The 71,607-nt window shown below is 46.4% G+C and overlaps 3 protein-coding genes and 1 pseudogene across 6 annotated transcripts; all 4 read left to right on the forward strand.

Annotated features, from left to right (window-relative positions):
- The first annotated feature begins 10,714 nt into the window (after window positions 1-10,714).
- LOC123181820 (diacylglycerol kinase 1) lies at window positions 10,715-19,547 on the forward strand. 4 transcript variants are annotated; one of them, XM_044594206.1, is made up of 8 exons: window positions 10,715-10,936; window positions 12,067-13,358; window positions 17,689-18,055; window positions 18,130-18,206; window positions 18,392-18,511; window positions 18,587-18,751; window positions 18,841-18,978; window positions 19,063-19,547. In XM_044594206.1, exons 2-8 carry the CDS (start codon window positions 12,210-12,212, stop codon window positions 19,210-19,212), a joined length of 2,166 nt encoding a protein of 721 aa, XP_044450141.1. In that variant the 5' UTR covers window positions 10,715-10,936; window positions 12,067-12,209; the 3' UTR covers window positions 19,213-19,547. The 4 variants fall into 4 exon arrangements, with proteins under 4 accessions (XP_044450141.1, XP_044450140.1, XP_044450142.1 ...); XM_044594205.1 differs by having other exon boundaries at window positions 10,728-10,967; XM_044594207.1 differs by having other exon boundaries at window positions 10,771-10,967; window positions 12,172-13,358.
- Window positions 19,548-20,900: 1,353 nt separating this feature from the next.
- On the forward strand, window positions 20,901-33,011 carry LOC123159146 (threonine--tRNA ligase, mitochondrial 1-like; annotated as a pseudogene).
- A 93-nt stretch (window positions 33,012-33,104) lies between these two features.
- On the forward strand, window positions 33,105-33,907 carry LOC123181821 (uncharacterized). Its single transcript, XM_044594209.1, has 3 exons — window positions 33,105-33,317; window positions 33,432-33,604; window positions 33,706-33,907. The coding sequence occupies exons 2-3, from the start codon at window positions 33,459-33,461 to the stop codon at window positions 33,797-33,799; spliced, it is 240 nt and encodes a 79-aa protein (XP_044450144.1). The 5' UTR covers window positions 33,105-33,317; window positions 33,432-33,458; the 3' UTR covers window positions 33,800-33,907.
- A 2,822-nt stretch (window positions 33,908-36,729) lies between these two features.
- LOC123181822 (eukaryotic peptide chain release factor subunit 1-2) lies at window positions 36,730-39,000 on the forward strand. Its single transcript, XM_044594210.1, has 2 exons — window positions 36,730-38,496; window positions 38,627-39,000. The coding sequence occupies exon 1, from the start codon at window positions 37,062-37,064 to the stop codon at window positions 38,385-38,387; it is 1,326 nt and encodes a 441-aa protein (XP_044450145.1). The 5' UTR covers window positions 36,730-37,061; the 3' UTR covers window positions 38,388-38,496; window positions 38,627-39,000.
- The last annotated feature ends 32,607 nt before the right edge of the window (window positions 39,001-71,607 follow it).

The following is a 71,607-nucleotide window of genomic DNA, read 5'->3' on the forward strand; positions in this document are numbered from 1 at the left end:
TTCCACCAAATAAACCAACTAGCATCAACTACAAGGAGTAATCAACACTACTAGCAACCTACAAGTACCAATCCCAGACTTAGAGACAAGAATTGGATACAAGGGATGAACTAGGGTTTGAGAGGAGATGGTGCTGGTGAAGATGTTGATGGAGATTGGCCCCCTCCCGATGAGAGGAGCATTGGTGATGACGATGGCGATGATTTCCCCCTCCCCGAGGGAAGTGTCCCCGGTAGAACAGCTCCGCCAGAGCCCTAGATTGGTTCCGCCAAGGTTCCGCCTCGTGGCGGCGGAGTCTCGTCCCGAAAGCTTGCTTCTTATTTTTCTTCGGACGAAAGACTTCATATAGCAGAAGATGGGCACCGGAGGGCCAACAGGGGGCCCACGAGGCAGGGGCGCGCCTAGGGGGGTAGGGCGCGCCCCCCACCCTCGTGGCCAGGGTGTGGGCCCCCTCTGGTATTTCTTCCGCTCAGTATTTTTCATTATTTCCAAAAACAACTTCCGTGGAGTTTCATGACTTTTGGAGTTGTGCAGAATAGGTCTCTAATATTTGCTCCTTTTCCAGCCCAGAATTCCAGCTGTCGGTATTCTCCCTCCTTATGTAAACCTTGTAAAATAAGAGAGAATATGCATAAGTATTGTGACATAATGTGTAATAACAACCTATAATGCAATAAATATCGATATAAAAGCATGATGCAAAATGGACGTATCATCACCTTCCTGGTAGTTTCTTATTTTCCTAATTTTCTTAAATATTCCAAAACTGATAAAAAAATATTTTTGCGGATTTTTCGGAGTCCGTTTCCTTACCGTATCACGTACCTACTCTTTGTTCACAATTCTGGAGTGTTCCGAAAGGTTTCCTTTATGTGTTCTTCCGGTGTCATAGTTTGGATAATATTGCTTTCAACATTAATGGGCGTACCTGAAATATAATGTTTTATTCTTTGCCCATTGACAACCTTCGGGTTAGTACCCTCGGCATTATTTATTTTGATGGCTCCAGATTGATAAACCTCCTCGATAACATAGGGTCCTTCCCATTTGGTGAGGAGTTTTCCTGCAAAGAACCTGAAACGAGAGTTGTACAAAAGAACATATTCTCCAACTTTGAACTCATGCTTTTGGATTATTTTATCATGCCATCTTTTAACTTTTCCTTTAAATAACTTGGCATTTTCATAAGCTTGGGTTCTCCATTCATTTAGTGAGCTAATATCAAATAACCTCTTTTCACCGGCAAGTTTGAAATCATAGTTGAGTTCTTTAATTACACAATATGCTTTATGTTCTAACTCAAGAGGCAAATGACAAGCTTTTTCATAAACCATTTTATAAGGAGACATACCCATAGGATTTTTATATGATGTTCTATAAGCCCAAAGTGCATCATCTAATTTCGTAGACCGATTCTTTCAGGACCTATTGACAGTCTTTTGTAAAATTAATTTTATTTCTCTATTGCTAAGTTCAACTTGACCACTAGACTGAGGATGATAAGGTGATGCAATTCTATGGTTAACATCATACTTAGCAAGCATTTTACGTAAAGCACCATGAATAAAATGTGAACCACCATCAGTCATTAAATATCTAGGGACTCCAAACCTTGGGAAGTTAACTTCGTTAAGCATTTTAATAGAGGTGTTGTGATCAACACTACTAGTTGGAATAGCTTCTACCCACTTAGTAACATAATCAACAGCAGCCAAAATATGTGTATACCCATTAGAGGAAGGAAAAGGTCCCATAAAATCAAAACCCCAAACATTCAAATGGTTCAACAGCAAGAGAATAATTCATAGGCATTTCCTGATGCTTACCAATATTACCAATTCTTTGACATTCATCACAAGATAAAACAAACTTACGGGCATCCTTGAAGTGAGTAGGCTAATAAAAACCAGATTGCAATACCTTGTGAGCAGTTCTATCTCCCGCATGATGCCCTCCATAAGCTTCGGAGTGACATTTATGTAGGATTTGTCCCTGTTCATGCTCAGGTACACAACATCTAATAATACCATCTACTCCTTCTTTATAAAGATGTGGGTCATCCCAAAAGTAATGTCTTAAATCATAGAAGAATTTTTTATTTTGTTGGTATGTGAAGCTAGGTGGTATATATTTAGCAACAATGTAATTAGCATAGTCAACATACCAAGGAGTGTTATGAGAAACATTTATTGCAGCTAATTGTTCATCAGGAAAACTATCATTAATAGGTTGTGGGTCATCAAGAATATTTTCTAGCCTAGACAAGTTATTAGCCACGAGGTTCTCAGCTCCCTTTCTATCAATGATATGTAAGTCAAATTCTTGCAGCAAGAGAACCCACCTAATAAGTCTAGGTTTAGCATCTTTCTTTTCCATAAGATATTTTATAGCAGCATGGTCAGTGTGAACAATTACTTTAGAATCAACAATGTAAGATCCAAATTTATCACAGGCAAACAACACTGCTAAGAATTCTTTTTCAGTAGTAGCATAATTTCGTTGAGCACTGTCTAGAGTTTTACTAGCATAATGAATAACATTTAATTTCTTATCAACTCTTTGTCCTAGAATAGCACCAACAACATAATCACTAGCATCACACATGGTTTCAAACGGCAAGTTCCAATCAGGTGGTTGAATAATAGGTGCGGAAATCAAGGCTTTCTTAAGTGTTTCAAAGGCTTCTACATAATCATCATCAAAAACAAATGGAACATCCTTTTGTAAAAGATTTGTAAGAGGCCTAGAAATTGTAGAGAAGTCTTTAATAAACCTCCTATAGAAACCAACATGACCAAGGAAACCACGAATACCTTTGATATCTTTAGTACATGGCATTTTCTCAATTGCATCAACTTTAGATTTATCCACCTCAATACCCCGTTCAGAAATTTTATGTCCCAAGACAATACCTTCATTAACCATAAAGTGGCACTTCTCCCAATTCAAGACAAGATTAGTTTGCTCGCATCTCTGCAAAACTTGATCAAGGTTGCTTAAGCAATCATCAAAAGAAGTTCCGTAAACGAAAAACTCATCCATGAAAACCTCAACAATCTTTTCAAAAAAATTAGATAATATAGCAGTCATACATCTTTGAAAGGTAGCAGGTGCATTACATAAAAGTCATACGTCTATAATCATAAGTTCCAAAAGGACAAGCAAAGGTGGTTTTCTCTTGATCAGGTTGTGAGACAGGTATTTGAGAAAAACCAGAATATCCATCAAGGAAACAAAAATGTGTGTGCTTTGATAATATTTCTAGCATTTGATCAATAAAAGGCAGAGGGTAATGATCTTTTCTAGTAGCTTTATTTAATTTTCTAAAATCAATTATCATTCTATTGCCAGTGACAATTCTTTGTGGAATAAGTTCATTCTTATCATTAGGAACAACAGTAATACGTCCCTTAGGGACACAATGAACATGACTTACCCATCTACTATCAGCTATAGGATAGATTATACCTGCTTCCAGAAGCTTCAATATTTCAGTTCTTACCACTTCTTTCATTTTAGGATTTAAACGTCGTTGGTGATCAACAACGGGTTTAGCATCAGGTTCCATATTAATTTTGTGCTGGCAGAGAGTGGGACTAATGCCCTTTAAATCATCAAGAGTATACCCAATAGCAGCTCGGTGCTTCTTCAGAACCTTTAATAATCTTTCTTCTTCATGTTCTGAAAGGTTAGCACTAATAGTAACAGGATATATCTTGTTCTCATCAAGATAAGCATATTTCAAAGTGTCTGGCAATTGTTTTAATTCAAACACGGGATCACCTTTAGGTGGAGGAGGACCTCCTAGAGTTTCAATAGGCAAATTGTGTTTAAGCAGAGGACATTGTTCAAAGAAAATCTTATCTATTTCATTTCTTTCATGCATATGCATATCATTCTCATGGTCTAGCAAATATTGTTCTAGTGGATCAGTAGGAGGTACAACAATAGAAGCAAGACCAATTATTTCATCCTTACTAGGCAATTATTTCTTATGATGCTTCGTACTAAACTTAGAAAAACTAAATTCATGAGACTCATCACCAAAACTAACACCGACAGTTTGTTTCTCATAATCTATTTTAGCATTAACGGTGTTCAAGAAAGGTCTACCAAAAATAATGGGACAAAAGTCATCTTGTGGGGAACCAAGAACAAGAAAATCTGTAGGATATTTTATTTTCCAAGAGGTGTGATGGTGTCTCTATTAGCAAGTTTAATAGTAACATCTATGTCTTCTATCTCAGCGGGTGCTATATCATTCATAATTTCTTAATATAAGGTAAAAGGAATATCACTCACGCTAGCACCTAAATCACATAAACCATGATAATAGTGATCTCCTATATTTGTTCAGCTGGTTTAGGTGTTCTAATATAAATTTTATTGACCACAGTTGAAACTTTAGCATGTTTCTTCATCCTAACAGGGAATGGTGGGTTTTCAATATAAGCAGTAGGAACAACTGGATCAACATTATAGATAATAGTTTCATCTTTAGCTATTACCAATTCTTTAAATTCTTCTTTAATAGGTGGGTGATATTTGAACCACTTCTCCTTAGGGAGATCAACATGAGTAGCAAATGATTCACGAAAGGAGGCTACTATCTCAAAGTCAAGTCCATATTTAGTGCTAAACTTTTGAAAAGCATCGGTATTCATAAATTTTTTAACACAATCATACTTCAGCTTAATACCTGACTCTTTACCTTCGTCGAGTTCCCAATCTTCAGAGTTGCATTTAGTTCTTTCTAAAAGATCCGACCAGAATTCAATAGTCTTCTTCATAAAGGAACCAGTGCAAGAAGTATCGAGCATGGATCGATCATCATGAGAAAGCCGAGCATAAAAATTCGGAATGATAATTTCTCTTGGGAGCTCATGGTTGGGGCATGAATATAACATTTACTTAAGCATCCCCCAAGCTAGAGCGATACTTTATCCTTCACGAGGCCAAAAATTATATATGTAATTCTGATCACGATGAACTAGATGCATAGGATAATTTTTTTGGTGAAACTCCAATGTCAATCGATTCCAATTCCAATATCCAATATCATTGCATAGCCTATACCATGTCAATGTTTTTCCTTCAAAGATAAAGGGAAAAACTTCTTCTTAGCTTCATCTCCGGGTAAACCTGCAAGCTTAAATAATCTATAAATTTCTTCCACATATATCAAGTGCATATCAGGACGTTCGGTTCCATCTCCTGCATAAGGATTAGCTAGCAGTTGTTCTATCATACCCGAAGGAATTTCATAACCAATATTTTCAGTAGGTGTAGTAGGTTGAGGGGTAATTAATTGTGGTTCCGGTCGAGGTGAAGATACCCCGAACAAACCCCTTAAAGGATAGTTTTCCATAGTAACAAGTGACAGTAAATTTCAGCACGTAGTAATAATTTTTCCTTACCAATTTCCACTTACCAAGAGCGCTTCACTCCCCGGCAATGGCGCCAGAAAAGAGCCTTGATGACCCACGAGTATATGGGATCAATCGTAGTCCTTTCGATAAGTAAGAGTGTCGAACCCAACGAGGAGCATAAGGAAATGACAAGTGGTTTTCAGTAAGGTATTCTCTGCAAGCACTGAAATTATAAGTAACGAGTAGTTTGATAGCAAGATAATTTGTAACAAGCAAGTAACAGTAATAGTAACAAAAGTGCAGCAAGGTAGCCCAATCCTTTTGAGGCAAAGGACAGGCCAAAACGGTCTCTTATGATAAGCAAAGCGTTCTTGAGGATACACGGGAATTTCATCTAGTCACTTTCATCACGTTGGTTCGATTTGTGTTTGCTACTTTGATAATTTGATATGTGGGTGGACTGGTGCTTAGGTGCTGTTCTTACTTGAACAAACCTCCTACTTATGATTAACCCCCTCGCAAGCATCCGCAACTACGAGAAAAGTATTAAGAATAAATTCTAACCACAACATTAAACTGTTGGATCCAAATCAGTCCCTTATGGAATAGCGCATAAACTAGGGTTTAAGCTTATGTCACTCTCACAACCCATCATCTAATAACTACTCCACAATGCATTCTCTTAGGCCCAAATATGGTGAAGGGTCATGTAGTCGACGTTCACATGACACCTCTAAGGGAATTACAACATACATACCATCAAAATATCGAACACATATAAAAATTCACATGATTACTTGCAACAAGATTTCTCCCGTGACCTCAAGAACAAAAGTAACTACTCACAAATAATAATCATGCTCAAGATCAAAGCGGTATTAAATAGCATAATGGATCTGAACATATAATCTTCCACCAAATAAACAATATAGTAATCAACTACAATATGTAATCAACACTACTAGTCACCCACAAGTACCAATCTATAGTTCCAGTACAAAGGTTGAACACAAGAGATGAACTAGGGATTGAGAGGAGATGGTGTTGTTGAAGATGTTGATGGAGATTGCCCTCCCCAAGATGGGAGAGTTGTTGGTGATGATGATGACGATGATTTCCCCCTCCGGGAGGGAAGTTCCCCTGACGGAATCGCTCCACCGGAGGGCAAAAGTGCTCCTGCCCAAGTTCCGCCTTGAGATGGCGGCGCTTCGTCCCGAAAGTCCTCTCCTTACTTTTTCTAGGTGAAAATGACTTATATACCAGAAGAGGGGAACCGGAGGTGGGCCGAGGAGGGCACAACCCACCAGGGTGCGCCTGGGTTCCCTGGTGTGCCCAGGTGGGTTGTGCCCACCTAGTGGGTCCCCTCTGGTACTTATTGGCTCCAATATTTCTTATATATTCCATAAAAATTCCCCGTAAAGTTTCAGCTCATTTGGAGTTGTGCATAATAGGTAGCCTAACGTAGCTTTTTCAGGTCCAGAATTCCAGTTGCCGGTATTCTCCCTCTTTGTGTGTACCTTGCATATTATGAGAGAAAAGGCATTAGAAATACTCCAAAAAGCATTATTATACATAAAAACAATATAAATAACAGTAGGTAAACATGATGCAAAATGGATGTATCAGGTGACGATGGGCGTGGAGGGCGTGGCAGACGAGGCGGTCAGCGAGGCCGTGGTGGACGCCGCCAGACGGGTGCGCCCATAGTATAGACGGCGCTGTGGCCGGAGGATGAGCTATTGTGCGATGCATGGTTGGCTACTAGCCTCGATCCTGTCCATGGCACGGAGCAAAAGGGTACAACCTTTTCGAGGAACATTCACATATGGTTCCATGAGCACAAGCATTTCGCGCCCTACTTCGACGCGTTGATCCGCAACCGTAAGTGGAATTCCCTCAACCATCGGTGGTACACCATCCAAGAGGCCGTCTCCAAGTATTGCGGGCACTTGAAGCATCTCACCGCACGGTGGCCTAGCGGTGCACAAATCACCGAGCAAGTAAGTTGATCACTAGCCGGATATGCTTTAGTTTCGTTCATCACTTGCCGGACATGTATTGTTTTTGTTGCTCACTAGACGGATATGCATTGTTTCACTTTGTAGCTTACTTGTGCTTGTGTGGTGTGCAAGAAATTGGAGAAGAAGTCATTTACCGTCATGCATTGTTGGTTGAAGTTGAATGGGCAACCGAAGTGGAACCTTTTCATTGCCAAAACCGCCGCCCAAGCCAACGAGGAAGAAACTGGTGACCCTACCGACCCAGCCCAAGAACCATCGAAGAAGGTTAGAAGAAAATTACGGGCAAGAAGTGGGAGGAGGAGAGGTTGAAGCAAGAAGGTGTGGCGGCCAAGCTGACGGAGAGGTTCGGGGAGATCTTGGCAAAGAAGGATGAGGCATGCATGAGGCGCACTCAGACATCAAGGAGGAGAGGAAGGTGGAGAGGTTGAAGCAGTTGATGGAGACGACAGAGAAGAAGATCAAGCTCAAAGAGAGGAAGGCGACGCTCAAGGTGAAGAAGGCCGCGCTCGAGGAAAAGAGGGTGAAGATCGTCGGCAATGCGGAGGACGCCAAGATGTTGACCTTGAATATCGACTCTTTGGACGCCAACGCTAGAATTATCATGCAATCCGTCCGCTACCGGATGTTGGGGTGGTAGAAAGATGAGTTGGCGGCGCCGGAAGATGAGGACGTGGCGGAGGCGGACGCGGAGGCTGCCTACGTGGCGGCGACGGCACCTCCTTGATCGGGGAGCAGCTTGCTGGGATGGCCGGTCCGACAGGGCAGAATTGCACGGACTGCGGGACTGATGTTCTTTTGGATTCGGGCATATAAAAACTAAGCATATTTGCCTCTTTTTGTTTGTGGTCGGAGATGCGATCCGGTGCGTTGTGCGGATCAGCGTACGTTTGAATTTGAATTTGCTGGCGGACATATACAGGCTACGGTTGGATGGCGTCCTCCCGCATCTGTGTCCGCGAACTGGTCCCCCGTCCACGGACATATGCGGGAGGAAATTTACGGTTTGTCGTTGGAGATGTCCTAAGGTAATATCTCTAAAAAAACCTAAGGTACTCTCTGCTTTGACCATCTTGGTATGTTTTATGTATATTAGAGATTGTCCTCTAACTGATGGGTATGTCATACAATGAAAATAGTGTGTCTTCTTGTGACAAGGAAACCCATAGTTTCTTCAAGTTCTCTGTAAAAAAATGAAGCAATTAGAAATAGCATTCGAGAGGATGAGCAACAATGTAAAATATGCTTCATGGCATTGCTAGATATAGCACAAACTAAGTTCTTTCGGATAATATGCAGCCTTCAGTGTGATTCTTCTCCTTGTGCTGACATAATTTGTGCACATATAATTTTTCCAGCTGATTGATGAAGGAAGTAATGTAAGGTTCACTATAAGAGCAACAGATGATCTGATTATGCTCTTGAGATGACTAAAGAACTAACTTGGCAAAATTTCTTCTATTTGGAATCTGTGATGTTAAATGGAGCCCTTACATGTGCCATGGATTTCAAACTAGCATGGCAGCTGTACGGATTGAAAGTTTCATCTGATGCCCATTGCATCAATTGATATTTTTTCTTAGTTGTAATCAGATTTCACTTGGCCATCCAAGAACTTATATGATTTGGTGGGGGGAGTTTATCTTGCACATGCACTGGTTATTTGTAATTTGCAACCCATGATGTGCAAATACCATTATTTATCTTCTATCTTATGGATTTGCAAAGAATTTGCAGAATCTTGTGGGGCTAACTTATTACAAACATAATTGATGCTGTTTGAACTGGCCCTCCTAAGGGTATTATAAATATAGTGTCACAGGGCTTGAGGGTGCATGAAATCGCACCGGATCTCTACAATCGTGTGCGTAAAGGTGTTCGAGCAACTCAAACGGTGCTGGAGGCCCTCCAGAATGGGGCCTGGGCCTTGGATATCGGGCCGGACATTAACCATGCCTCCCTTGCGGAGGTGTTCGGCCTAAGGGAGAGAACGACGGCTATCCAGTTATCACCAAAGCTGGAAGACTCAATCACCTGGGCTTGGGAGGGAAACGGCTTGTACTCTGCTCGTTCGGCCTATGCAGACAAGTTCTGGGGCTTGCAAGTGGCCCCGTATGCGGAGGTGGCATGGAAATCGAAGGCACCAATGCAGTGTCGTTTCTGCGCTTAGCTTGCGGGAAGAAATAGATGTTGGACTTCCGACCGCCTGGCTCGTCGCGGCCTACCACATCAAGCGGCGTGCCCATTTTGTGACCAAACCGAGGAGACGCTAAATCATATCCTGCTTACGTGCATCCTGGCGCGAACGGTATGGCACATCTGCTTTGGGGAAGCCTGGATGGACGCCAACAGTGGACCAGGAGTTGGTGGACTTGTGCAACTCATGTTGCGCGACGAACCTTAGGGTTAAGGACATACATACCATTTTGTCACCAGTGATGTGGGAGCTCTAGAAGCACCGGAATGCGGTGATCTTTGATGGTGCGATGTCGTCGATTCACTCCGTGATTGTGGATGCTTGCTGGACTCTTGAAGGACGACCTGTCGCTCTTCTTCGGGTCCCTGGCTAGGTGGGCGGCATCGAGTAGCTAGTTTCCCGTGTAAAATCTAGGTGGATTGAGGGCTAGTTTGGTTTATGTCCACAACTTGTTGCCTGGGAAAAAACGCTGCCTGGCGTGGACACGAAGAAGTCGAGAAAAGTTGCCTGACCAGGCCAGCCTGGGCATGATGTGTTTGCTTCACGTCCTCATCCTAGCATACAAATCAATCTTCTTTAAGCCCATAAATGATTGTTGGCCCACCAGAAAAACTATTGTTTATTTCCCAGGCTAGCACCAGGCGTCCTATTCTCCATGCCTGGTCCAGGCTAATGACCATGCCTGGGGTTGTAGCCAGGCTAATGAGCATGTCAGGAGACCCAGACCAGGCTAGTATTTTTTTATGCAGGACACGAACCAAACACCTTCCATCCTGCTCTCAGGCAGACTCCAGGCCAGGCAATTTTTTGTGTGGACTCCAACCAAACTAGCTCTGAGTGTCTTCGTGTAATTTGCATGTAAGCCACTGTGAATGGAGCTCTTTCCTCTCTCCCTCTTCCTCTTTAATGCATGATACACATGACTTATGCGTGTTAAAAAAAACATGTGTCGTCCTCGCATTGAGGTCTCACCTCACCGGATGGGAAAAGAGAGAGCCCCGGTCTCGTATTATTTTTTTCGGCTGCCGACATGCCTATCGATCGCGCGCTGAGGGCGCACAGTGGAACAGGACCCGCGCGATGGAGTTGCCGTGTCCGGCATACGTGGCCTTCTGGAGCGACACGTGTCGGCACCCGCCTCATTTCCCTCTGCCCGATTCTCTTCGCTTTTCTATTCATCTGCGGTTCCTTGCTGGTCTCCTCGAGTTGGCGGACAGAAGAAAAGAAGGAAACACGCCAGATTTCAGAGAGAGAGAGAGAGACAAGGAAACACGCCATGGAGTCCGGAGGGGAGACGTCGTGAAGTACTGAGTTTCGTACGTCGGCGGCGGTGGCGGCGGCTCGAGGGCAAGGTGGGTCGGAGCTTCTCGCCTGATTCATGGCGTAAGTTGATACGGGCTTTGGTATCGATTCCCCTTCTTTTTTTCAGTTCTTGCGGAAATCTCGTGCAGAGTTGGCGTCCTAACTTTATTTCAGCGGACCTATTTTATCAGAGTTTAGGCTTCCCCCCTCTCCCTCTAATCACAAGTTCGAACCCACCCGATTTGCTTTCTTCCCTTCAGACTCCAGTTCATGCAAAAATACGAACAGAGCTTTCCTGTACCCAAGACCAGGAGACGAGCGTTTGGAGTTACCCCTTTCAGAAAAATATGCTGAACATTTTTTCCATTTTTGTGCAGGGCATGCTTGATCTTATTACTCTTAATTTAGCACAGTTCTTTGTTTATTGGAAAAGTATCAGTTAATCAGTAGGTCGAATCAGTTAGCTGAAAATGACACTATAGGTCTCAACAAGTGTTACTTGCTGCCTAAGATCAGCAGTTTCCAATTTTCTCCTCAATTTCTGCAAAGAAAAGAAAGACGTTAGTTATTTAGATAAATAAAAACGTTGCACTAATAATTAGTTAAAAGAGTGGAACTAGGAAATAATCCTGTTACACTGATACAAGGTGATTTGGTCATTTTTTGGAACTTTTAATTTCAATCTGTACTCCACACTCGGCACTTCTAATACTGATTAAACAGAGAATTAACAGCTAGCACGAAACACGTTACACCAAAATAACCAACTTGTGTTTTCCACAATTTTGGTAAGTTTCATGTTATTTCTAAGAATGTTTTCCTGATCCCTTGACATAGAAACCGAATAACACGTGTCTTGCGATATGCTTCACTTGCAATGGACGTGCATTTGTAAATACCTTAACGTTTGTGGTCAAATTGTTCTCTTAGTCTTACTGTAAAGCATTCTTTTGTAAGACTGAGGTTTGCATTCATAAATTTGTATTCTGCCCACAGGGCATATTTCTCGGTGTAGCTAATAACCTGTGAGTCTGCACATACTTTGCTTTCATGATATTTGTACATGTTAATGGTTCTAAAATGCAAGCGTCGGCCGATTCTAGCGTTATCTTTCTGCTGTGTGTTGATTAATTATGTTCTGATTACCCGCAAAAAAAGATTAATTATGTTCTGATTGCAGATCATACTTTTGAGAGTTTATTAAGCATTTGCAAGGTTAAATGATTGACAATTTCGCTCAAATCAAGGATGTGATGCAGTTTCTTGTCATGATGTCTGTCCTCAGCTCAAGGTTCTAATTCAATTGGGCCATCAGCATCAATAATGGACTGGTTGAAGGAACAATTTGACATGTTTATGTTCAGTTTGTACAGTGAATCTCCTAATCCATCAGAATTCTGGATCCCCATTGCTGCATACCTCACTGTTGGTATTGTCAGTCTTTTGATGTTTTTGTACCTATTCTCGCTGTGGAGGCGAAAGATCAGTGTAAGCTGGATGAAAGTGATTGCCCGGTCAAAAAGGAGAAACTTCGAAAGAAATCAAAAGGTCCCTACTGCTGAACATATATGGTCTGCAGAATCTCTACTTCGTGCAAAAGGACTGAGGTGCTGTGTGTGCCTAGAATCTATTACACCTGCTCAGCCCCTTGGGACAGTGATAACATCAGAGAACATGGTTCACCGCTGTGATGTTTGTGGTGCCGCTGCGCACACTATCTGCTCTTCAAACTCTCAGAGGGACTGCAAATGTGTCTCATTGCTGGGTTGGAAGCATGTAGTCCATCAATGGACCGTGCTGTGGACCGATATAGCTGACCAGCCTGAAGAAGCTCAGTATTGTAGCTACTGTGAGGAGCCATGCAATGGGTCTTTTCTTGGAGGTCCAATATATTGCTGCATGTGGTGCCAACGGCTGGTGCATGTCGATTGCCACTCAAGCATGTCTACTGAGACAGGCGATGTTTGCGACCTCGGTCCATTCAGACGCCTAATTCTTTCCCCACTTCACGTCGGGGCCAAGAACAAGCCTGGTGGGATTTTAAGTTCTATAACTCAAGGTGCAAATGAGCTTGCGTCCACCGTGCGGGGACATCTTAGGAACCGAGGTAAAAGGCAGAAATATGATAAAAGATTGTCTTCTGACTCTATGGCTGGTGAGAGCAACGATGATTCATCAAGCGATACCGCACCATATTCTAATCAGAGGGCCAAGGAATTAAAATCAAATGTTGGCAGTGTTCAGAGGCATGCTGAGAATGAACATGATAGTAGCGAGAGTGATTGTAAAGAGGTCGTATCAGAACCGAGAAGACTCCATAATGATGACACAGGAGGAGCCAAACTCAAGTATGTGTTGACTGACCTGCCTGCTGATGCCAGACCTCTTCTAGTATTTATCAACAAGAGAAGTGGAGCTCAGCATGGAGATTCTCTCAAGCACCGGCTACATTTCCTTTTGAACCCAGTGCAGGTCATGACACTTCTCACACTAGATCTGTACTTATGGCATAGTCATTTTGGTAGAACCAGGGGTCCTACCGGACTTGCTCCGGAGGTTGTAGGGGAAGGATGGAGTGGGACGGGGCGTTGATCGGGCGCCCCGGCGGCTGGGCGCCGTCGCGTCGGAGGGAGATGGCGGCGGCGGCTAGGGTTAGAGGCGGCTAGGGTTCCGGCTCCTCTGGGAGCCGGGCAATAGGGATAATAATATTCTTATTGCTTAATTCCAAAAAGAGTCTTACAGCCTATATTTATAACCTAGATAACTTGCATAAGAATTAACCTAAGATAACTTGCATAAGAATTAACCTAAGATAACTTGTGGGCTAAGATTGCCCGGTGGGCCTAGCTAAACCGGCCATAACACTTCTCCCCGCCTGCACAAACAGCTCGTCCTCGAGCTGTAAGGTGGGGAAGCGCTTGCGGAACTCCTCGAGGCGATCAACCAGCGTCAAACACCTTCTCGACAGCTGGGGCGGCCAGGTCGGCGGCGACGGTGTCCTTCGGAATGTAGTCTGCAACCTCCAGGTAGAAGAGTCGCGGGCAGGCATGGTCGGGCGTGTAGGGCTCGTCGCAGTTGAAGCACAACCCTTGGCGGCGACGCTCAAGTAGCTCGGCTGAGGTGAGCCGGCGGAACGGGCGCGCCGCGGTCGCGGCGAGGGGTGCCGCAGAAGCCTGCGCAGGCCGACCCTGCGCGGAATCTGGCTCGGGTAGCGACCCAGCGGTCGGGGACGGTGATTCCTGCTGGATTGCCACCGCGCGGCGCTCGAACGCGCGGGCGTAGTACATGGCCGACTGGAGATCCTGGGGTCCCCGAAGCTCCACGTCCACGCGGATTGTTGGAAATATGCCCTAGAGGCAATAATAGATTGGTTATTATTATATTTCCTTGTTCATGATAATCGTTTATTATCCATGCTAAAATTGTATTGATAGGAAACTTAGATACATGTGTGGATACATAGACAACACCATGTCCCTAGTAAGCCTCTAGTTGACTAGCTCGTTGATCAATAGATGGTTACGGTTCCCTGACCATGGACATTGGATGTCGTTGATAACGGGATCACATCATTAGGAGAATGATGTGATGGACAAGACCCAATCCTAAGCCTAGCACAAGATCGTGTAGTTCGTTTGCTAAGAGCTTTTCTAATGTCAAGTATCATTTCCTTAGACCATGAGATTGTGCAACTCCCGGGTACCGTAGGAATGCTTTGGGTGTACCAAACGTCACAACGTAACTGGGTGGCTATAAAGGTGCACTACAGGTATCTCCGAAAGTGTCTGTTGGGTTGGCACGAATCGAGACTGGGATTTGTCACTCCGTGTAAACGGAGAGGTATCTCTGGGCCCACTCGGTAGGACATCATCATAATGTGCACAATGTGACCAAGGAGTTGATCACGGGATGATGTGTTACGGAACGAGTAAAGAGACTTGCCGGTAACGAGATTGAACAAGGTATCGGGATACCGACGATCGAATCTCGGGCAAGTAACATACCGATTGACAAAAGGAATTGTATACGGGATTGATTGAATCCTCGACATCGTGGTTCATCCGATGAGATCATCGAGGAGCATGTGGGAGCCAACATGGGTATCCAGATCCCGCTGTTGGTTATTGACTGGAGAGTCGTCTCGGTCATGTCTGCGTGTCTCCCGAACCCGTAGGGTCTACACACTTAAGGTTCGGTGACGCTAGGGTTGTAGAGATATCAGTATGCGGTAACCCGAAAGTTGTTCGGAGTCCCGGATGAGATCCCGGACGTCACGAGGAGTTCCGGAATGGTCCGGAGGTAAAGATTTATATATGGGAAGTCTTGTTTTGGTCGCCGGAAAGGTTTCGCGCATTATCGGTATTGTACCGGGAGTGCCGAAAGGGGTCCGGGGGTCCACCAAGGGGTCCACATGCCCCGGGGGGGCCACATGGGCTGTGGGGTGTGCGCCTTGGCCTATATGGGCCAAGGGAACCAGCCCCAAGAGGCCCATGCGCCAAGAGATAAGATAAAGGGAGAGTCCTAAAGGGGCAAGGCACCTCCTGGGGAGGATGGACTCCTCCGTGGCCGCACCCTTCCTTGGAGGAAGGGCCAAGGCTGTGCCCCCCCCCCTCCCTTGGCCCTATATATAGTGGGGGAAGGGAGGGCAGCAAACCCTAAGCCCTGGCGCCTCCCTCTCCCTCCCGTGACACATCTCCCTCCTCCCGCAGCGCTTGGCGAAGCCCTGTTGGAATCCCGCTACTTCCACCACCACGCCGTCGTGCTGCTGGATCTCCATCAACCTCTCCTCCCCCTTGCTGGATCAAGAAGGAGGAGACGTCGCTGCTCCGTACGTGTGTTGAACTCGGAGGTGCCGTCCGTTCGGCGCTAGGATCATCGGTGATTTGGATCACGACGAGTACGACTCCATCAACCCCGTTGTCTTGAACGCTTCCGCTCGCGATCTACAAGGGTATGTAGATGCACTCCTTCCCTCTCGTTGCTAGTAAACTCCATAGATTGATCTTGGTGATGCGTAGAAAATTTTGAATTTCTGCTACGTTCCCCAACACGGATGTGATCCGGAAGTCCACCGACAAAGAGGTCGGCCCGCTGCTGCGCCGTCACACCCGACGCATGGCATGCCAGGGCCCGGAAACGGTCGGCGTAATCCTGCACCGTGGAGGTGAAGGGAAGGCGGCCGAGCTCCGCCAGGCGGCTCCCGCGAACCGGAGGCCCAAAGCGAAGGAGGCAGAGCTTGCGGAAGCGCTCCCAAGGAGGCATGCTGCCCTCGTCCTGCTCGAGGGTGTAGTACCAGGTCTGGGCTGCACCGCGGAGGTGGTAGGATGCCAGCCAAGTGCGCTCCGACGCGAGCGTGCGCTGGCCACGGAAAAACTGCTCACACTGGTTGAGCCAGTTAAGGGGGTCCTCTGTGCCGTCATAAGTGGCGAAATCGATCTTGGCAAACCGTGGCGGCGTCTGGGTCGGCGCGCCATGGCCGACCGGCTCGGTGGGGCGGAGCAGTGATGATGACGGCGCCCGGTCAACGGTGGGGAGGCTGTCGTAGGCCCCCGCGGAGCCGGACGAGGCCCCAGACTGCAGCGTGGGTACCGGTGGGTCCCCGGCCTCTGTGTAAACTGGCGGTGGCGACGTCCCGGTTAGCCAGGCCCGGGATCGGGGACGGTGACGGCGGAAACCGGACCTGCTGGATCGGAAGTCCTCCCGGTGTGGACTGGCCCAGTCCGGAGCTGGGCGGCGGCGGTGGGAGCTGGACCGGCGCGGGCCAGTGCGACCACTGCGGGACGGCGCTGGGGCGGGCGGCGGCTGGAGCGACGGATGGGCCCCGACGATCGCCGCGGGTACCGAGTACCAGGGCATGTGCAGCAGCGGCGGGGGCCCGCCGGTGTAGCCCGCCTGGAACGGCAGCAGGGGCGTCCCGCTCGGGCCCGACGCGTTCTGGATCGGCCAGTGCGTCGCCGGGTGGCTGTAGGCGGGGGGCGCCGCCGGCGGGGGACGCGTTCTGGATCGGCCAGTGCGTCGCCGGGTGGCTGTAGGCGGGGGGCGCCGCCGGCGGGGTGGTGTGCGGGCCGGCCAAGTACAGGGAGATGCCCTGGACGGCCGTCACGAGGTCCCGCAGGGTGCTGGTCATCTCCTCCGGCGTGAAGACGGAGGTTGTCGGCGGCGCGGAGGTGATCGGGGCCGGCGGCGTTGGGGACCCGGCAGTGGTCATCGGGGCGGTGGTGATGATGGGCAGCGGCGGCGTGGGTGTTGATGACGACATGATCGAACCCGAGTCTCTAGATACCAAATTGGTAGAACCAGGGGTCCTACCGGACCTGCTCCGGAGGTTGTAGGGGAAGGATGGAGTGGGACGGGGCATTGATCAGGCGCGCCGGCGGCTGGGCGCCGCCGCTTCGGAGGGAGATGGCGGCGGCTAGGGTTAGAGGCGGCTAGGGTTCCGGCTCCTTTGGGAGCCGGGCAATAGGGATAATAATATTCTTATTGCTTAATTCCAAAAAGAGTCTTACAGCCTATATTTATAACCTAGATAACTTGCATAAGAATTAACCTAAGATAACTTGTGGGCTAAGATTGCCCGGTGGGCCTAGCTAAACCGGCCATAACACATTTATTAGTGAACATTGTCATCGATCTGCTGTTTTCCTTTATTTACCAGTTGTGAATTTATGCTTACCAATTGAAAGGTCACTCCACTGTGGACATTTGTGATGCCATATATTAATCACACAACCCACCTTAGAAACTTTTGCTCAGATCGTTGCCATTTCCTTTGTGGCTAATGTGATGTATTTATTTTATTTAGGTGTTTGAGTTGAGTTCATCACAAGGGCCAGAAGCAGGATTATTGTTGTTCCGAAAGGTACCACATTTCAGAATACTTGTGTGTGGTGGCGACGGTACTGTTGGTTGGGTTCTTGATGCAATAGATAGACAAAATTATGCATCACCTCCGCCTGTTGCAATTCTTCCAGCTGGTACTGGCAATGATCTTTCAAGGGTTTTATCATGGGGAGGCGGTCTCGGTTCTGTTGAGAAGCAAGGTGGCCTCTGCACAGTTCTGCATGACATAGAGCATGCGGCAGTCACCATTCTAGACAGATGGAAGGTTACAGTAGAAGATAAGCAAGCAAAAAGTGTGCTTCTGGTGAAGTACATGAATAATTATCTAGGTAGGTTAGGTATGGATATTTGCTTTGTCTGCGCAGTTGATCCACAGAACTTATCTTTCCATGGTGACTGACAGGTATCGGTTGTGATGCGAAGGTTGCACTTGACATTCATAATCTCCGCGAGGAAAATCCAGACAAGTTCTACAGTCAGGTAGTTTCTTTACCACATGTAGCAGTCTCATACATGAAAAACGCTGATCAGGATATTTACATTGTCATCTTTTGGTGTCTAAACGTATTGGTGTACTATTATCTTAACAAAACCAAACGGTGTGCCTTGAGCCCTTCTCATTTTACAAGGTCATTTTCGTTACGCATTTCTCTTCTGTGTTTCAGTTCCTAAACAAGGTGCTGTATGCAAGGGAAGGCGCGAAGAGTATCATCGATAGGACATTCGCAGACCTACCTTGGCAAGTTAGGCTAGAGGTTGACGGAGCTGAGATTGATATACCAGAGGTTTAACCAGATGAATCTTGCGACTATTATACGTACCACCACTATTTATCATGCTAATGCATGTGAATGTTTCAGGATTCAGAAGGCGTCCTAATTGCGAACATCCCAAGCTATATGGGAGGGGTTGACTTGTGGCAAAACGAGGAGGAGAATCTCGACAACTTTGACCCACAGTCAATCCATGACAAGATGCTTGAAGTAGTTAGCATCAGTGGAACTTGGCACCTGGGGACGCTTCAGGTAAGCAAAAGCATTAGCGTATAACATTTTCGTCGGATAAGCAAAACGCTGGAGGATGGATAAACAACAAGAGAGTTGGATTTTATCAGGTTGGTCTTTCTCGTGCGCGGAGGATCGCTCAGGGCCAATTGATCAAGCTACGGTTCTCGGCTCCTTTCCCGGTTCAGGTGGACGGGGAACCTTGGGTCCAGCACTCGTGCACGCTGAAGATATCCCATCATGGACAGGTCCGGAACTGCCAGTCTGCGACTATGATGATTTGGCAAGTGCTCTGCTTTTTCTAACTCTGCGTCTGTGCTCGTGTCGTTCAGGCTTTCATGCTAAAGCGAGCAATCGAGTCGTCGCTTGGCCATGCCACCGCGATCGTCACGGACGTGCTTGAAAATGCCGAGACCAGTCAAGTGATCACGGCGTCGCAGAAGAGAGCCCTCCTACAAGAAATGGCCCTAAGGCTCGCGTAAATCCTCGCCGCGTTTGCAGGAGGCGAACGCCGCGGAGCATTGCTTGCTGTGGTTGAACCGCAACGGCGGGAGCATCTTGTCCTCGACGGTGGTATGAAACCCAGGAAGGCTGTTTTTTTTTTTGAGGCAGGCTGTTTTTTTTTTTTGACATGCAGGAAGGCTGTTGGATGAATGTGCAAAGGGATATGTGCAGTGTGGTTGTTGTGTTGTGTATACGTGATGTAGGTCTTTGTGCAGTCACGGAATACCACTGGGTGTTGAAGCTTGCAAAGGAAGATGATGTTCTTGTCTGATACTAGTATTTGCCCACGTTGAAACAATTAGAGCATCTCTAACAGACGCGCTACGGCGCGGCGTGCAATTTTTTTTTACAGCGCCGAAATAGCCCTTTTGCGCGCCGGACCACACTTTTGCTTCACCAGGTGCTGAAATTTTTTAGCGCGCCAAAGCGCCGCTTCAGCAGGCGCGGCAAAATAGAGCGTGCGCGCCCAGCACAAATAGTATTTAAATGTGGAACAAAGAAGATCAAATACACACAAAATAAATCGATAAAATGCAGTTCAATTATTATTACAACTCAAACAAATAATGAAACTTCAATACAATAAATAGTTCATGACCAATACAACAAATAACAGTACAACAAACATACAACGTCATGCGTTTTGTCGTCCAATCCACGCCCACCACTCCTCGATTAGATCCTTTTGAAGTTCATCATGCGCTTCGGCACGTCAAATTGCATGATAGGAGGCAACAAAGCGGGCCACCCTCTCAACCCTCCCTTGCACTCGCGCGGGGTGTCCCAGCAACTTATACTGAGAGTAGTCCAAATCTTGCCCACGCTTGTTCGTCGACGGAACGGGGCGCCGAGGGACGGCCGCGGCGGAGGAAGCAGCGGCGGCCACCGGGGAAGAGGGGGAAGCGGCGCGCGCGGTGGGGAACGGCGGGGGGAAGCGCTGACTGGTCGCTGAAGAGGATGAGGAGGTCGCGCGCGAGAGTGGATATTTCAGATCCGACGGTTGATGGACATTCGCGCGGACGAGTCGCTGTACAGCGCGCGGTAGAGTATATTTACTCCTTCGTTATTAATCCGGAATTCCTGATTGAATATGCGTTGCCACTGCGCATTGCTGATTTTGAAGTTTTTCACATAGACAAGGCTAGTGGAGCACTTTCAGGCTTGATCTGTATTTGCTTAATATGTAGATGTTGGTTTTAGGTCTGCATTTGCTCAGTGAGACTTAATTGAGACAAGTATGCAAAGGTGAAACAACGATTAACAGGTAACAAAACGCATCCTTGGGGAATCCAACGATGCGGGATGGTCCAAGGGCAGCGACCGATCTACTCACGCCTATTACTGGCCTTATTATTGTTTTTTCGTAAAGACATGAGCAAATACGAGTCAATCTGTAGGCAGCAGTCAAGCTTGGTAATAGGAAGAGTGGCGGGCAAGTTTAGAGTAGCGCGCAAGTTTCGTAGCATGGTAAAGAAGCCCCTCTGTACAAGAACCAGGACACACTGCTGTGCAACCAAAACAATTAATCACCTCCATCGTTTGTGAGTTTGAGTTTCTATCAGAGGGCTCCACTTGAATCCGCGACGGCGACGGCGACGGCGACGAGATAGGCCCACCCTACGTACCCTGCGCCGGTCAACACCTCCTCCACCCCTCCGCTGCCGCAATGGGCGCGAAAGACAAGGCGCAGGCCCGGGCCCGGGCCCCGCCCCCCGCCGTCGTGCCGGACGAGGCGTACCTGGAGGCGGTGACGGGGAAGCGGGACCGCCTGTTCGAGCAGATACTGGACAGGCAGGCCCGCCAGCGCGCCCAAAACGGCGGCAGTCCCATCAAGTCAGTTCTCGATTGCTCTGTTTTGAGTGAGCGTCGTACGGTTATCACCCAATCTCTACCGAAAAAGCATGGACTGCGGGCATATGCTCTCTGCCTAGTACTACTGTACTAACATATTCAAGTCTTCTAATATAAGATCTTGAATCATACCTCTGATTAGCTTGTTAAACATTCAAGCGCACGCACAAAGTTTGTGGCAATATGGCTCTCCATCCTTTAGCTATATTGCGTTCATTTTTCGCATTGCTGGTCACCTCGTGCTAAGATGCAATTCATTGGTTTGAATCTGGTAGAATGCTTGTCTACTAAATTGATTCACTCATTTTCTTTGTTTTCGAAACTTTCTCAAATAACTACCTGTGCTGAACTAATCTAGCATCCCTTTTTCTAATCAATTCTTGTTTTATACTGTACATTTTAGATGAATTTCCCTAAAAGGTAGAGGATGATCCATGAATTAATCTAACCATCAACTAAAAAAACTCCTAGATGAAAACATAACAGAAAAGACAGAAAAACTCTTTGCTTTGGATCTAGGAATCGCCAGCTTCACGTGGCTGCAATTAGTGTGCTTTCATGAACGATACTGTATTATTATTTTCACTACGATGCTTCAGGATAACTTTGCATGATGGCACGGTCAAGGAAGGGAAGAAGTGGATGTCGACCCCTATGGACATCGCGAAGGAGATATCAAGCGGGCTAGCAGCTAGCTGTTTGATAGCTCAAGTGAACGGAGGACTGTGGGACATGACAAGGCCACTGGAAGGTGACTGCGAACTGAACTTGCTCACCTTCGATAGCAAAGAAGGGCGGGACACTCTGTGGCACTCGAGTGCCCACATTCTCGGAGAGGTGCGTTCAAAGCTTGTCCTTGTCAATTTATCTTTTGGTGAGTATAGCATGGTAAAATATAAAAAACCCACAACCCCTTGGGGTTATCCTGCGCTTGAAAAAGAAGAACTAGGAAAAGGAAAAAATATAGCGATAGTTTTATTCTTCGTCGCCGTAAGTAAATACGTAACTAGGAATATGGAAAATTGCATTTTTGGAATTTGCAATAATGTGATGGGCGAACGACGGGAATTGAACCCACGCATGATGGATTCATAATCCACTGCCTTGATCCACTTGGCTACATCCGCCCCTTATCCAGCTAAAGGATTTTTTTTTCTTTTTTCCATTGATCATTATTCTATTTATTCTGACCTCCGTACTTCGATCGAGATATTGGACATAGAATGCCACTCTTTAAAAAGGAAAAAAAAAGAAATATAGTTCATTTTTCAATTCAATTTTTTCTCTAACCCAAGATGCACATACGCAGGCTCTCAAGCGTGTGTACGGCTGCAAACTATTTATCGGTCCTTGTACTGCGAGAGGGGAAGGTTTCTACTACGACGCCTACTATGACAATGCCACACTGAATGGCTCGCACTTTGGTCTCATCGAAGACTGAGCTCGAAGAGCAGTCGCGGAAAAGCAACCGTTTGAACGCATCGAAGTCTCCAGGGCCGAAGCTCTCGAGTTTTTCGCTGAGAACAAATTGAAGGTTGAAATCATTAATGAATTGCCCGAGGACAAGCCCATTACGGGGGTGTTTGGTTCAGGGACTTTTTAGTCCCAGAGACTAGAAAAAGTCCCTAGAAACCAAACGGGAGGGACTTTTTCTACAGGGACTAGAAAAAGACTCTACTAGAGAGTCTTTTTTGATTAGTCCCTGGGACTAGAAAAAGTCCTAGGACTTCTGAACCAAACACCCCCTACATTATATAGATGTGGTCCTTTGGTTGACCTATGCCGTGGACCGCACATCCCGAATACTTCCTTCGTTAAAGCTTTTGCTTGCCTCAAGGTAATTTGGTCTTCTTTCTTTAGCGAAGTTCTCATCTTGATGGGATTTAGTAGTATTTCAGATTTGAATGTACATGTAAATATTTTATAGGCTTCGTCCTCATATTGGAGGGGAAAAGCAGACCGTGAGAGCCTGCAGAGAGTATATGGGATTTCTTTCCCTCATTCTAAACTTCTCAAGGTACATCATCATGCAATTTTCTCTAATTTCTACTGGGATCTTGATATGGAAAGTCAGATATGACTTGTTACTATACACAGAATAAGTACCTCGGACTTATCAAACATGGTAACAAAAGTCGAAACTGATTTCAATACCACTGTAGGCAGTTATTTGATCTGGTTTTAGATGTCAGCAGTGCAAGATAAGAGCGCAAGCTGAACTTGTTTCTTTGAATTGTAACTATACATTTCTAACGATTATGTTTATGCTCTCATTTTATGAAAACCTGTTATGTTTCACATACACTTTTATTGCTTGATAATCTGCAGGAATATCAATGTATGATGGAGGAGGCTGCGGAGCGCGATCATAGGTTATTGGGGGAGTCCCAGAAACTCTTCTTTTTCGATTCGCTTAGGTACCTTGGCATTCTTGATTAGATTTGTCTTTTTTATACTACTATTTTTCATTCCTTTTACATCTTTGGGTCATGGTCATGTGCTAGACCTTTGATTAGCTTCACCCCTGTGCAGCCCAGGAAGTTGCTTCTTCCTTCCACATGGTAAAAAAATAGTTAACAAATTGAAGGCTTTTTTGCGACAAAAATACAGGGACAGAGGCTACCAAGAGGTAAGTGTTCATTTGGTAGGTACTCCAAGTAGTGATCTAAAACGTCTTATATTACTTTACAGAGGGAGCAGTAAATACCTTTTCAGATCATTGACTGTTACATCTGTTTCCTTTGCTTATGTTCCTTATGTATTTGTTAGGTTGAGAGTCCAACTGTTCTCAAGATGAAGCTTTGGGAAACATCTGGGCATAGTGCGAACTACAAGGAGAACATGTTTGTTTTTGAGGTAAGCACCTGGTATGAACACATTACCGCAGGTGTGCTCGATGGAAGGCGGTATCGGGTAATAGAAGGAACTGGAAGATGGATATCGGGTTTTCTTGCTTGCTTTATTCATCTGGCCAAGTCCCCTTTACAGGGAGTAGAAACTATCTCAATAAGAGGAAACTTCTTGAAATATTTGATAAGAGGCTTCTAATTAAACCACATTAGTAACTGAAAGAACACAGGTGGATAAAATAGAAGCCACAGCTTATCTCCAGCTCGACTTGCCACCATCAACTCTATCGTGCACACGCACTACTACAGAGCGGTTACTAGTAACGGGCCCGAAATGCCCATAGTGAAGAGCAGGCCAACCCGTCACTAGTAATCTGTCACTGGTACTTGCATACAAGTGACGGGCGGGCTTCAGCTATAAGGGTTTTTGCAGTAGTGACGCCCTGGTGGCCTCTTTTTCTGTAGTTCCGCGCCCACATAACGGCACATGCATGTAAAATGTTACTCCCTCCAATTCATATTAATTGTCGCTGATTTAATACAAATTTGTACTAAATCAGCGACAATTAATATGGATCGGAGGAAGTATAACATAATTGTAAGTATGACAGGAGATTTGTTTTGCACAAGTCACAGAATATATCACCATCAAGTTAGAGACTGTTATGCAACTGTAACTTCTGTTGACTTATATGTGCGCGTGCATGTGTATGTTAGGCGTATTTGTAGTATCTAAGGATGCTTATTTGTTTTATTATTGTGCAGATCGATGGAGAGGAGTTTGGTCTTAAGCCAATGTATTGCCCTGGGCATTGCATAATATTTAAGCACGAGACTCGTTCTTACAGAGGTGAGCTCCTTCTCTAATTTTAATTATGCTGTATATTTACTCCTTCGTTATTAATCCTGAATTCCTGATTGAATATGCTACAGAGTTGCCACTGCGCATTGCTGATTTTGGAGTTCTTCACAGAAACGAGGCTAGTGGAGCACTTTCAGGCTTGACACGCGTTAGAAGATTCCAACAGGTAAGGCTTAATGCTATCCCTTAAGTTGCTAGTTTCAACAATTTTAATTGCCAGTTAGCGTCTCACAATTTTATTTCTTCCATTATTTAATCATTTTTTTATATCATTCCTGCAGGATGATGCCCATATTTTTTGCAGAGAGAGCCAAGTAAGTTTGGTAGACATAGACCATGCATTTTTGTTAATATTCTACTCCCTCCATCACAAAATAAGTATCGCTGATTTATTACAAAGTTAGTACAAAGTTGTACTAAATCAGTGACACTTCTTTTGGGACGGAGGGAGTATTATTTAAGAAAGGGATTAAATTTCTTAGTGGAGATTGTACTCTTGTGTGTGCCATTTCCAGCAAATTCCAGTTCTTTTGCATATTCCCCACATAAAAGTGTTTGTTATGACTCTTTTTTTACAGTAGTTTCACTGTGGCTTGGATTTAGATCAGATGTTTCTCTCAGGTTGTATCACTGCCTACGTTTAAATAGAAGTTATTTCTTTGTTGCAGATCAAAGAGGAAGTTAAGAGTGTCTTGGAATTCATTAATTATGTCTACGGCATATTTGGGTTTAACTACGAGTTGGAGTGATCAACGGTAATCATATAATCTTATCTATATTTTGGGAGCATCTACAAACTATTTGGAACTTTAGATCTATATATATTTTCTAAACTTCAAAATGGTCGAGACACTAATTTATTTCTCCCATATTATGTGTGTGGAATTCTTTTAATTAATTTTCTTGTTTGTGGAATTCTTATCTGCTATCATAGTTATGTATCTAGAAAACTTGGGCCACATGGCCTATCCTACTTCTACATGTACCTAGTTAATAAATTTACATATTTACAACATTTAAATCTAATAATTGTTGTAGATTATTGATTAATCAATAATCTTGACATCTTACATTTGTTTTTTCTAGAGACCAGAGAAGTATTTAGGTGATATTGAAACCTGGAACAAAGCAGAACAACAACTGGCAGAAGCCTTGGATGAGTTTGGGAAGCCATGGGAGGTAACTTTAAGGGTCATTTTCCCTTAATGTTCGCATCACTCTGTGCTGCTAGATGTTCAGCATCTAGTATTTCCAGTATAGGAAAAGGGGGACTTTTCACTAAATTATTCTATAATTTCTAATTATACCTGCATTTGACCACTGCCCTGATTTCATGCCCCCAAAATATTTTCTATGATCACATTATTATGCTTTGGCTTGTCAATGTTGATTTCTTACTCAATTAAGTTATACTCTATGATTGTCTACAGTGGTATTAGAATAAAATTTAATGATGATATGCTTTATACAAGCGATTGGCATCTGATGAGCATCAACATATTTCACTCTGGCATAAATGTTGTTTTTAGTTTCACAGTTACTAATTTGAATATCTGTATATCTTTTAAGTCATATTATGGTTGAAATTCCAATTTGTATCTGCCTCACAATAATGTCTAAGTGCTATATCCCAATACCAAGAAACTGCTTGGACCTGACTGCTTGTTGGACCTTCAATCAGATTACTAAATTTAGATGTCATTGTGCAGATTAATGAAGGAGATGGTGCTTTCTATGGCCCAAAAATTGATATCGGTGTGTTTGATGCCCTCAAAAGAAAATTTCAGTGTGCAACACTTCAGGTTCTATAGTTCTTATGTATGTTTGCATAAACTGTAGACAATATTCTCTTTTCTAACCTTTAATGCCTGTTACAGCTGGATTTTGCGCTGCCTGTTCGCTTCAAGCTGACTTATGCAGCAGAGGAGGAAGCCAAGCTTGAGAGGCCTGTAATCATACATAGGGCAATACTAGGATCGGTTGAAAGGATGTTTGCCATTCTTTTGGAGCATTACTGCGGTAAATGGCCGTTATGGCTCAGCCCTCGTCAAGCCATTGTTTGCTCTATATCGTCCGATTCACTAGAATATGCAAAACAGGTAAATGGCCCTTGTGTGTTAGTTTGAAATCTGTTGGTGACTGTTTTTCCATTCGGTATGTTTAGCAGTTTGTCAGTATCTTAGCTGGTTCTCGTGGTAATCAATCAGCCAGAGTTTTTTTCTTTCGGGTTGAATGACAATCCGCTTCTGATGCACAGGTTCATGCTAAGATACATAACGCTGGATTTGATGTTGAAATCGACATGACTGATAAGAAACTTCCGAAGAAGGTAATTCTTGTTAGATGTGTATAGTCTCTTTTCGGTTTATCCCCATTGTATAAGGGGTTTTCTGCACTTTACCACACATGTATATGTATTGGCCTTTGGCCCTCAGTAAAGTTAGTTGCTGTTCATCCAACATGGTATCAGATGTTAGGTTCCCCTCTCTCCCGCACGCTGCAACTCCGTGCTAGCTTCTCTCCCGATTCCGGTCCTTCCCGTCGCGGATCCGGCTGCCCCGGCCCGGTTGCTGCCACCTCTTGCCCGGCCGGCCGCCCCTCGTCACGGATCCCGCTGTCTCTTCGTCCCGCCCTCCCCAGCTGCCTGTCTCGGCCGCCGTCCTTCCCAACCGGCAACTGCTCCGCCTCGTCGCCTCAAGCTCGTTCGGCGGCCGGCCGCTCCCTCGCGCCTCCGCTGCTGACCGGCCCGGCCGCTCCTCTCCTTCCCGCCGGACCCGCTTCCTGCTGCTGCCGCAGGTCCCTGGCCTCTGCTCGCCTGGCCGTGCGAGCGCGCCTGCGGGAGTGCGCGTGGGGGCTTCCCGCGAGCGGCCGCTCGATCCAGCGAGCGCGTGGGGGCTTACCGCGAGCGGGCGCTCGATCCAGTGAGCGATTGCTCGATCCCGCTTGATCTCGATCGGGATTTACTGTTCCCGTTGACTCCAAAAAAAAGACAGAAGGAGGGATATCTCAGTATGTCATCTTCGGGCTATGTGGCTGTTCCTCGCTGTTCGGTGATCTTCGATGGCACCAACTATGCTGAGTTTGTGGGCTTCATGCGCGTCCATATGCGTGGACTCCTTTTGTGGGGTGTTCTCTCTGGCGAGGTCCCTTGTCCGCCATGCCCTATTGCCCAGTGGCCCCAATCCCACCAGCGCCGCCGGTCCTTGCTGCTGATGCTTCTCAGGCTGACCGGGATGCCGCCAAGGCTCTCGATGATGCTGCGGTTGACGCTTATGATCAGCAGGTCTCCGCATATTCTGATGCTCTTTCTGTCTACCGGGATGATCTGTCTGCTTACACTCAGTGGTGCAATGATGATGCTCGGGCTGCTGCCGTTCTCACTGCGAGTGTCCTTCCTCAGTTTGCTTCGGAGTTTATGGGCCTCGGCACTGTTGCAGCAATGTGGTCCTATCTTTGTCAGCGCTATCAGCCCTCTGGCGATGCTCTATACCTCTCTGTGGTGCGTCAGGAGCATGCTCTTCAGCAGGGTGACTCGTCTGTTGATGAGTTCTATTCACAGTGCTCTGCCATCTGGCGTCAGCTTGACTCACTGAGGACAGTTGTTTGTGGCACTTGCCGCTGCTGTCAGACTACGCGGTCTAACTTGGAGTTTCAGAGGGTTCATGAGTTCTTATCTCGTCTCCGCTCCGAGTTTGAGCCCCGACGGGCTCACTTACTTGCTCGTGGTCGTGTTCATATCTCGGAGGTACTTGCTGAGCTTCGTGCTGAGGAGACCCGTCTTCGCTCTGCTGGGTTACTTGTGGTTCCTTCAGTGTTGGCCACCCGAGCTCCTGTGTCATCTGCTCGCCTCACTGCTCCACCACTCTTGCCCACTCCTTCAGGGGGGGTGAGCCGTCCTCTTTATGCTGAGAAGAGTACGTCGCGCCGTGACACTTTCTGTGGTTACTGCTCCCGGTCAGGTCACCCAGAGTCTGATTGTTGCCAGAAGAAGCGAGACCAGAGACGCTCCCCTTCCAGTGGCCCTCCTGCGTCTTCCTCGACTCAGTCACTCACTGACCAGGACATTGTACGCCTCAAGCGTCTACTTGCCTCCTCTGGCTCCTCGTCGACTGGTTCAGCTGCTGCTATGACTGCATCCCCTTCTACATCACCGCAGGCCTCTACATAGTCAGGTACATCCTCGTGGGTTCTGGATTCTGGAGCCTCCTTTCATATGTCTTCCGATTCTTCTGTGTTGTCTTCTCTCCGACCTCTTGATTCACCTGTTAATGTTCTTACCGCCGATGGCACACCTCTTCCTGTTGCTAGTCGTGGTCTTCTTTCCACTCCATCCTTTTCTGTTCCTAGTGTTTCCCATGTTCCTCGCCTTACCATGAATCTTTTTTCTGCTGCCCAACTCACTGATTCTGGTTGTCGTGTCATTCTTGATACCGACTCTTGCTCCATTCAGGATCGTCGCACCAAGGTTTGGTTGGTGCTGGCCCCCGGCGCCGTAAGTCAGAGGGCCTTTGGGAGGTTGACTGGCTTTGTGTTCCTTCCGCTGCCACCACTTCTGCCAACTCCCATGCTCTTGCCGCCTCTTCGTCTACGTCATTCCAGCAGTGGCATCATCGTCTTGGTCACATCTGTGGCTCTCGCTTGTCTACGTTAGTTCGTCAGGGCCTCTTAGGGTCTGTATCTAGAGATGTCTCCTTACATTGTAATGGTTGCAGACTTGGCAAACAGACTCAGTTACCTTATCCTACTAGTGAGTCTGTATCTCAGCGTCCTTTTGACTTAGTTCATTCTGATGTCTGGGGTCCCGCTCCCTTTGATTCGAAAGGTGGTCATCGCTACTATGTTTTGTTTATTGATGATTTCTCTCGCTACACTTGGCTCTACTTCATGAAATCTCGTAGTGAGGTTCTCTCTATATACAAACGATTTGCTGCCATGGTTCGTACCCAGTTTTCCACGCCCATTCGTACTTTTTCGTGCTGACTCTGCTGGAGAGTATATCTCTCAGCTGTTGCGTGGTTTTCTCGCGGAACAGGGTACTCTTGCCCAGTTCTCATGTCCTGGTGCTCATGCTCAAAATGGCGTTGCAGAACGTAAGCATCGTCATTTGCTTGAGACGGCTCGTGCGCTGATGATTGCTGCTTCCCTTCCACCCCATTTTTGGGCTGAGGCTGTTTCTGCATCCACCTATCTCATCAACATTCAGCCATTGACTGCTTTGCAGGGTGGTATTCCTCTGGAGTGTCTCACTGGTCGCTCTCCTGACTACTCCGCTCTCCGTATGTTTGGATGTGTGTGCTATGTTCTTCTTGCCCCCCGAGAACGCACCAAACTGACTGCTCAGTCGGTTGAGTGTGTTTTCCTTGGTTACAGTGATGAGCACAAGGGCTATCGGTGTTGGGATCCTGTGGGTCGTCGCTTGCGCATCTCGCGTGATGTGACTTTTGACGAGTCTCATTCCTACTACCCGCGTCCTTCTTCCTCGTGTTTCTTTGTGGACGATCTCTCTTTCCTTCTCCTTCCCGCTACACCCTGCTATGTGCCTCCTGTGTCATCTCTTTCTCCGGCACCTCTCATTTCTTCTCCTTCACCACCGATCCCATCTTCTCCATCCTCCTCCTCCACCTCTCCACCATCATCTCCAGTCTGTCGCCCTCTCTCACCGTTCCCTCTCCACTATACTCGTCGCCCTCGTTCTGAGGATGTCTCCCCTGACGCGCCTTCCACCTCTGGTGCACCTCTCCTCACGCCTCCCCCGGTTCACAACCTCCGGGCTCGGCCTTGCCCCCCCGCCTGATCGCTACTCTCCTGCTCAGTATGGTCTTTCTGTTATTGCTGAGCCCACTTCCTATCAGACTGCCATGACTCAACCGGAATGGCAGCTTGCGATGGCAGAAGAGATTGCTGCCCTTGAGCGCTCTGGTACATGGGAGCTGGTTTCCCTTCCTTCCGGTGTTCGCCCCATCACCTGCAAGTGGGTCTACAAGATTAAGACACGCTCCGATGGTTCTCTTGAGCGTTACAAAGCTCGTCTTGTGGCCCGTGGTTTCCAGCAGGAGCAGGGACGCGATTATGATGAGACATTCGCTCCTGTGGCTCACATGACCACTGTCCGCACTCTCCTTGCTGTGGCTTCTGTTCGTCAGTGGTCTATCTCTCAACTTGATGTTCAGAACGCTTTTCTCAATGGCGAGTTGCGTGAGGAGGTTTACATGTAGCCACCACCGGGGTACTATGCTCCTGACGGTATGGTCTGTCGACTTCGCCGCTCCCTCTATGGTCTTAAACAGGCCCCTCGCGCCTGGTTTGAGCGCTTCGCCTCTGTGGTGACGGCCGCTGGTTTCTTGCCCAGTGATCATGATCCCGCGTTGTTTGTTCACACGTCTCCTCGTGGTCGGACTCTTCTCCTTCTTTATGTTGATGACATGATCATCACTGGTGACGACTCTGCCTACATTGCCTTTGTTAAGGCCCGCCTTCACGACCAGTTCCTCATGACTGATCTTGGTCCTCTTCGCTATTTTCTTGGGATTGAGATCTCCTCGACCTCTGATGGCTTCTACATCTCTCAAGAGAAATATATTCAGGATCTTCTCGCTCGAGCTGCTCTCAGTGATGACCGCACCGTTGTGACTCCTATGGAGCTCAACGTTCAGCTTCGTGCCTCTGATGGTGACCCTCTTCCTAATCCCACTCACTATCGTCACCTCGTTGGTAGCCTTGTCTATCTTGCTGTTACGCGTCCTGACATCTCCTATCCCGTTCACATCCTGAGTCAGTTTGTTTCAGCCCCCACCTCTGTCCACTATAGTCACCTCCTCCGTGTTCTACGATATCTTCGTGGCACGATCTCTCAGCGCCTTTTCTTTCCCCGCTCCAGTTCTCTTGAGCTCCAGGCTTACTCTGATGCTACCTGGGCTAGTGATCCCTCTGATCGACGCTCGTTGTCTGCTTATTGTGTCTTTCTTGGTGGCTCTCTTATTGCCTGGAAGACAAAGAAACAGACTGCAGTTTCTCGCTCGAGTACAGAGGCTGAGTTGCGAGCCATGGCTATGCTGACGGCTGAGGTGATCTGGTTACGGTGGTTACTTGAGGATTTTGGTGTGTCTGCTGCTACCTCGACTCCCTTACTGTCAGACAGTACTGGTGCTATCAGTATTGCGCGTGACCCGGTGAAGCATGAGCTCACTAAGCACATCGGTGTGGATGCCCACTTCGTGCGTGCTGCTGTGCAGGATCAGACTCTCGCTCTTCACTATGTGCCCTCTGAGTTACAGTTGGCTGACTTCTTCACGAAGGCGCAGACTCGAGCGCAGCATGCCTTTTTCCTCTCCAAACTCAGTGTTGTTGATCCACCATGAGTTTGAGTGGGGGGGAGGGGTGTTAGATGTGTATAGTCTCTTTTCGGTTTATCCCCATTGTATAAGGGGTTTCCTGCACTTTACCACACATGTATATGTATTGGCCTTTGGCCCTCAGTAAAGTTAGTTGCTGTTCATCCAACAATTCTATCACGCCTATTGGCATAAACTCTTTCTTTCTTTATTAGTAATTTTTAGTTACAATTTATTTCAGTATTTGAGTGGCAAGAAGGTAGTCTCAGTTATGTGGTGTAGTAGTTTTATTGTTGGATCTCATGGACCGTCCATCTCTTTTAGGCATTTATTTATTGTGCAGCTGCATGTTTACTTTATATCTCTGGCAGTTTAAGTAAATACAGCTTGTGCAGATCTCAAAACATAATAGTTCATGTATCGTTATGACCGGTTTCATTTTCAGGTATACGATGCACAGTTAGCCCAGTTCAACTATATTCTTGCCGTGGGCCCAAAAGAGGTGGAATCTGAAATGGTTTGACTTCTTCACACCCACTGTTGTCGATAAAAGCATTAGTTATGCCTTGTATGAGATTCTGAATTATATATGTGGATGGATGGCTCCTACTATTGCAGGTTACCGTCAGGGTGAGAGATAAGCGGGAACTCTCCACAATGAGCGTTGACGATCTCATCTCTCTGTTAAGGGACGAAGTAGCGGCCTATAGATAGGGCTGGCAGACAAGCTCGAAGTTCGCGAGCCTTTGAACTATGAGGACCTTTTAATTATGATGAAGTTTTAGATCCTTGTTGTATTGTACCGTGTCTTGAACGTCTGAGCCTTGACGTACTACATGACTTGAGGACCATTTTGGGAGTTTTATCGAGTTGGCCTATGCACAGATGATTCGAGTATGAAAGAACAAAGCGTGTCCTGTTTTTACCAAGTCTATGAAGACTGGGCTACGTGCTTTGCTCGGTTGTCCTAGGCATCGTTTATACTCCTTTATAGCGCCCGCGTATGTACGGGGTTTCACCTGAAATAGAAGAACGCGGCAGACGACGGCCGGCGTGCGGCGTGACCTCGGCGTTGGGGAGCGGCGGCCGCTGACGGTGATTCCCTTTTACTTTACTGGACCCGCGGCCGAGAGCTGCAGAGATAGACCGACGAGCTGCTGCCGCCGCTGCTCTCCGGCCGCCCCGCGCAGGTTTGTTGCCGCGTCAGGCCCGTCCGCCCCTCCCTCCCCTGTCTAAACGCACAAGCTGTTCGGCGCAATGCCTCAGAAGACACATTTCCTTTCTTCACTTTATTGCTCTTTCAGATTCAGATAGATCGATCGACCGGAGCCATGCCTCTCCCTGCGAACCTTGTAATGGGGTCCGCCTTCGTCGCGCTCGGCGTCGCGCTCCTCGCCGGCTTCCTCTACGTCGCCGTCTGGTCCAAGGCCCTCGCGCCGAGCGACAACTGGTTCTTGCTCGCCGTTCAAAACGACAGGTACCATCAGTGATATCTCTCGCCTCACCTGGAGCACTGCTTCGCTTTGGTTTTGAGATTGCCGCGTTATTGCTCCGCCTGATCCGTTCATTGTTTTCCAGGTATTACTGCTTGCTTGTGCCCCTGACGGTCCCCGTCATAATCGTGGCTGTGTACCTGCATTGGCTGAGCATGAAGATGTTTAAGCATGCGTGAGGAGTAGCCGTGCTAAACAAAATCCATGTTGTTGAGAATCATCGTAGGCATCACGAGTTCATCACACTTAAGATTGCAATATTTTTTCTATATAAGACAAATTTCCTAGTGACTTTTTTCTTCTTTAGGGGAAACTACGTGCATTTTTTTTACCAGAAAATGGGCTTGATCATATTATAACTAAGGTGTGAGAGCATCTCTAGCCGATCCCTTATAATTTAACTCCTAAGGGCATCTCTAACCGATCTCCTATAATCCTTTAGTGGAGATAGTGGAGGCAAAATTATTCTTCTCAGCCCAAAAACTACCTCCCCACCGGCGCCGCCCCTACTCGTCACAGTCATCACCGATGCCCCTGATCCCCGCTGGTATGGAGAAGCAAGACCATTCCACCACCCCGCCGGCTGCCATGGCCATCGACGCGTCGTTGCCAGAAACGACCACTGCACCGCTGCCCACGCCAAAAAATGTTGGGCACCAAAAACCTTCTTCGGGCCACCTCACCGGCAACCAGCGCCAATAGTAAGGTCGCTGCATCTCCGGTGACGGCAGGCCGCCATCCCGCTACTCCAACCGTCGGCAAGCGGGCAAGGAAGCCAATGGCGGCTGTGTCGGCGCTCGCCGAGGAGGTGGCAAAGAAGAAGGACAAGAAGGTGGCTCCAGTGCCTCATCCTCGTCCGGCGCCTTGAACCTCGTCTCTGACCACCCCTACGGCCACTCCTGTGGCGCGTCCAGCCGCCGCTGTCGACAACAAGGGCCGTGGCCGCCAAGTGGTCGATGAAATGCCATCAAGGTAAAAAATTGTCTTTTCATTTCGGTCAGTGCATTGTTTGGTATTGCTTCCAGATGGGACCACGGAAGAACAAAAACTTGCGACGGTGGAAAAAGTATTTCGGGTCGCTCTCTGTTGTATTGGGAACATTTGAGAATTTATAGAGGTGAAACTAGGTCAAGAGGTGCCACGAGGGACCCACAAGCCTGGAGGGCGCGCCTACCCCCCTAGGCACCCCCCGATCTTGTCGCTCCCTCGTAGCTCGTCTGGTCTTCTACTGAACCTTCTAGGGTCCCTTCTGGTTTAGAAAAAATTAATTCAAAGTTTTTTTCTATATTTAGATTGTTTGATATTGATTTCCTGAAAATCTAAAAACAAGCAAAAAAACAACAACTGACACTGGGCACTAGGTTAATAGGTTTAACCCAAAAAAGATATATAATTGCATATAAACATCCAAGATTGATACTATAGTAGTATGGAACAATCAAAAATTATATATACGCCGGATACGTATCAGGCACCTTCAGCTCCGCCTCTAGCTCGGGCTTGGGGATGCGGAGGTTGCCTTGCCGCGCGGATAGTGGTGTCAAAACAGCCCCGGGGGCTTGCACGCGGCGCGAGCCGACCACCTGCTCGTAGGAGTGGTCGTCCCACCGGGCGTGCCGTGCAACGACTTTCTTTTACGCCGGTGGGAACACACCCTCAAACCGCCAAAGACGGTTCAGACTGTCCTGCTCGAGGATCATCGGCCAGAGCATGTTGTTGACGCTGTAGAAAGGGTCGTCCCTCTCCTCCGGCAATAGCCTCACCTAGAACTCCCTCGTCCAAGCACGTATCCGGTCGAAGTCGGCCTCGGGGACCGACGACACCGAAATCCCCTCGATGCTAAGCTTCCACCCCGACGACAGTCGGATGTCCGGCGGCGTGACGCCGCCCAAACGGTCGAGCTCGTTCGCCTGCTAGATGATGAGGCTACTCCGCCCTCCTCCCCACATGGCCGACGCGACGACGTGGGCAGCGACTGTGTTTTAGGCTAGGGTTACTGGCGGTGGCGGCAGCGGCGGCGGCCTTCTTCTGGGCTCGGTGGCAATGGTGCAGTGCATGGGGGTGTGTGTGTGTGTGTCTGGAAGGAGAAGGGCGGTAGGTAGGACGCGCGAGTGGCCGGCTTAACGTTGTAATTAATGGCGGGTGCAACGTGGCTGACGGTGGCAGGCGGCAAGTGACTCGGCGCTTGTGGGTAAAATCCACGCCGGCAAGCGACTCAGCGTCTTATAGGTATCCATGTTGGCTTGCTGTGTGGGAAACTGCCGCCTCGTGCGGCGTGGTTGATTGCTGACCACCCACATACGGTCGCGTACATGACGTGTATCGGCGAGCTCGAGCAGGCTACCAATTTTTTTTAAAGAGAGATCATCATGCACTTTATTATGAAGGGATAGAAAGATGTGTTTATGGATTGTAAAGAAATTGGAAAAGGAAAGACCTGACTGCAAATTGGAACCGGGAGGCGAACTCCGGATTTTGCTGGACCGGAAGGAGATGAATTCGATTTTGTTCGAACAAGAAAAGAATAAAAGAAAGAAGCTGAATTCGGTTCCTCTATGGCGTCGACCGCGCGGTGGGAGCGTGCCGCATGCCCGCATCATGTGCCAGGCCCCGGGGCTTCCAGAACGCTTTTGGTACCTCCGCCATTCCGCGACGGTACGCCGCCGTCGACCTAGACCGGGCAGACCGACGACGTCCTTGGCTGTGATAGCTACCTTGGAGGGCTCCCTGGCCGTTCGTGCCTGCCTATCCAGATGCCTGGTGGACGCCGTGTCGTCGCAGAAAGCATCCTAGTACAACTGCTGTCTTGCTCGGGTGGCGACGTTGCGGTTGCGCGGCTCGAAAATATCTCGGGGGCCATGACATGTGAAGATGCGCCAGGTGCTGCGTGTTGCTTGGGCGGGGCTGTACGACGCGTGGACACTTGGCTGAGCCTGAGCAGAGCTGGTTGGAAGAAACCAAACGAATTCTTTTCTTTGGAGACCTGGCTTGGTTGGTAGCCGGAACCCGGAAGGCACCCGCTTGGTGCGGCCCTGTGCGTTGATGTTCCATTTCTCTTCCTCTCATTCTCATGATCACGCGGATGCCCGGTGAGCGGGTGGCGCGTTGCCATGCGTACGCGTGGCAGCAGAGCATCGTAAAAACAAGAACAATGGCGTGCTTTCGGGAGAGTTCGCAACCATCTCCGCCACCTCCCCCTTCTCCTCCGTCCGTCTAAAAGGCGCAGGCCGGCACCAGTCTCCTGGGCACATCTATCCCACCAGTCCAAAGAGAGGCGTACTACGAGGGAGGGAGAGGCGCTCGGCTCGCCTGCGTGTGTCTCCACTTCTCGCGAGCCCGGCGTCACCCGCCGCCGGGCACGCACCACGCTCAACACCAAAGAAAATAGTGTAGGTCGTGTAGGCGAGGGCTAACCTGCAAATTAAACACTAGGCGATCAAGATGGTGGTGGAGGGACACGAAACCGACAAGAGCATCGAGATATGGAAGGTGAAGAAGCTGATCAAGGGGCTGGACGCGGCGAGGGGCAACGGAACGAGCATGATCTCGCTCATCATGCCGCCGCGCGACCAGGTGTCCCGGGTGGCCAAGATGCTGGGCGACGAGTACGGGACCGCCTCCAACATCAAGAGCCGGGTGAACCGCCAGTCCGTGCTGGCCGCCATAACCTCCGCCCAGCAGAGGCTCAAGCTCTACAGCCGGGTGCCCCCCAACGGGCTCGTGCTCTACACCGGCACCGTCGTCACCGACGACGGCAAGGAGAAGAAGGTCACCTTCGACTTCGAGCCCTTCCGTCCCATCAACGCGTCGCTCTACCTCTGCGACAACAAGTTCCACACCGAGGCACTGAGCGAGCTCCTCGAGTCCGACGACAGGTTCGGCTTCATCGTCATGGACGGCAACGGGACGCTCTACGGCACGCTGAGCGGCAGCAGCAGGGAGGTGGTGTACAAGTTCAGCGTGGACCTGCCCAAGAAGCACGGGCGGGGAGGGCAGTCCGCGCTCCGCTTCGCCCGCCTGCGCATGGAGAAGCGGCACAACTACCTGCGCAAGGCGGCCGAGCTCGCCACGCACTTCTTCATCAACCCTGCCACCAACCAGCCCAACGTCGTCGGGCTCATCCTGGCCGGCTCCGCCGATTTCAAGACCGAGCTGGGCAAGTCCGAGATGTTCGACCAGCGGCTGCAGGCCAAGATAATCAAGTCGGTCGACGTGTCGTACGGCGGGGAGAGCGGCTTCAACCAGGCCATTGAGATGTCTGTGGAGGTCCTGTCCGAGGTCAAGTTCGTCCAGGAGAAGAAGCTCCTTGGGAAGTACTTCGAGGAGATCAGCCAGGACACCGGGAAGTACGTCCTCGGCGTGCAGGACACCATGGCGGCCCTCGAGATGGGCGCGGTCCACACGCTGATCGTGTGGGAGAACCTCGACGTCAGGCGGTACGAGCTGAAGAACTCCGCCACGGGAGAGACGGTGGTGAAGTACCTCAACGGCGGCCAGGAGGCGGACCAGAGCAACTTCGTCGACGAGGCGACGTGCGGGGAGCTGGATGTTGTTGACAGGGTGCTGCTGCTGGAGTGGTTCGCCGAGAACTACCAGCAGTACGGCTGCAAGCTGGAGTTCGTCACCAACAGGTCCCAGGAAGGGTCGCAGTTCTGCCGGGGCTTCGGCGGCATCGGCGGGATCCTCCGCTACCCGGCGGACGTCGCCGCCTATGACGACGACGACGACGACATGCTGGATGACGACGTCTATGAAGACCTCGAATAGCAATCAACTGAAGCTTCAGTGCACACGGTCCGGGAGGAGCCTGTGCTGGCCACGACCGCGCCGGGACGAGACCCTGAAACATCCAAACGATCGGTGCAGGGGAAACAAGGTATGGTCCTCAGGTCCTGAAACTGACCATGGTTGATTCAGTTTCTGTTTGTTCTGCTTGATGTTGGATTCTTTCTTCTCTGTTCTTTCTGACTGACCTTAATCACATTCACAACGTGTGCTTTGAGCAGGAGGTGGAGAGAAGAGGATCTAAGCAATTGCGCAATCCAGATGTTGAGCCAGGCATGATGATAGCGTCGATGCTTTGGGGTTGAAAGGTTTCTTCCTCTCTGGATCCGTCCCTGGAAATTTGGTGATGCTACCAAGCAGCCGTTGCTGCCTTCTCTTGGTGCATCAGAGAATCCTTATTAGTCCTATTAGTTGCGAGTCTGAGTCACAGACTCACAGCGGTCGTCCTTCTATAATCTATATAATGTACTCAAGTGTCTTCGTGAGTTGCCTTATGAGCTTATATGCTACTACGGCAGCTGCTATGTTTGATCTACTTCCTGAAATAATGCTGCGTATGTGCTATGTTTGAGTTTATTTGTGAGATTTATTATTACTATGGTAAGACTCGAGTCCTATGTGGTACTTAGCATCTCTAGCCCTTCGCATCTCTAGCAGATTAGCAGATGCCCTAAACTTAATCCCTGAATCCTTCTTCCTATCCAAAATGTCAAAATTTTATTGAACTTTTGCTTAGCTAGCAGATCCTCTATAGTTTAATCTCCAAAATATCCGCCAAAATGTCAATTGTTTTGAGTAGTTTAATCTGAAAAAATCCCACTTCAAGTCTCACTCAATCCATAGGTAGATATGATGGACTCATGAAAAAAACCGCTCTCCTCTGACAAGACATGGCTTAGACGCAAGCTCAAGAGCACCTACCTCAGGCTTGCCTCCCTTGAGCATTCCATCCCGCACGAGAGATCAGGTCTCTCCTGGCTCCGCTGTGACTCCTCAATCTCCTACCTCAATGTTCACGCCTCGCACCGGAAATACCTCAATGTTCACGCCTCGCACCGGAAACAACTCAATCTTATGACTTCTCTTCGCTGGGACGATCAGCTTGTCACCGAGCACGACGCTATGGCCGAGGCCGTGTTTAACTACTTCTCTGACATCCTAGGCTCAGTCGGCGAGCACGCCTTCTCTATCAACCAGTCCTTACTGCGCGACGATTCCTTCGACCTCTCCGAGCTTGAGGCCCCTTTCATGGAGGAAGAAATTTGACGGGCCGTTAAAAGTGTGCCGACAGGCAAGGCATCCCGCCCAGATGGTTTATGGCCGAGTTTCTCCGCACATGTTGGGACATCATCAAGCACGACATATGTGTCTGTGAGGCGTTTGACAAGTTCTACACCACCAACGAGAGAGGCTTCTAGAAACTTAACGAAGAACTCCCTACTCTGCTTCCCAACCGCCCGGACGCCGAGGCCCTTTCCAACTACCAACCCATTAGCCTCATCCACCTCACTGCAAAGCTCTTTGCAAAGGTGTTGTCCCTATGTCTAGCGCCTAGACTTGGCGCCATGGTTTCGACCAACCAGAGAGCATTCATTGCCGACCGGTGCATCCACGACAACTTTCTGCTTGTCCAACAAATGGTGCTTCTCCTGCACAACCTCAAGCTACCACGCATGCTTCTCAAGCTTGATATTGTGCGGGCCTTTGACAGCGTCTCATGGCCCTTACTTCTCAAGACCCTTCAACACCTTGGCTTTGGCCAACGATGGCACGATTGGATCTCGATCCTGCTCTCCACCGCCTCCACGCGTGTCTTGATCAACGGGGGCATGCGCCCTCCCATTGGCCATGCTTGCGGCCTTCAACAAGGAGATCCAATATCCATGGCATCTCTAGCCCTTCGCATCTCTAGCAGATTAGCAGATGCCCTAAACTTAATCCCTCAAACCTTCTTCTTATCTAGAATGTCAATTTTTATTGAACTTCTGCTTAGCTAGTAGATCCTCTATAGTTTAATCTCCAAAAAATCCGCCAAAATATCAATTGTGTTGAGGATTGAACTTTGCTCAGCTAGCAGATTATCTATAGTTTAATCTAAAAAAATCCACTTACTTGAAGGATCTCACTCAATCCATAAATAGATATGACAGACTCATGAAAAAAAACCCGCTCTCCTCTGATGAGAAGTGGCTTAGGCGCAAGCTCAAGAACACCTACCTCGGGCTTGCCTCCCTTGAGTGTTCCATTCCATGCCAGAGATCGCGTCTCTCCTAGCTTCCGTGTGAGTCCTCAGTCTCCTACCTCAATGTTCACGTCTCGCACGGGAAACAACGCAATCTCATGACTTCTCTTCGCAGGGACGCTATGGCCGAGGCGGTGTTTAACTACTTCTCTGACGTCCTAGGCTCAGTCGACGAGTGCGCCTTCTCTATCAACAAGTCCTTACTGCGCGGCGATTCCTTCGACCTCTCCGAGCTTGAGGCACCTTTCACGGAGGAAGAAATTTGGCGGGCCGTTAGAAGTCTGCCCACGAGCAAGGCACCTGGCCCAGATGGGTTCATGGCCGAGTTCCTCCGTGCATGTTCGGACATCATCAAGCATAGCATATGTGAGGCGTTTGAGAAGTTCTACACCGTCAACGGGAGAGGCTTCCAGAAACTTAACGAAGCCTCCTCACTATGCTTCCCAAGCGCCCAGATGTCGAGGCCCTTTCCAACTACCACCCCATTAGCCTCGTTCACCTCATTGCAAAGCTCTTCGTAGGGACACTACGTCTAGCGCCCAGACTTGGCGCCATGGTTTCGACCAATCAAAGAGCATTCATTGTCGGTCGGTGCATCCACGACAACTTTCTGCTTGTCCAGCAAACGGTGCGTCTCCTGCACAACCTCAAGGTGACACACATGCTTCTCAAGATTGATATTGCGCGGGCCTTCGACAACGTCTTATGGCCCTTCCTTCACGAGACCCTTCAACACCTTGGCTTTGGCCAACGATGGCATGATTGGATCTCGATCCTCCTCTCCACCGCCTCCACGCGTGTCTTGATCAACGGCCACCCGGGCCCTCCCATTAGCCATTCTTGCGACCTTCGACAGGGAGATCCGGTATCCCCGATGCTATTCACCATCGTCATCGACATCTTGAACTCCATGCTCATCTGTGCAGTGGAGCTTGGTCTCATCTACCGGCTGACCGCGCGGCATGCGGCCTCGAGCATCTCCTCTACGCTGATGACCTCATCATTTTCTGCCGCTCAGAACATCAGGACATCTTGGCCGTCCGCGAGTTGATACGCATCTTTGGGGTGGCCTCGGGGATTCACACTAACTATAATAAGTGCCCGGCCACCCCCATTCAGTGTACTGCCGACGACATTGCGAACATTGCGTCCGAGATACAATGCCCAGTGAAGCAATTCCCGATTCAATATATACTTCGGACTCCCTCTGTCCATGCGCAAGCCATCTACCACAAGTCTCATGCCGATCATCCACAAGCTTGAGCGAAAATTGTCCATGTGGTGCGCCTCCTTCTGAAAGGATCGAGAAGAGGGGTTTAGAGGGGGTGATTAAGCCCTTAACAAGCAAAAGTGTCAGTTTTTAATTTCTTCAAGTTAACGTTGGTTTAGCACATGTTAAAGCGCACACAATACATTTCAAGCAAGCATGACAAGAGTATAGGCAGCAAAAAAGGTAAAGCATGCAAATTGCGAGAAAGTAGAGGGATGGGGTTGGAGTGTGCAAATGCAATGGAGACGCGGAGAATTTTTGGTGTGGTTCCGATAGGTGGTGCTACCGTACGTCCACGTTGATGGAGACTTAACCACGAAGGGTAACGGTTGCGAGTCCACGAAGGGTCCACGAAGAAGCAACCTTGTCTATCCCACCATGGCCATCGCCCACGAAGGACTTGCCTCACTCGGGGTAGATCTTCATGAAGTAGGCGATCTCCTTGCCCTTACAAACTTCTTGGTTCGACTCTGTTGGTGCAATATTTGCCCTCTTGTGTTTTGGAGATTGTTGACAGAAACATGCATGGACTAATTTGTTTGCTAGCCCACACAGAGAGAAATAGTCCATGCAGAATCGAAGAGAATGTTGTCTCCGGTGTCAAGTTCGAGGAACTTCACCGAAGAATATCTGCGTTGCAGAGAAGAATGAGCTACATCTATTGAAGACATGTAGGTGAAAATATTGATGTGAATGAGTTAGCCCCTAAAAAAATTATTGCTGACGTGAAGCAATTGATTCGGAGATTCTGTCTGAAGGAAAATGACTGCAGCGAATGGAAGTCAAAGACAAAGTGAAGACGTAGTATTCATTTTGTTGTTCTTCTTTCATTTATTTGAGTCATAGGACCTCCGTACTATTAAGAGCCGTACTATTAAGAGGGGTATAGGTTCTCGAAGCTTAGATCCGCCGTGATGCTTAGCCCAAAACCTATGAAAGATGCGAGAGAAATCTCTTTATGCTTCGAATGATTACTTGGCAGCAGTAGACGTTGTTCTTCGTGCTGCAGGAGATATCTTTCAAACTAAGGAGTTAGCTTTACTTGCTCCGCAAGTAATGTTACCATTGTGCTCAATTTCCGACCGTTCGACTCGTGTCGGTCAGCCATTGGCTGCTCCACATGTCCATTTCGGTCATTTCCCTTCAAGGAAGGCTGCGGCTATAAATAGCCACCCCGCTCCAACGTTGTTCGTTGGCTGCTTCACTTGAGATTTCTGAGAAGATTGATTGAGCATCCCCTCTCCAAGTGATTTGAGTTTAAGATCCACCGAGAGAAAAATCAAGATCCCAAAACTTAGACGTTGGTTTAGCATCACAGTAGTTCTGAGTTAGAGTTCTTGTACATATTTCTCTTGAGAGCTGCGCACTCTCTAGACGGATAGGTTTTAGCTCGAGTGTTGAAGAGTTGTTGTCTTCACCGAGCTAGATTCAGCAACCAAGAGTGATTGTGGTTCGCGAAGGTCGACTGAAGGTTTGGAGATCGCCGACAAGTATCCACCAGGAGTGAAATCAACTAGAGTCTGATCAGCTCTTAGTTGAAGGAGAATAGGGTGAAGAGACTTCCGTGTTAAGTCACAACCCCTCCAACCAGACGTAGTCCTTTGGCAGAAGGGCAAACTGGTCTACCAAATCTCTTTGTCGCCATCGAGCACCACTGGTTCAATCTATTTCACCGTATTATCTTCAACAGTTTACATTCGTGCTCTGTGTCGATAATTTATCTAATCTATTGTTGTATGCGACATATCTTTCATCTTGATCATCTGTTATCATTAGTCACTTGCTCTGTTACCTTCTTCTCTTTCAGTGTAGTCATCTCATTCACTTACTCTGCTGCTCATACTTGTTTTATCTCGTGTGTATCTCTGTGTTGTTTTCATTCACCCTGTTGTAGGTCTTTCTCGTGGTTATCCATCATTCTTCCTTACTTTGTTTATCCCTCATGTTGTTGCATCTGTTTGCATATTGCATTACCATCGTCGTTGTCAAACTAGTGGTATCTTATACTCATACTATCACTGCTTCTTTCATTGATAGATATGTTCCTAGATAAAGTGCTTGTTTAAGTTTGTATCTGCCGAACCTTATTTCCGCTGCTGTGTTTGGGATACATTCATAACATTCGAAAGAATTTTTGAATCTCCCATTTACCCCCCTCTGGTCGATATACTCTCGGTCCTAACAATTGGTATCAGAGAAGGTACTCCCTGTCTCTGTTTATTAAAGGTCTAATAGCCTTGGAGTTTTGAGTATGTCGTATGCAGGTAGATCCTCGCACTCTGAAAGGTTTCCTATGTTCGATGGAAATGACTATCTCTACTGGAAAGAGAGAATGAGAATCAGACTTCAAGCCATCAATCTAGAACTATGGCAGATTGTGGAAAATGGATACACTATTCAGCACCCTGATGCTCCAACTTCTGATGACAAAGCTATGATGCGGCTGAATGCACAAGCAAATATATTATCTGTGCAAGTATCTCAAAGGACATATTCATTCGGTTCCGAACGCTCTGGAATGCCATAAAAATGCTCATGAAGAATTCATACTCAGTTAGAACAAGTTGCTAAGTCACAAAATGATTTTCTTAATGAAATAACAGTAGTAGTTTTGTAGTGATTGTAACGGCAGCAGAAACGAAAGTAACTTAGCAAAGATCAATATGTGAAAAGCATAGGCATTGCATCAGTGATGGATAATTGTGTTGGATGATATTCATCATATAAAAGTCACAACCTATAGTGATACACAATAGCTCCAATTCATCAATGTAATGTAGCACTACTAGGAAAATGCTTATAGGTAGGACATCAGTAGTAGCGCTGGAAAAGAACATGCGCTGTTGCTAATTAGCAGTAGCATTGGTTCCAGGCAGCGCTACAAGTAATGCCATAACAGTAGCTCTGGGACCAGAAAAAGCGCTACTGCTAAGTGGTGCCCATCGAGCCCACCGACGCTAGCTGCAGTAGCAGTGCGGCCCAAAATACAGCGCTACTGCTAAGAACTTAGCAGTAGCACTTGGTAAGGCAACATCGCTACTACTATTGGGCCCCACTTAGTAGTAGCGCTGCTCTGGACAAGCGCTACTGCTAACCACAGTAGCAGTAGCGCTGTCAAGAATACATCGCTACTACTAGGCGTGGCTGCCACCTTTTCACCCACCCCTCCCCCTCCCCCTTCCTCCCCCTTTGCCCTCTCGTGCTTATAATAAGAACTTGCATTACATATTTTGTCTTACCCTCTCGTGGCAGCGAGGGCCATAAGGAAATCTAAGGGATATTAAGGCCTCCTTTTAATAGAGAACCGGAGTGAAGCATTAACACATGATGAATACATGAACTCCTCATACTACGGTAATCACCGGAAAGAATCCCATTATCACCTTGGGGTATGCGGATCATAACACGTAATAGGTGCATACAACTTGCAAGCTAGGATCAAGAACTCAAATATATTCGTGAAAACATAAAGGGTTCAGATCTGAAATCATGGCACTAAGGCCCTAGTGACAAGCATTAAGCATAGCAAAGTCATAGCAACATTAATCTCAGAACATAGTGGATACTAGGGATCAAGCCCTAACAAATTGACACGATTACATGACAAATCTCATCCAACTCCATCACCGTCCAGCAAGCCTACTGAAAGTGCAACCAATCCCTGGGTGGTTTTGGTAATTCATAACAACATATAGCTCATTGAACTAATATCCTTTTAAGTTGATTATTTCAGAAAGTTCAATGATTGGCATGGCATGGACTAGAGATGTGGACCGCTCAAAATGCTAAGGACAAATATTGGCAAAAGCTCAAGACTCTTCATTTCTATCTTAGTGATCCAAGATCACATTGAGTCCATAGGAAAAGCCAATACTATTAAAAGGGGATGAGGTGTTGCTTAATGGTATACTTACTCAAAATGCTTAGTGATATGCTCCAAAGCCCTCAACCACTTTCTCAAATCCAAATATGTTCTAAACCTAAAGTCAAACTCGGCCCCACCGATTTGATTCACCCGGCGCCACCGAGTTCACTTGACATAGCCATAGCCACAAACCCTAATCAGTTCGGTCTCACCGATAGGGATCTCGGTCTCACTGAGATGGGATTGCAAACTCTCTGTTTCCCTTCGTAACATTTTGGTCTCACCGAAATGAGTGATCGGTCCCACCGAGTTGGCATGGATAGACAAGGTTGCTTTTTCGTTGACCCTTCGTGGGTGGAGCCCTCCGTGGACTCACGCAACCGTTACCCTTCGTGGGTTGAAGTCTCCATCAACGTGGATGTACGATAGCACCACCTATCAGAACCACGCCAAAAATCTCCGTGTCTACATTGTGTTTGCCTTTCCAAACCCCTTCCTTTACCTTCATATGCAATGTTTTACATTCCGCTGCTATACTCTTGGGATTGCATGTGTAGGTTGATTGCTTGACTTGTGCTAAGTTGTTAAAATCTGCCAAGACTTAAAATTGGGAAAAGGCTAGATTTTTATTTGGTCAGGTAGTCTAATCACCCCCCTCTAGACCTACTTTCGATCCTACACCTACGAAGGAATTACTCCTTCCCGGTGGTGAGCATCATGAAATTGGTGATGAAGAATGGTTGGCGATGATGATGGCGACGAATCCCCCTCTCTAGAGCCCCGAACGGACTCCAGATCAGCCCTCCCGATGAAGAACAGGAGGTGGCGGCGGCTCCGTATCGAAAAATACAATGAAACTTCTCCTATTTTTTGTCGGGGAAAAGGAAATTATAGGCTTGAGATTATGGTCAGCGAGGCCACGTGGGCCCCACAAGGTAACAGGGCGCCCAGGGGGTGGCCACGCCCTATTGCCTTGTGGGCAACTAGTGGCCTCCTCCGGTGGATCTTCGCTCCAGTATTTTTTATATATTCCATAAAAACCCCAAAAAGTTTCGTCCAATTCCAAGAACTTTTATTTCTGCACAAAAAAACCAACACCATGGTAGTTCTGTTGAAAACAGCGCCAGTCCGGGTTAGTTTCATTCAAATCATGCAAATTTGAGTCCAAAACAAGAGCAAAAGTGTTTGGAAAAGTAGATATAACGGAGACATATCACACAACCACCCCCAGGCCGCGCCACCCAAGCTTGCGAGGCCCAAGGAGGTCCACTCCTGATGTCCTTATCTTATATGAAGCCATCTACCCTAGAATAATTGAGAGAGGAATTTCAGGACCAGCCACCGACCTTTCGAGGCAGAACTAGGGAAGGAGCACTTTTGCTCTCTGACAAAGCAATTCTGCTAGGGAAACTACCCTCCGAGAGGGGGAAATCGAATCATCATCACCAATGTTCCTCTCATCGTGGGAGGCTTCATCTTCATCAACATCTTCATTAGCACCATCTCATCTATAAACCCTAGTTCATTTCTTGCGCTCAATCTCTGTATCAAACCTTAGATTGGTACCTGGGGGTGCTAGTAGTGTTGATTGCGTCTTGTAGTTGACGCTAGTTGGTTTACTTAGTGGAAATGATTATGTTTAGATTGTTGATTGCGTATTTATACCTACCGAAGATGTTCAATATTATGAGTTGTGAGTAGTTCTATTTGTTCTTGAAGACATGGGAGAAGTCTTGTTATTAGTAATCATGGGAAGTTGATCACCGTTAAATGTTTTGATATTATGTTGTGTTGTTCTTCCTCTTGTGGTGTTATGTGAATGTCGACTACATAACACTTCACCATCTTTGGGACTAAGGGAAGGCATCGTGGAGTTAGTTTATAGATGATGGGTTGTGGGAGTGACTGAAACCTAAATCCTAGTGTATGAATTGTTCTGTGAATGGTGTTTTAGATCCACATGTTTAATGCTATGGTTAGATTTATCATAGTTACTTCTCTTGTATTTGCGAATGTTTGCATGGAGGGTATAATCATAAGTAGGTGTTTGTTCAAATAATAATAGTACGTTAGCTTTGATCCACCCACACAATACTTATCAAGGCAATGAATGTAAGTCAATGAATCATGGTGAAAGTAACTTGACGATATTCCCGTGTGTTCTCAAGAGCATTTTAATCACTATAGGAAGTATCACCGACTTTTCCATAGCATAATTAAGGATTGGACCACTTGCTGCACCTTGTTCCTTTTGTTATTTGTTACTTGTACCAATTATCTTGCTATCAAAATTATCTTACATCACTTGCAGAGAATACATTGCTGAAAACCGCCTATCAATCCCTTATGCTCCTCGTTGGATTTGACTGTCTTATCCATTAAAAGGACTACGATTGATTAGTTATACTTGTGGGTCATCAGTCTCCAATGTTGACAACAATAGATCGTTTCCAACATCGACATCAACAACATCGCTCCTATACCAGCTAACAAATAGTATGTTCATCGTGATCTGTTCATGTCTCTATTTATAGTTGTTGTTACATATGTGATGCTTCTGTGCATGTTTTCCTTTTTCATATACTATGCTAGATTGTTGCATGCTAGTTCTATTTTAGTCATGAATTATTTACTAGAATTAATCATGAATTTACCTAACATTCTAACATTAAAGGTTTTTAGGCAAGGGCTAGACATGCCCTAACCCTACAACTAAATTACTTTACCTCCTCTCTTTCCCTTCTGCCATAAGTTTAGCACCTCAAAATTGTGAGAAGAACCCCCATCCCAACTCAATTTTGAGCAGTAAAAAAACCTCCTCTAATCCTCTCTCTCCTCTCGCGAGTCCTCTTTCTCGGCTGGCAGCAACCACTGGCTTACCCCGTTGCGCACCTCCATGATAGATCTCCGTCGTATCTATAATTTTTTATTGTTTCATGCCAATATTATACAACTTTCACATATTTTTGGCAACATTTTATATGACTTATTGGACTATCATATTGATCTAGTGCCCAGTGCCAGTTCATGTTTTCTGCATGTTTTTGTTTCACAAAATATCCATTTCAAACGAAGTCCAAACGCGATAAAAATTTATGGAGAATTATTTTGGAACATATGTGATTTTTGGGAGGTGGAATCAACGCAAACGGGGGCCCACATCCACCACAAGACACCTAGGCGCGCCAGGCAGCCCAGGCGCGTGGTCGTGGGTTGTGCCCTCCTCGTAAGTCGGTTGGAGCTCTACTTCGGGCACAAGGAAGCATATATCCAGAAAAAAATCGTGTTAAAATCTCAACGCAATCGGAGTTACGGATCTCCGGGAATATAAGAAACGGTTTTCGTCCAAAAAAGGGCAACACAAAATAGAAGAGAACAGAGAGGGAGATCCAATCTCGGAGGGGCTCCTGCCCCGCCGCCGCCATGGCAACCATGGACCAGAGGGGGAACTCTCCTCCCATCTAGGGGGGAGGCCAAGGAAGAAGAAGAAGGAGGGGGGCTCTCTCCCCCTCTCTCCCGGTGGCGCCGGAGCGCCACCGGGGCAATCATCGTGACGATGATCTACTCCAACAACTTCGCCGCTGTCAACACCAACTCTCTCCCCCTCTATGCAGCGGTGTAACACCTCTTCTCCCCGCTGTAATCTCTACTTAAACATGGTGCTCAACACTATATATTATTTCCCAATGATATGTGGTTATCCTATGATGTTTGAGTTGATCCATTTTGTCCTATGGGTTGATAGATGATCATGATTGGTTTGAGTTGTATATTTTATTTTGGTGTTGTCCTATGGTGCCCTCCATGTCGTGCAAACGGAGGGATCCCCACTGTAGGGTGTTGCAATACGTTCATGGTTCTCCTATGGTGGGTGGCGTGAGTGACAGAAGCACAGACCCTAGTTTGGGGGTCATTGCGTATGGGATAAAGAGGACTTGATACTTAATGCTATGGTTGGGTTTCACGACCTTAACAATCTTTAGTAGTTGCGGATGCTTGCTAGAGTTCCAATCATAAGTGCATATGATCCAAGTAGAGAAAGTATGTTAGTTCATGCCTCTCCCTCATATAAAATTGCAACAATGATCACCGGTTTAGTTATCGATCACCTAGGGACAAATGACTTTCTTGTTGACAAAATCTATCCACTTTTATTGTCTTGCATTTTACTCGTAGTTTTATTCTCGCAAAGTACTCATACTTTTATTCTCGTAAAATAGTTTCATACTTGTTTTGGGTAAAGCAAACATCAAGTGTGCGTAGAGTTGTATCTGTGGTCGGTAGAACTTAAGGGAATGTTTGTTCTACCTTTAGCTCCTCGTTGGGTTCGACACTCTTATTTATCGAAAAAGGCTACAAACGATCCTCTATACTTATGGGTTATCAAGACCTTTTTCTAGCGCCGTTGCCGGGGAGCAATAGCGTGGGGTGAATATTCTCGTGTGTGCTTGTTTGCTTTATCACTAAGTAGATTTTTTTTGCTCTTGTTTTCTATCTTTAGTTATGGGTAGGAAACGCAAAATACCAAAAAATAGTTGTACCTGCTAAACTAAGGTTGAAGAACCACCCAAAATCTATCATACTGCTGACGCTTTCTACTTGTATCATCTTCGATCAATTTTGCTCGTGCTGAAAACCCAACTAGCTTAGTTGAGGGAAAATCATTAAAAGAGCATGCTTATTTTGTGTGACACCGCTTATCTCGAAAAGGGAAACTTTTATGGCATCATATTAATAGTTTGTATTGCCATGCTTTGAATTTATGCGAAATACATGATTTTAGTTATTGTTCTGAAGACCCTAAAAAACACCTTCCCTTCCAATGTGAGTTTAAGGATAATGGAATTTTATCTTCTTATGCCAAGGGTGTTTATAATTACTATGATATTGAACAAATTGAAGAATTTGTTGCTTTTAAGGGTGGTTATGAAATTGCTTCTTTGATTGAAAAGTATGATGCTACTCTTTACAAATCTGAAAATTTGGCCATACTTAAATATTGCTATGAAAATTATTCTTCTAATTCTTATATTAAACCATATATTGAGGACTTCTCCGCTGTCCAAGAAGAGACTAATATTTTGCAGGAGTCTATGGAAGAAGAAATTGATGAAACTATGACCTCATTGGATGAAAAAGATGATGAGGAGAGCGAAGAACAAATGGAGGAAGAACGGATTAACTACCCGTGCCCACCTTCTAATGAGAGTAACTCTCCAACTCATACATTATTTAATTTCCCTTCGTGCTTACCGAAGGATGATTGCCATGATAATTGCTATAATCCCATTGATTCGTTTGATACATCTCTTTTTGATGAACTTGATGCTTGCTATGCTTGTGGCCATGATGCCAATTTGAATTATGCTTATGGAGAGGAACTTGCTATAGTTCCTTATGTTGAGAATGAAATTGTTGCTATTTCACCCACACATGATAGTCCTATTATCTTTTTGAATTCTCCAAACTACACTATATTGGAGAAGTTTGCACTTATTAAGGATTACATTGATGGGTTGCCTTTTACCATTGCACAGGATGATTTTGATGAATATAATATGCATGTGCTTACTGCTCCTACTGAAGGAAATGTGCCCTAGAGGCAATAATAAAGTTGTTATTTATATTTCCTTATATCATGATAAATATTTATTATTCATGCTAGAATTGTATTAACCAGAAACTTAGTACATGTGTGAATACATAGACAAACAGAGTGTCCCTAGTATGCCTCTACTTGACTAGCTTGTTTATCAAAGATGGTTATGTTTCCTAGCCATAGACATGTGTTGTCATTTGATGAACGGTATCACATCATTAGAGAATGATGTGATGGACAAGACCCATCCGTTAGCTTAGCACTATGATCGTTTAGTTTATTGCTATTGCTTTCTTCATGACTTATACATGTTCCTCTGACTATGAGATTATGCAACTCCCGAATACCGGAGGAACACTTAGTGTGCTATCAAACGTCACAACGTAACTGGGTCATTATAAAGATGCTCTACAGGTGTCTCCGATGGTGTTTGTTGAGTTGGCATAGATCGAGATTAGGATTTGTCACTCCGATTGTCGGAGAGGTATCTCTGGGCCCTCTGGGTAATGCTCATCACTATAAGCCTTGCAAGCAATGTGACTAATGATTTAGTTGCGGGATGATGCATTACAAAACGAGTAAAGAGACTTACCGGTAACGAGATTGAACTAGGTATGGTGATACCGACGATCGAATCTCGGGCAAGTAACATACCGATGACAAAGGGAACAACGTATGTTGTTATGCGGTTTGACCGATAAAGATCTTAGTAGAATATGTAGGAGCCAATATGAGCATACGGGTTTTGCTATTGGTTATTGACCAGAGAGGTGTCTCGGTCATGTCTACATAGTTTTCGAACCCGTAGGGTCCGCACGCTTAACATTCGATGACGATTTGTATTATGAGTTTATGTGATTTGATGACCGAAGGTTGTTCTGAGTCCCGGATGATATCATGGACATGATGAGGAGTCTCGAAATGGTCGAGAGGTAAATATCGATATATTGGAAGGCTATATTCGGACATCGGAAAGGTTCTGAGTGATTCGGGTATTTTTCGGAGTACTGGAGAGTTACGGGAATTCGCCGGGGGAAGTAGTGGGCCTTAATGGGCCATACGGGAAAGGAGAGAAGGGCCTCAAGGGGTGGCCGTGCGCTCCCCATGGGCTGGTCCGAATTGGACTAGGAGGGGCCGGCTCCCCCCTCCTTCCTTCTCCCCTCTTCCTCCTTCCCTTCCTTCTCCTAGTTGGACTAGGAAAGGGGGAAACCTACTCCTACTAGGAGTAGGAATCCCCTCCTTGGGCGCGCCCCTTGTGGCCGGCCCTCCTCCTCCTCCCCTCCTTATATACGGGGGAGGGGGGCACCCCATAGACACACAAGTTGATCTGTAGCCATGTGCGGTGTCCCCCTCCACAGTTTTACACCTCGGTCATATCGTCGTAGTGCTTAGGCGAAGCCCTGCGCCGGTAACTTCATCATCACCGTCACCACGCCGTCGTGCTGACGAAACTCTCCCTCGGCCTCAACTAGATCAAGAGTTCGAGGGACGTCACCGAGCTGAACATGTGCAGATCACGGAGGTGCGTGCGTTCGGTACTTGGATCGGTTGGATCGCGAAGACGTTCGACTACATCAACCGCGTTACTAAACGCTTCCGCTTTCGGTCTACAAGGGTACATGGACACACTCTCCCTGCTCGTTGCTATGCTTCCCCTAGATAGATCTTGCGTGATCGTAGGAATTTTTTTGAAACACTACATTCCCCAACACCTACTTGCAATTATTATGAGAGATGACTATATCTCCACATCTCTATGTTTCTAACACGATAAAATTACAAGAAACTTCTTATGCTATGTATTGGCCTTTACTTGATGTGCATGAATTGTTCTTGTATGACATGCCGATGCATAGGAAGAGAGTTAGACTTCGTCATTGCATGGTATATGTTGCTTTGTGCTCACTACTAAATGCCAAATCATTGCTAATTAAATTGGCTTTGATATACCTTGGGATCCGGGTGGATCCATTACTTGAGCACTTTATGCTTAGCTTAATGGCTTTAAAGAAAGCACTACCAGGGAGACAACCCAGAAGTTTTAGGAAGTCATTTTATTCTGTTATGTGCTTTTATAAAGTTTAAAAACAAAAAAATATAGAGGGGAACTTAAAACTTCACAAAAGAAAAGTGAAAGTGAGAAAGACAAGCACCATGGAAATGGGGGATATCATTGAACCATGTTCATGCCCATGGAAACTTTGTGAATCTTGATTACAGAAACTTTTCAACAAAAATAATTATCCCCTTGTACAAATCCATTGTATTATAAAAATAATGTGCCAAGATTTGCCTTTAGGATGATTAGATTGCTTGTTGGTAAGTGCGGTGCAAAAACAGAAACTTTGGCTGTAGTGCTTGATTTTACATTTTTTTGCTGGAACTTCAAAAGTTTCTGAAATTTTTACACAATATTTCTACGCAAGTATTTTATTCTGTCCTAATGTTTGAGAATTTTTGGAGTTACATAAGTATGGTAGATGTTCAGATTTCTACATACTGTCCTGTTTAAGACAGATTCTGTTTTTGATGCATTGTTTTGCTTGTTTTGATGAAATTATCGATTCTATCGGTGGTATAAGTCATGGAGAAGTTGTAGTACAGTAGCTGCAATGCAAAAGAAAATATGGATGGGTTTGCAACAGTACTTAAAGTAGTGATTTGCATTATTATACTAATGGATCTCACCAGTTTTCTGTTAAGTTTTGTGTGGATAAAGTGATCAAAGATTGAGGAGGTCCCGATATGAGGAGAAGGAGGAGAGGCAAGAGCTCAAGCTTGGATATTCCCAAGGAACCCCAAGTAAATATCCAAGGAGACTCAAGCGTCTATGCTTGGGGATGCCCCGGAAGGCATCCCATCTTTCTTCAACAAGTATCGGTATGTTTTAGTTTTTGTTTCGTTCATGTGATATGTGTAAATCTTGGAGCGTCTTTTGTGTTTAGTTTTAACTTTTCTTTTATGCACCATGCTGGTATGAGATAGTCCATGGTTGATTTATAGAATTCTCATTGCACTTCACTTATATCTTTTGAGTATGGCTTTATAGAATGCTTTATGTGCTTCACTTATATCATTTGAAGTTTGGATTGCGTGTTTCTCTTCACATAAAAAACCGTTATTTGAAGAATGCTTTGTTGCTTCACTTATATTTGTTAGAGCATGGTCTTTTGTAGAAAGAATTAAACTCTCTTGCTTCACTTATATCTATTTAGAGAGTCAACAGGAATTAGTCAATTGTGTGGTTAGTCATGAAATCCTACATAAAACTTATGGATCACTGAATATGATATGTTCGATTCCTTGCAATATTTTTGCGATGTAGATATGGTAATATGTGGGAGATACTAGTAGATGGTTGTGGTTTAGTAGGAATATTGGTGTTAAGGTTTGTGATTCCCTATGCATGCACGTAAAAAGTCCATAGTTATGCAACTAAGTTATATCCTACCTATGGTGCATTATTCGGTGTTAGTTACATTCAATGCACATTTATGGTTGTTTTTGTTTTTTGGTTGGTTTCTTCTCAATCTATTTGCTAGCCTCCATTTGTACTAAGCGGGAATGCTGCTTGTGCATCCAACTCCTTAAACCCAAAGTTGTGTCATATGAGTCCACCATACCTACCTATATACAGTATTCACGTGCCATCCCAAGTAAATTTGCATGTGCCAACTCTAATTATTCAAAATAAATCTCTATTTTGTGTGCCCTTACCGCTCATGTGGCGGCAGGGGGTGGCCAATGTCTTCCATGTTTAGGAGAGTTATTCTCACGATGAGTGTTTATTCACTTGTCATTGCACGAGAAAGTGGCAGGTAATAAGGATGCCCAGTCCCACAATGAATCAAAAGTAATAACAACAAAATCCCTTTGAAAGTGTTGATATGGAAGGCACCCATGTGTACGGCTAGCCATGGATTGTGAAAGAATGGTAAAGGAAATGATCTTTATTTTCAGTTTGGGAACCGCCTATAATGCGTCTAGCATGGAAGATGTTGGGAACTCTCGGTCGTAGCGTTGACAGGAAAAGCATGCCTCCCAAAATATTTTTATCGCTAATTTAAGCTTTGAGCTCTGGCATCTCTGCAAATATCTTCTTCCCTCTGCGAAGGGCCTATCTATTTACTTTTATGCAATTTTTATTTTTACTTTGAGTCTTCAGCTTCTCTTATAAAGCACCAAGTGGGGGCACTATGGCCATACTTGTGCATTGGATGTATCTAATATTGAGTGTGTTTCATGAATGGATCAATGATTGAGCATAACGGGCTAGAGATACCTTTCTTTAGTGTTGATATTTTGAAAGACATGATAGTTTGTTGGGATGCCTGAGTATTGATGTCTTTATGCCAAATTATAGACTATTGCTTTGAATCACTTGTGTCTTAATATTCATGCCATGATTAGATATATGATCAAGATTATGCTAGGTAGTATTCAACATCAAAAATATCTTTTTTATCATTTACCTACTCGAAGACGAGCAGGAATTAAGCTTGGGGATGCTGATACGTCTCCGTCGTATCTATAATTTTTTATTATTTCATGCCAATATTATACAACTTTCACATATTTTTGGCAACATTTTATATGATTTATTGGACTAACATATTGATTCAGTGCCCAGTGTCAGTTCATGTTTTCTGCATGTTTTTGTTTCGCAAAATATCCATATCAAACGAAGTCCAAACACGATAAAAATTATGAAGAATTATTTTGGAATATATGTGATTTTTGGGAGGTGGAATCAACGCAAACGGGGGCCCACAGCCACCACAAGACAACTAGGCGCGCCAGGCAGCCCACGTGCGTGGTGGTGGGTTGTGCCCTCCTCATAAGTCGGTTGGAGCTCTACTTCGGGCACAAGGAAGCTTATATCCGAAAAAAACGTGTTAAAATCTCAGTGCAATCGGAGGTACAGATCTCCGGGAATACAAGAAATGGTTTTCGGCCAGAAAAGGGAACGCGAAACAGAAGAGAACAGAGAGGGAGATCCAATCTCGGAGGGGCTCCTGCCCCTCCGCTGCCATGGCAACAACGGACCAGAGAGGGAACTCTCCTCCCATCTAGGGGGGGGGGAGGCCAAGGAATAAGAAGAAGAAGGAGGGCTCTCTCCCCTCTCTCCCGGTGGTGCCAGAGCGCCGCCGAGGTAACCATCGTGATGGCGATATACTCCAACAATTTCGCCGCTGTCAACACCAATTCTCTCCCCCTCTATGCAGCGGTGTAACACCTCTTCTCCCCGCTGTAATCTCTACTTAAACATGGTGCTCAACACTATATATTATTTCCCGATGATATGTGGTTATCCTATGATGTTTGAGTAGATCCGTTTTGTCCTATGGGTTGATAGATGATCATGATTGATTTGAGTTGTATATTTTATTTTGGTGTTGTCCTATGGTGCCCTCCGTTTCACGCAAATGGAGGGATCCCCGATGTAGGGTGTTGCAATACGTTCATGGTTCTATTATGGTGGGTGGCGTGAGTGACAGAAGCACATACCCTAATTTGGGGGTCATTGCGTATGGGATAAAGAGGACTTCATACTTAATGATATGGTTGAGTTTCATGACCTTAATGATCTTTAGTAGTTGCGGATGCTTACTAGAGTTCCAATCATAAGTGCATATGATCCAAGTAGAGAAAGTATGTTAGCTCATGCCTCTCCCTCATATAAAATTGCAACAATGATGCCGGTCTAGTTATCGATCACCTAGGGACAAATGACTTTCTTGTTGACAAAAGCTATCCACTTTTATTGTCTTGCATTTTACTCTAGTTTTATTCTCACAAAGTACTCACAGTTTTATTCTCGCAAAATAGTTTCATACTTGTTTTAGGTAAAGCAAACATCAAGTGTGCGTAGAGTTGTATCAGTGGTCGAACTTGAGGGAATATTTGTTCTACCTTTAGCTCCTTGTTGGGTTCGACACTCTTATTTATCGAAAAAGGCTACAAACAATCCCCTATACTTGTGGGTTATCACTCCACCCTGACGAGTTCCATAGGCCGGTCGACCACCCCTTATCGCCGCTCTTCGCCATCCCAGCTACTTGAATCACCTCCTCTCTTCATCATCGTGTATATATATTTTTATCGTGTATTTGAGGAAATGTTATCACGTTTTTTAACACACTGCAGATGCAGACACTCATACATACGCACATACACTCGCCCCTGTGAACACACACGCATTCCATACCCGTATGAGCACCTATGAGAGACTCCCATTGAACGAGCATCACTGGAAGCCTGAAATAAATCCAGAAAAATAAGAGCACTCGTGTCTAGGACTTGAACCCTGGTGGGCTGGCTCCACCACAAAGAACCTATGAGTTAGGCTCATTACGCGTTATCACGTATTTTCATCATGTATATATTGATACATATACAATTTTCCTTGTGCCTTTCCGAAATAAATTATCACGTATTTGAAAAATTAACATTAAATATTTCAAAAAGGTCGTGTATTCGAAGCATGTCCATTGTATCTAAAAAAAATATCTATCACGTATTTGAAAATTATTCATCGTGTATTGAGAAAGATCATATTTGCAAATTGTTCATGGTGTATTATAAAAACATTTCATAATGGATTTGTAGAATATTCACGTCGTATTTTATGACAAAGTTCTTTAAAAAAAACTTCATATATATGAAAAATGTCCATCACGTAATAAAACAATTCTTCTATTCTTAAAGTTTATGCATTTTTAAAAAATTGAAAAACATTATTTGAAACCATATTTGTCGTGTATTTGAAAAACAAATCAACATATATTTGAAAAATGTTCAACTTGTATAAGAACAAATAACAAATTTAGCAAACCTTATATGAAAAATAATCCTCGTGTATTTTGAAATTTTAGATGTGTATTATGTATTTTTCAAAGAAATTGAAATATTTATGTTTTCAAAAAAGAATAAAACTAAAAAATTATGCATCATGTCTCAGATATTAAAAAAGCATGTATTTATTAGATAACATATTTTTAGGGAACTTTGCATATTTTCTACCAATATGAAAATATGGATTGGAGGGAGTACATAGTTGATGAATATTTTCTACTAATTTTGTGCTAAACCAGCGTTAATTAATATGGATAGGTGGGGGTACATAGTTTATCTTTCGGCAAATGTTCTCATTTACCCCGTTTTTGTATTTTAGCCGCCGCTAGGGCTTGTGTGCCGAGTTCATGAAAGTTTTTCAGCTGGTTTTTAGCTTTGCTCATAAAAAACTGGTTTTTCGCTTTGCTAAAAATGAAAAATAATAGGAAGAAAAACCCAAAGCCGAATAAACAAATTGATAAGGAATAAATAAAAATATAAAATGAAGAAAAAAGTAATGAGAAAAGAACTGGAAACCAGAAGAGATATATAGGTCTTCTTTAGAGCATGTACAATCACAAGTTGCAAATGTGAGCCTCAATACGTGCGCGTCCGCAGACAGCGTCGGGTAGGTCCTCATTTGTCTGCATCTACAACCACACTCCCATATCTTAATACCTAAATTCATGCAAATCTATGCACGGCAATCATATGACGCAAATTTATCATAAACTCAATGATACAAAGGCAGTGTAGCAGGAATAAATTGATTACATGTCAAAATCAAATACGTAGTTGATACACAGATAAGCGATACACGAATGATGCCTTCAGTTGTGGTGATCATTGATCCTTTTCTTCATGCGGAGAAGCCACTTCTTCCCTTTATTATCCAAGAGGTTGACGTCCTACAACATGATCCTCGACTCCTCAACCTCTCTCTCGCAAGCCGCAACTTCTATGGGTGTGCTTGGTTGCTTTCGCTGCCGGACCTGGCTCAGAGGGGAAAAACGAGCCAGGCCGAGCAGGGCCTGGGTAAGCAAAAACATGATAAAAAACGTAGATGACCACTTTATTGGTTGCCTGCATCGAGGGTCTTGTCATCGAGATGCAATTTTTACCCGGCGTTTGGTTGCATACATGCATATGATTACCAGCGTTAACAACAAAACTTAACAGCCATTAGGTTGGGCTTGACATTTCGTCAAACACTTTGAGCGCGCCGGAGCTTCCACTGCCCATCGTGCCCACCACCAGCTCCCAGCGACCGTGGATGCGCCCGACTCGCCGCCGTGGCCGCGCCCGGCTTGCTGCGGTCATGGACGAGCTTGAGCACGCCGTTCTTGAGGATCTAGCTATGAGAGCCGGCCTCTTTTGGCAATTGTTCAGCCAAACACACACACCACACGCACATGATGCACTCGGCCATCACCATGGCCAGCAACAGCGGCGCGCAGTGAGCAGGTAGCTGCGGCATCTGCAGTAGCTTGCAAAGAGCAGCAGCGGCAGCAGCTTGCAAGGCAGCGCAGCGGGCAACAATAGCAAGCAACAACAGCACAGTAGCAGGCATGCATACATCATCTGCTCGCTGCGCAGGGCTGACCTGGCCGGGTGGACACCGCCGTGGAGCAAGCGCGGGAGGCCGATGGAGGAGGCGAGGGGCTGTCCTGGCCGGCCATGGCGCGGGGGAAGTGTTGGAAATATGCCCCAGAGGCAATAATAAATGGTTATTATTATATTTCCTTCTTCATGATAATTGTCTATTGTTCATGCTATAATTGTGTTATCCGGAAATCGTAATACATGTGTGAATACATAGACTACAACGTGTCCCTAGTGAGCCTCTAGTTGACTAGCTCGTTGATCAACGGATAGTCATAGTTTCCTGACTATGGACATTGGATGTCATTGATAACGGGATCACATCATTAGGAGAATGATGTGATGGACAAGACCCAATCCTAAGCATAGCACAAAAGATCGTGTAGTTCGTTTGCTAGAGCTTTTCCAATGTCAAGTATCATTTCCTTAGACCATGAGATCGTGCAACTCCCGGATACCATAGGAGTGCTTTGGGTGTACGAAACGTCACAACGTAACTGGGTGACTATAAAGGTGCACTACGGGTATCTCCGAAAGTGTCTGTTGAGTTGGCACGGATCGAGACTGGGATTTGTCACTCCATATGACGGAGAGGTATCTCTGGGCCCACTCGGTAATGCATCATCATAATGAGCTCAATGTGACTAAGGAGTTAGCCACGGGATCATGCATTACGGTACGAGTAAAGTGACTTGCTAGTAACGAGATTGAACAAGGTATTGGGATACCGACGATCGAATCTCGGGCAAGTAACATACCGATTGACAAAGGGAATTGTATACGGGATTGATTGAATCCTCGACATCGTGGTTCATCCGATGAGATCATCGTGGAACATATGGGAGCCAACATGGGTATCCAGATCCCGCTATTGGTTATTGACCGGAGAGGCGTCTCGGTCATGTCTGCATGTCTCCCGAACCCGTAGGGTCTACACACTTAAGGTTCGGTGACGCTAGGGTTGTAGAGATATTAGTATGCGGAAACCCGAAAGTTGTTCGGAGTCCTGGATGAGATCCCGGACGTCACGAGGAGTTCCGGAATGGTCCGGAGGTGAAGAATTATATATAGGAAGTCCAGTTTCGGCCACTGGGAAAGTTTCGGGGGTTATCGGTATTGTACCGGGACCACCGGAAGGGTCCAGGGTGTCCACCGGGTGGGGCCACCTATCCCGGAGGGCCCCATGGGCTGAAGTGGGAAGGGAACCAGCCCTTAGTGGGCTGGGGCGCCCCCCCTTGGGCCTCCCCCTGCGCCTAGGGTTGGAAACCCTAGGGGTGGGGGGCGCCCCACTTGCCTTGGGGGGCAAGCCACCCCCTTGGCCGCCGCCCCCCCTCAGATGGGATCTCCAGGGTGGCCGGCGCCCCCCAGGACCCCTATAAATAGTGGGAGGGGGAGGGAGGGCAGCAACAACACAGCCCCTGGCGCCTCCCTCTCCCCCTGCAACACCTCTCCCTCCCGCTTGTGCTTGGCGAAGCCCTGCCGGGATCCCCGCTACTTCCACCACCACGCCGTCGTGCTGCTGGATCTCCATCAACCTCTCCTTCCCCCTTGCTGGATCAAGAAGGAGGAGACGTCGCTGCTCCGTACGTGTGTTTAACGTGGAGGTGCCGTCCGTTCGGCGCTCGGTCATCGGTGATTTGGATCACGACGAGTACGACTCCATCAACCCCGTTCACTTGAACGCTTCCGCTCGCGATCTACAAGGGTGTGTAGATGCACTCCTTCCCTCTCGTTGCTAGTATACTCCATAGATGGATCTTGGTGATGCGTAGAAAATTTTAAAATTCTGCAACGATCTCCAACAGTGGCATCAGGAGCCAGGCCTATGCGTAGTTACTATGCACGAGTAGAACACAAAGCAGTTGTGGGCGTAGATGTTGTCAATTTTTCTTGCCACTACTAGTCTTATCTTGTTTCGGCGGTATTGTGGGATGAAGCGGCCCGGACCGACCTTACACGTACGCTTACGTGAGACAGGTTCCACCGACTGACATGCACTAGTTGCATAAGGTGGCTAGCGGGTGTCTGTCTCTCCCACTTTAGTCAGAACGGATTCGATGAAAAGGGTCCTTAGGAAGGGTAAATAGAAATTGGCACATCACGTTGTGGTTTTACGTAGGTAAGAAACGTTCTTGCTAGAAACTTATAGAAGCCACGTAAAAAAACTTGCAACAACAATTAGAGGATGTCTAACTTGTTTTTGCAGCATGTGCCTTGTGATGTGATATGGCCAAAAGGATGTGATGAATGAGATATATGTGATGTATGAGATTGATCATATTCTTGTAATAGGAATCACGACTTGCATGTCGATGAGTATGACAACCGGCAGGAGCCATAGGAGTTGTCTTTATTTTTTGTATGACCTGCGTGTCATTGAATAATGCCATGTAAATTACTTTACTTTATTGCTAAATGCATTAACCATAGAAGTAGAAGTAATCGTTGGCGTGACAACTTCATGAAGACACGATGATGGAGATCATGGTGTCATGCCGGTGACGAAGATGATCATGGCGCCCCGAAGATGGAGATCAAAGGAGCAAAATGATATTGGCCATATCATGTCACTATTTGATTACATGTGATGTTTATCATGTTTTGCATCTCATTTGCTTAGAACGACGGTAGTAAGTAAGATGATCCCTTATAATAATTTCAAGAAAGTGTTCCCCCTAACTGTGCACCGTTGCGAAGGTTCGTTGTTTCGAAGCACCACGTGATGATCGGGTGTGATAGATTCTAACGTTCGCATACAACGGGTGTTGACGAGCCTAGCATGTACATACATGGCCTCGGAATACACGCAATACACTTAGGTTGACTTGACGAGCCTAGCATGTACAGACATGGCCTCGGAACACGGATGACCGAAAGGTCGAGCATGAGTCGTATAGAAGATACGATCAACATGGAGATGTTCACCGATCTTGACTAGTCCGTCTCACGTGATGATCGGACACGGCCTAGTTAACTCGGATCATGTTTCACTTAGATGACTAGAGGGATGTCTGTCTGAGTGGGAGTTCTTTGAATAATTTGATTAGATGAACTTAATTATCATGAACTTAGTCTAAAATCTTTACAATATGTCTTGTAGATCAAATGGCCCACGTTGTCCTCAACTTCAACGCGTTCCTAGAGAAAACCAAGCTGAAAGATGATGGCAGCAACTATACGGACTGGGTCCGAAACCTGAGGATCATCCTCATAGCTGCCAAGAAAGATTATGTCCTAGAAGCACCGCTAGGTGAAGCACCCATCCCAGAGAACCAAGACGTTATGAACGCTTGGCAATCACGTGCTGATGATTACTCCCTCGTTCAGTGCGGCATGCTTTACATCTTAGAATCGGGGCTCCAAAAGCGTTTTGAGAAACATGGAGCATATGAGATGTTCGAAGAGCTGAAAATGGTTTTCCAAGCTCATGCCCGGGTCGAGAGATATGAAGTCTCCGACAAGTTCTTCAGTTGTAAAATGGAGGAAAATAGTTCTGTCAGTGAGCACATACTCAGAATGTCTGGGTTACACAACCGCTTGTCTCAGCTGGGAGTGAATCTCTCGGATGACGCGGTCATTGACAGAATCCTTCAGTCGCTTCCACCAAGCTACAAGAGCTTTGTGATGAACTTCAATATGCAGGGGATGGAAAAGACCATTCCTGAGGTATATTCAATGCTGAAATCAGCAGAGGTGGAGATCAAAAAGGAACATCAAGTGTTGATGGTGAATAAAACCACTAATTTCAAGAAAGGCAAGGGTAAGAAGAACTTCAAGAAAGACGGCAAGGGAGTTGCCGCGCCCGGTAAACAAGTTGCCGGGAAGAAGCCAAGGAATGGACCCAAGCCTGAGACTGAGTGCTTTTATTGCAAGGGAAGTGGTCACTGGAAGCGGAACTACCCCAAATACTTAGCGGACAAGAAGGCCGGCAACACCAAAGGTATATGTGATATACATGTAATTGATGTGTACCTTACCAGTACTCGTAGTAGCTCCTGGGTATTTGATACCGGTGCGGTTGCTCATATTTGTAACTCAAAACAGGAGCTGCGGAATAAGCGGAGACTGGCGAAGGACGAGGTGACGATGCGCGTCGGGAATGGTTCCAAGGTCGATGTGATCGCCGTCGGCACGCTACCTCTGCATTTACCTACGGGATTAGTTTTAAACCTCAATAATTGTTATTTAGTGCCAGCTTTGAGCATGAACATTGTATCTGGATCTCGTTTAATTCGAGATGGCTACTCATTTAAATCCGAGAATAATGGTTGTTCTATTTATATGAGAGATATGTTTTATGGTCATGCCTCGCTGGTCAATGGTTTATTCTTGATGAATCTCGAACGTGATGTTACACATATTCATAGTGTGAATACCAAAAGATGTAAAGTTGATAACGATAGTCCCACATACTTGTGGCACTGCCGCCTTGGTCACATTGGTGTCAAGCGCATGAAGAAGCTCCATGCTGATGGACTTTTGGAGTCTCTTGATTACGAATCATTTGACACGTGCGAACCATGCCTCATGGGTAAGATGACCAAGACTCTGTTCTCCGGAACAATGGAGCGAGCAACCAACTTATTGGAAATCATACATACCGATGTGTGCGGTCCAATGAGTGTTGAGGCTCGCGGTGGCTATCGTTATGTTCTCACTCTCACTGATGACTTGAGTAGATATGGGTATGTTTACCTGATGAAACACAAGTCTGAAACCTTTGAAAAGTTCAAGGAATTTCAGAGTGAGGTTGAGATTCAACGTGACAGGAAAATAAAGTTCTTACGATCAGATCGTGGTGGAGAATATTTAAGTCACGAATTTGGTACGCACTTCAGGAAATGTGGAATCGTTTCACAACTCATGCCGCCTGGAACACCTCAGCGAAACGGTGTGTCCGAACGTCGTAATCGCACTCTATTGGATATGGTGCGATCTATGATGTCTCTTACTGATCTACCGCTCTCATTTTGGGGCTATGCTTTAGAGACTGCCGCATTCACTTTAAATAGGGCTCCATCAAAATCCGTAGAGACGACACCGTATGAATTATGGTTTGGGAAGAAACCTAAGCTGTCGTTTCTAAAAATTTGGGGATGCGATGCTTATGTCAAGAAACTTCAACCTGAAAAGCTCGAACCCAAGTCGGAAAAATGCGTCTTCATAGGATACCCTAAGGAAACCATTGGGTATACCTTCTACCTCAGATCCGAAGGCAAGATGTTTGTTGCCAAGAATGGGTCCTTTCTGGAGAAAGAGTTTCTCTCGAAAGAAGTGAGTGGGAGGAAAGTGGAACTTGATGAGGTGATAGTCACCCCTTCCGAACCGGAAAGTAGCGCAGCGCGGGAAGATGTTCCTGTGGTTCCTACACCGACTGGGGAGGAAGTTAATGATGATGATCATGAAGCTTCGGATCAAGTTACTGCTGAACTTCGAAGGTCCACAAGGACACGTTCCGCACCAGAGTGGTACGGCAACCCTGTCCTGGAAATCATGTTGTTAGAGAACGGTGAACCTTCGAACTATGAAGAAGCGATGGCGGGCCCGGATTCCGACAAATGGCTAGAAGCCATGAAATCCGAGATAGGATCCATGTATGAAAACGAAGTATGGACTTTGACTGACTTCCCCGATGATCGGCGAGCCATAGAAAATAAATGGATCTTTAAGAAGAAGACAGACGCGGATGGTAATGTGACCATCTATAAGGCTCGACTTGTCGCTAAGGGTTATCGACAAGTTCAAGGGGTTGACTACAATGAGACTTTCTCACCCGTAGCGAAGCTGAAGTCCGTCCGAATCATGTTAGCAATTGCCGCATTCTATGATTATGAGATATGGCAAATGGACGTCAAAACGGCATTCCTTAACGGCTTTCTTAAGGAAGAATTGTATATGATGCAGCCGGAAGGTTTTGTCGATCCTAAGAATGCTAACAAGGTATGCAAGCTCCAGCGCTCCATCTATGGGCTGGTGCAAGCATCTCGGAGCTGGAACATTCGTTTTGATGAGATGATCAAAGCGTTTGTGTTTACACAGACTTATGGAGAAGCCTGTGTTTACAAGAAAGTGAGTGGGAGCTCTGTAGCATTTCTCTTATTATATGTGGATGACATACTATTGATGGGAAATGATATAGAATTCTTGGAAAGTATAAAGGCCTACTTGAATAAGTGTTTTTCAATGAAGGACCTTGGAGAAGCTGCTTATATATTAGGCATCAAGATCTCTAGAGATAGATCAAGACGCCTCATTGGTCTTTCACAGAGTACGTACCTTGACAAGATATTGAAGAAGTTCAATATGGATCAGTCCAAGAAGGGGTTCTTGCCTGTATTGCAAGGTGTGCAATTGAGCACGGCTCAATGCCCGACCACGGCAGAAGATAGAGAAAAGATGAGTGTCATCCCCTATGCCTCGGCCATAGGGTCTATTATGTATGCCATGCTGTGTACCAGACCTGATGTAAACCTTGTCGTAAGTTTGGTAGGAAGGTACCAAAGTAATCCCGGCATGGAACACTGGACAGCGGTCAAGAATATCCTGAAGTACCTGAAGAGGACTAAGGATATGTTTCTCGTTTATGGAGGTGTCGAAGAGCTCATCGTAAAGGGTTACGTCGATGCTAGCTTCGACACAGATCTGGATGACTCTAAGTCACAAACCGGATACGTGTATATTTTGAATGGAGGGGCAGTAAGCTGGTGCAGTTGCAAGCAAAGCGTCGTGGCGGGATCTACATGTGAAGCGGAGTACATGGCAGCCTCAGAGGCAGCGCAAGAAGCAATCTGGATGAAGGAGTTCATTACCGACCTAGGGGTGATTCCCAATGCGTCGGGCCCGATGACTCTCTTCTGTGACAACACTGGAGCTATTGCCCTTGCCAAGGAGCCCAGGTTTCACAGGAAGACCAGGCATATCAAGCGTCACTTCAACTCCATTCGTGAAAGTGTTCAAAATGGAGACATAGATATTTGTAAAGTACATACGGACCTGAATGTAGCAGATCCATTGACTAAACCTCTCCCTAGAGCAAAACATGATCAACACCAGAACTCTATGGGTGTTCGATTCATCACAATGTAACTAGATTATTGACTCTAGTGCAAGTGGGAGACTGTTGGAAATATGCCCTAGAGGCAATAATAAATGGTTATTATTATATTTCCTTGTTCATGATAATTGTCTATTGTTCATGCTATAATTGTGTTATCCGGAAATTGTAATACATGTGTGAATACATAGACCACAACGTGTCCCTAGTGAGCCTCTAGTTGACTAGCTCGTTGATCAACGGATAGTCATAGTTTCCTGACTATGGACATTGGATGTCATTGATAACGGGATCACATCATTAGGAGAATGATGTGATGGACAAGACCCAATCCTAAGCATAGCACAAAAGATCGTGTAGTTCGTTTGCTAGAGCTTTTCCAATGTCAAGTATCATTTCCTTAGACCATGAGATCGTGCAACTCCCGGATACCGTAGGAGTGCTTTGGGTGTACCAAACATCACAACGTAACTGGGTGACTATAAAGGTGCACTACGGGTATCTCTGAAAGTGTCTGTTGAGTTGGCACGGATCGAGACTGGGATTTGTCACTCCGTATGACGGAGAGGTATCTCTGGGTCCACTCGGTAATGCATCATCATAATGAGCTCAATGTGACTAAGGAGTTAGCCACGGGATCATGCATTACGGTACGAGTAAAGTGACTTGCCGGTAATGAGATTGAACAAGGTATTGGGACACCGACGATCGAATCTCGGGCAAGTAACGTACCGATTACCAAAGGGAATTGTATACGGGATTGATTGAATCCTCGACATCGTGGTTCATCCGATGAGATCATCATGGAACATGTGGGGCCAACATGGGTATCCAGATCCCGCTGTTGGTTATTGACCGGAGAGGCGTCTCGGTCATGTCTGCATGTCTCCCGAACCCGTAGGGTCTACACACTTAAGGTTCGGTGACGCTAGGGTTGTAGAGATATTAGTATGTGGAAACCCGAAAGTTGTTCGGAGTCCCGGATGAGATCCCGGACGTCACGAGAAGTTCTGGAATGGTCCGGAGGTGAAGAATTATATATAGGAAGTCCAGTTTCGGCCACCGGGAAAGTTTCGGGGGTTATCGGTATTGTACCGGGACCACCGGAAGGGTCCAGGGTGTCCACCGGGTGGGGCCACCTATCCCGGAGGGCCCCATGGGCTGAAGTGGGAAGGGAACCAGCCCTTAGTGGGCTGGGGCGCCCCCCCTTGGGCCTCCCCCTGCGCCTAGGGTTGGAAACCCTGGGGGTGGGGGCGCCCCACTTGCCTTGGGGGGCAAGCCACCCCCTTGGCCGCCGCCCCCCCTCAGATGGGATCTCCAGGGTGGCCGGCGCCCCCCAGGACCCCTATAAATAGTGGGGGGAGGGAGGGCAGCAACAACACAGCCCCTGGCGCCTCCCTCTCCCCCTGCAACACCTCTCCCTCCCGCTTGTGCTTGGCGAAGCCCTGCCGGGATCCCCGCTACTTCCACCACCACGCTGTCGTGCTGCTGGATCTCCATCAACCTTTCCTTCCCCCTTGCTAGATCAAGAAGGAGGAGACGTCGCTGCTCAGTACGTGTGTTGAACGCGGAGGTGCCGTCCGTTCGGCGCTCGGTCATCGGTGATTTGGATCACGACGAGTACGACTCCATCAACCCCGTTCACTTGAACGCTTCCGCTCGCGATCTACAAGGGTGTGTAGATGCACTCCTTCCCTCTCGTTGCTAGTATACTCCATAGATGGATCTTGGTGATGCGTAGAAAATTTTAAAATTCTGCAACGATCTCCAACAGGAAGCGCTCGCGCCGCCGCTCTCCGGCATCGTCATCCGCGGCAGGGGGGAGGCGAGGTGCGTCCGGTCCAGCCCGGCCTCGCCGCTGGACTACAACACCGGCTCCGCCTCCCTTCGCTCCGGCGCGTCCACCAGCGGCGGCGAGGACGGCGCCTTCTACTCGCCGTGGCACCGCCGCGCGGCCACCGCACCGCCGACGACGACGAAGGTGCCTGCCGCTGCCCCCTGCTTTGCTTTGGGTGGATCCGCTCTCCCCTGCTCCCATGGCGGACGGGATCGCACTGGATGGAGTAGAGGGAGAGAGAGGAGATTGAGGATTAGGGAGAGAGAGAGAGGGATTAACTCGAGACACACGTCTCCAGAGAGCCACCCACGTGCACCTCGAAGCATCGCTCGGGCCTGCCGATTAGGCCGTTCCCAACTGGCCAGGCCCAGGGGTGCTTTAAGAACCATGCTATGCGGGCTGAACAGTGTATGTAGGCAACCAAACAACCGAGGTCCAAAAAGATGCTGCATCGCGCGGGCCTGGTTGGGCTCGATGCGGGCAACCAAACATGCCCTATTTCTCCAGCTTAAGACCATGCATTGTTATCGCTTGTTCATGCTCCCATTTTGCAATTTTATCTTGCCTCTCCAATTCGACTTTATTCTTCTCTCAGATCAACCTCTCCCGATCGAACTCCATCTTCTCCCTTTGTACGTCAATGAACATCTTATACCTTTCCTCCTTCTTCACCTCCTTGGCGGAGAAATGCCCATCCTAGTGGCAAACATTTTGTTTGTCACGCATTCACACGCCATCCTCTCCTCCCTCTTGTTCCCCATCACCTGTCAGTTTCTCTACGGCACAGTTGCTTGCATGTCCGCCCACATTTTCTTCTTCCTCCTCATCTAACCCAATTGATTGAGCGGAGCTAGACCCATCCTTTTTGTTCATCTTCTTTATGTCATTTTCAATATCCTCAAGGACGGTCTGCCACTTGGGTTCCTGTTCAATTACTTCCAACAATGTGATAAAGTGATGCCTTCTTCTCCACTTGATGGTACAATGCCGCCACCAAAGTTGCATGGATTTGAACTCCGATGCTGTTTTTGTTCCATCCAACACTTGTTTAAGATAACCAATAAATTTGCTCATGACCACTTCGATGAGTGACCATCTACGTTGAAGAGCATGGGACACGGTTGGTAATGATTGGATGTGGCTTCACATAGTGTTTTTGCTCATGCTAAAGTTTGCGAATTTTTTCCAATTTTCTCCTTTTTACTTGGTTCCACATATTGGATCCATGCTCGTGTTACACCAACTTTCACACAACAAAACATCTTCAAATTGTGTGAATGCTGGGCCTCTAGGCTTCACTACTTTCACACCAACTCTCTTCGTTGTTTTAGTGCATGATGTTTGCCCAAATTCAAACACCAAGGAATTGGTAACCACCATGGTAAATTGCAAACTCTTGACCATCATTTATCATGTCATGCACTATTTTTTCCTACAATATGCATCACAATTTAACTTTCGTCCTACAAGTTTGATCTGATGGTATGTGCAACAAAAGAATTTACGAATGCAAGTAGGAAATGAGCAAATTGTACCTGGCCTTGGTCGGGCGCTCCATCGAACAACATGTGGGCATGCCAAAAGCAGGCATTGTCCGATGTCGCCCGATGCATTCAGAGTTGTGGTGAGTTGGTTATCGTGGATGCATTGGGACATATTGCGAGAAGCTCAACTCTGGGATGCCCGTCCAAACTAGAAGGGCGGAACGGAGTCGGTCTCCGCCAACAAGTTGTTTGACCCCGGGACCACAACCTTCTGATTGGTGGCTATCGCGGCAAAGTCCATCCATGTCCTTAGAACCGGGCACGAAGGTCATCTCAAGACCGCCACCTCTGTATCTGCCTTCGCTGCCACCTCACACTCGCACTATCTCCCGTGACACTCCTTTCGGGCAATGTTCTCCGTCTTGCAATGAACTGATAGGCCGGGGAGCCCGACTGATTCCACCGAGGCATCATCCATGGCCATTACAGCGGGCAGGTTTGTCTACGACACATCAGCGGCGGCGGACGAGGACGGCGAGCAAGGGAGGAGGTAGTGGCTACGTGAAGGCAGAAAACATAGGACGGGGTGGGAGGGTTTCAGTCGAAGTTGTGGAGGAGAAGTCAACTTTGAGAGGATTTTGGGATGGGTCTTGTTTGTCGGAACTGATGTGACGGGCGTGTCCGGGGTTCCCCATATCCGCCCGAGATATGGGCCGGATATGGGGAGTGTCATCCAATTCAGGCATTTGGACCGGATTTTCGAGATCCGGTTGGGTGCGGTTTTTGCGCCCGGTCAGTGAGCGAGCAGTTCACCCAAATGTTTAGAGAGAATATGTGGCGTTCAGTTGTAGATGTTCTTATGGTTTCTTTAGGGGTGTTCCCTTGGGCGGATATTATTAAACTTCAAATCACGGTTACATCAGGGATAATATCAAGGATAATAAAACTAGGCATATCACCATCCGAATTATAAACAACATTTGAATCATAGGTACGCCTAGCCAGATTATGTGTCACCCTACTTACATCTCTAGGACAATTATAAAAGCTCACTAAACATATTCTTCTCATCATTTGGAAATAGTATGCAACACTACTGCAGGATGGGCCAAACGCGATACTACGATCAGAGACCCTTCGAAGAAACTGTGTGCGATGCCATAATCACAAACGGCGGTGTAAAAACCCCGTCAAAAAAGGTGCAAAACATTTGCGATGACAGATGCATCAAACACGGTTCAAAATTTAGTTGTGTGTGCGATGCAGGGCATACGGTTCAGCTCAATTAACTGTTTGGGATGAGGAGGAACAAAAGAAACGGGCAGCCAGATGAAGGCGTGTGCGATATACATCATACGGTTCACTGGGATGAATTGTGTGTGATTAGGCAACACAATGAAAACGGTTCAACTGAA

This window comes from Triticum aestivum, chromosome 1D (genome assembly GCF_018294505.1).
Source record: "Triticum aestivum cultivar Chinese Spring chromosome 1D, IWGSC CS RefSeq v2.1, whole genome shotgun sequence".
NCBI classification, from domain to species: Eukaryota; Viridiplantae; Streptophyta; class Magnoliopsida; order Poales; family Poaceae; genus Triticum; species Triticum aestivum.

What these genes read in the sequence shown, in the direction of transcription:
- LOC123181822 (XM_044594210.1), top strand. Translation starts at nt 37,062, where the DNA reads ATGGTGGTGGAGGGACACGAAACCGACAAGAGCATCGAGATATGGAAG.
- LOC123181821 (XM_044594209.1), top strand. Translation starts at nt 33,459, where the DNA reads ATGCCTCTCCCTGCGAACCTTGTAATGGGGTCCGCCTTCGTCGCGCTC. An exon ending in CTCGCCGTTCAAAACGACAG is followed by an intron (nt 33,605 to 33,705) that starts GTACCATCAGTG and finishes ATTGTTTTCCAG; the next exon opens with GTATTACTGCTTGCTTGTGC.
- LOC123181820 (XM_044594206.1), top strand. Translation starts at nt 12,210, where the DNA reads ATGGACTGGTTGAAGGAACAATTTGACATGTTTATGTTCAGTTTGTAC. An exon ending in GTACATGAATAATTATCTAG is followed by an intron (nt 18,056 to 18,129) that starts GTAGGTTAGGTA and finishes GGTGACTGACAG; the next exon opens with GTATCGGTTGTGATGCGAAG. An exon ending in CTGAGATTGATATACCAGAG is followed by an intron (nt 18,512 to 18,586) that starts GTTTAACCAGAT and finishes TGAATGTTTCAG; the next exon opens with GATTCAGAAGGCGTCCTAAT.